General features: G+C 38.3%; 3 protein-coding genes and 1 long non-coding RNA gene across 9 annotated transcripts; all 4 read left to right on the forward strand.

Annotated features, from left to right (window-relative positions):
* Nucleotides 1–7,141: 7,141 nt before the first annotated feature.
* Nucleotides 7,142–8,556, forward strand: LOC121778148. Its single transcript, XR_006045627.1, has 2 exons — nt 7,142–7,588; nt 7,740–8,556. It is a non-coding gene; the product is annotated as an uncharacterized LOC121778148 (long non-coding RNA).
* Nucleotides 8,557–24,386: 15,830 nt separating this feature from the next.
* On the forward strand, nt 24,387–27,527 carry LOC121778805. 3 transcript variants are annotated; one of them, XM_042176211.1, is made up of 3 exons: nt 24,387–24,512; nt 26,327–26,543; nt 27,339–27,527. In XM_042176211.1, exons 1-3 carry the CDS (start codon nt 24,481–24,483, stop codon nt 27,354–27,356), a joined length of 267 nt encoding a protein of 88 aa, XP_042032145.1. In that variant the 5' UTR covers nt 24,387–24,480; the 3' UTR covers nt 27,357–27,527. The 3 variants fall into 3 exon arrangements, with proteins under 3 accessions (XP_042032145.1, XP_042032142.1, XP_042032144.1); XM_042176208.1 differs by lacking the exon at nt 24,387–24,512 and adding an exon at nt 25,578–25,907; XM_042176210.1 differs by lacking the exon at nt 24,387–24,512 and adding an exon at nt 25,914–26,111.
* A 1,767-nt stretch (nt 27,528–29,294) lies between these two features.
* Nucleotides 29,295–31,657, forward strand: LOC121778188. Its single transcript, XM_042175491.1, has 6 exons — nt 29,295–29,700; nt 30,001–30,094; nt 30,513–30,631; nt 30,711–30,818; nt 31,189–31,287; nt 31,364–31,657. Exons 1-6 carry the CDS (start codon nt 29,296–29,298, stop codon nt 31,418–31,420), a joined length of 882 nt encoding a protein of 293 aa, XP_042031425.1. The 5' UTR covers nt 29,295; the 3' UTR covers nt 31,421–31,657.
* A 6,710-nt stretch (nt 31,658–38,367) lies between these two features.
* On the forward strand, nt 38,368–46,269 carry LOC121778611 (3-oxoacyl-[acyl-carrier-protein] synthase II, chloroplastic-like). 4 transcript variants are annotated; one of them, XM_042175984.1, is made up of 13 exons: nt 38,368–38,864; nt 39,484–39,689; nt 39,764–39,967; nt 40,378–40,488; nt 40,573–40,668; nt 40,797–40,842; nt 40,909–40,994; nt 41,546–41,614; nt 41,733–41,817; nt 43,665–43,819; nt 43,904–43,984; nt 45,180–45,239; nt 45,721–46,269. In XM_042175984.1, the coding sequence occupies exons 1-13, from the start codon at nt 38,630–38,632 to the stop codon at nt 45,835–45,837; spliced, it is 1,551 nt and encodes a 516-aa protein (XP_042031918.1). In that variant the 5' UTR covers nt 38,368–38,629; the 3' UTR covers nt 45,838–46,269. The 4 variants fall into 4 exon arrangements, with proteins under 4 accessions (XP_042031918.1, XP_042031920.1, XP_042031922.1 ...); XM_042175986.1 differs by having other exon boundaries at nt 40,915–40,994; XM_042175988.1 differs by lacking the exon at nt 38,368–38,864 and adding an exon at nt 39,225–39,366.
* Nucleotides 46,270–72,089: the final 25,820 nt, after the last annotated feature.

The following is a 72,089-nucleotide window of genomic DNA, read 5'->3' on the forward strand; positions in this document are numbered from 1 at the left end:
TTTAAACTCGGGCCGGACTATGGAGGGTGCTGTCAAAAATATTTAAGCTGATTTTGAGCATTTTGATTAAAAATTCTTATTATTTCAAAAATAGTTAAAAATTATTTGGAGCATTTTGTGTTACCCAGCTTCGGGTAGAAGTTCGCTACGGCGAGGCATAGCCTAAGTCGGCGGGAACAGTGAGAGTGGGGGTTGGGGTTGCGAGGAAGGAAGACCAGATGGTGCAGGAGACCATGAACGTGACCAGAGAGCCGACGCTGCTTTGCTGCGCTTCGGCATTACGAAGTGGGATCGGTCCATTTTTTAGTGGAGATGAGAGGAAGAGCAGTGGTGGTTGGAGGTGGTTTTATGGAGCAGAGAAATGAGGTCATAGAAGTTCAGGTTAATGGGTCTGTGTGTTTCAAGTTTGCATTCTCACTGAGCCGACGATGCAGTTGCCACACTCCACCGAGCTGACGATGTAGTTGCCAAAGTAATTTTCCGGCACCGGTAGATCCGTCCGCGGGTATGACGAAAAGCTCCGGCGCGTTCTCGTCAGATTTATCGCCGAATTTCACCATACTGCTCCAGTCGTACGCCGTTACCGTGACCAACGACGACACTGTGATTGGAGAGAAATTCTTCATATCCTCCTATTCCGTTGATTTTACCCCACGCGGACACGGATTTAACAATAGATTTGCCATCATCGAGACAATGTTGATTGGAGAGTAGGAGAGCAATCGGATTAATGTTGATTAATTTCCAATCGGATTCCTCTTCAATGGGAGGAATCGGCGGCAGGAAAATTTTCTAATTTAAAAGTTTAATTTGGCCAAATTCTAAGTAAACAGCTGTTGACCGTTAGATTTTAGACGGCGCCATCCAAAATTGACTGATTCCGGCCCATTTTCAAATGTGTGGGATACAATCATTCAAAATGTAGTGTTCATGACCAAAATCGTAAAAACACACGTATACATAAACATATAATAAGGAGTATAATTCATTTTGTTATATTTACGGTAATCATTTTTTCTTTTTTATTTTATTTCTTCCGTCCCAATTAAGTTGATCAAAAAATTTGGACACATATATTAAGAAATTGTGATTAATAGTAAGAGACAAATGAATAAAGTAAGAAAAATAAAGAGTGATCGATGTTTTATTTTTTGTCAAAAAAAGAAATTAACTCAATTTGATTGTGATATCTCCAAATGAATAAAACTTAACTTAATTGGGATGAAATGAGTATTTTATTATTTACGACCCCCCTGCAATAATTATATTATTTCAACTGTCTTTTTACCTTCCTTTTTACGTTATTAATTACGTATTATTCAGTGTTTAACTTCTATTAACCCTTTTTTATGGGGTGAATGGATTATTGAAAAACTTATCTACTATTTGGAGTGATAAAATATGTAATTCGTACACAGCTCACTTAAAATTTACTCCCTCGGTCTACGAATAGGAGTTCCGTTTTTCCATTATAGTCCGTCCACGAATAGGAGTCCGGTTCACTTTTACTATAAATGACAATAAGGTCTCACATTCCACTAACTTATTCCACTCACATTTTATTTAAAATTAATATATACAAGTGTGACCCCTATTCCACTAACTTTTTTCCACCAACTTTTCTTAACATTTCTTAAAACTCGTTCTGTCAAGAAATGAGACTCCTAATATCGGACGGATGGAGTATTAACTACTACACTCATTTTTAATACATGTGGTACCTCGTGTAATTATTATTATACCTTATGTTTACCACCCATTTTACTCAAAAAGTCCTAGTTTTGCATTGCACTATGCGAATGTGTCAATAAACAAACTTTATACCCTCCATGTACTACTATTAAAAATGAAACACTTTTTAGAGTGAATTATAAAATTGTCTCTTATGTATGGCAAGTCAGACACAAGAGATGCTCATATTTTAAAAAAAAACATTACAAGCATCTAGGTATAATATCGTTTCATGCTCTTTTTCATTACTTTGAGTCTTTTATACTCTCTCCATCCCAACTAAGCTGAGACATAACTTTTAAACACGGAGATTAAGAAATTGTGTTGAAAAGTAGGAGAGATGAATAAAGTAGGAAAGATAAAGAGAGAGTGAAGTAGATAGCGAAATAAAGTAAGAGTGATTGGATGTTTTGTTTTTTGTTTAAAAAGAAAATGACTCAACTTTGTTGGGACATACCAAAGAAGAATACGACTCAAATTCGTTGGGACAGAGTGATTACCATTTTTCCTTCTCTGTTCACACTTATACCGCTGGAGAGCAATTTTATCTTTTTAAAATACTCTTTTAGTTCTCTTTGTCATATACTCTTCTTCCTCTTGATTACTTGAATCAAACTAGACTACATCCACCTCTAGGTGTGCCCATCTTACTCATACAGTCTCAACAAAATCCAATCCAATAAAACCCCCCAAAATCCAACAAATTCCCATCCTCATTGAGGTCAGATATTCGAAGCCCTTTTGTCTACATTTATTTATACATCCACTGCCACTTCTCTCGAGTTATCTCACCACTCAGTGAGCAGATCACCGCGGTCTTCAGGAACGTCGGCTAGCCAAGGCAGGATGCACCGCTGGGCTTCTCGTGGAGACAGTAGTCCAGACTGTTATTCATGCAAGCAATAGCTATGAAAAGAGTGCGAGCAAGCATTAATATAGAACTGTTTAATCAACCAGAAAAGAAGAAGATGGATAATCTAATCAACTCACGTCACACCCCAACCCCTCTAACGTATATTCTTATAGTAAATAAATCCAAAAATTTAAAACTTTTAACCCACGTGTCAAATAAAACATTAATATCAGATACATAAAAAAACCAATATTCATCTATATCATTGATATCTTGATCCTGAAAAATACTAGTGGTTTATATGAGCCACAACTCTGTGTATAAATTTCACATTTAATTCACATTACAATTATCAAACAAATATCATAAACAATTTCATATTCATATGCATATGCCTCTCTGTCCAGCTTATTATTCTGTGGCAAATCAAGCATGGTATCTGCTCGGGATTTCCAATATGCCAATATGATTGACCCGTAGGTCCCAATATAATTGACCCGAATGTCCCAATATGTCCATTGTGATTTCAGATCCAGAGCAAGACTGTCACAGATCTTCTTTAATTCAATAATTCAAATAAATCCAAAATCATGCTCATTGCATTAATTACGTATATCTATCATATTCCATCAAATAATTCCTTTACCATATATAAAACATATCCATTGCACCAGTCAGATATTCATATCACATTCCACAAAATAATTTTTAATAACACATAACTAAATTAGGTTCACATCATACAATCCAAATATTCGCTCCATCTTACATATAGTAAGGAACTGCGAAACAATATCATATGTAAAAATTAATAGTGGGTAATACCCACCTTATTACGAATAATCTAACTGATCTCTTAATTAGGCCTTTTGAACTTACAATCTCAATCACGTAATTCTGCTTTGCATCTCTCGGCATTCTTCACTAACTTCACAAAAAGTTTTCTATTTCAGTTTTGCTAGAATACCCCCTTCTAATAGCTTTAGCATCATGCATATTAAAAAAAATGAAAGCTTCCTCCTTCGCAAAATCCTCCCCCAAGTTAAATTTTCTATTAGTGATACTGTGACTATACACATTGTCTAACCAAAATACACGTAGCATAACCAAAACTTACTCACAATTTAACTTGTGATAGTTGCTACACGCCATATACGAAACCAACGTAAATATACATCATGTAAAATGTTGTAAACCTCAAAGATGTACACGTGTGTGCATGCATATATATATATATATATATATATATATATATATATATATATATATATATATATATATATATATATATATTTATGATCATATGATAACCCCCAAATCACGTAATAACTCTATAACCAAATCTGGACCACACATATTTTCTAATCTTGTGGCTGAGATTCAAACTTAGATTTACTTCATAAAAAAGGCGCAGAGGGTAAATATGTCATTTCCCTCATTTAATTTATGAATTTCGCTCCATTCTTTCACACTCTCTCAGTTCGATTCTCTCTTCTCAGTTGATAAAATGATAAAATGATAGTTTTGCCGGATAGAGTGATACTCTGAGTTGATAAAATGATAGTTTTGCCGAATAGAATGATACTCTGAGTTGATAAAATGATAGTTTTATTGATTTGTAGGTATGTACATTCCTGCATACAATGATAGTTTTGCAGGATAGAATGATACTCTGAGTTGATAAAATGATAGTTTTGCCGGATAGAATGATACTCTGAGTTGATAAAATGATAGTTTTGCCGGATAGAATGATACTCTCTCTCCACTGTCAGTCTCTCTCACATCTCCACTATTGTGTAATGCATTTATTAAACGATAGAAACGGAGACCATTGTGTGTGTAATGCATCAACGTACCGTTTATAAATGCGTTGTCGCAAGTGTGAGTGCGTCGCCATGGGAAAATGCGAAGCCGGATCGGTCGCGCTTGAGCGTCCTCTCAAGCTGTGGTCTCTCATTCTTGACAGCGTGCGCTGCGGCGGCGGAGGCTTCCAGCGGAAGAAATCCGGCGATAGGAAGGGATCAGAGAAGCTGTCGGAGCTGCTCAAGCAGCCGGAGTGGTGGGAGGGCGATGAGGATGTGAGGAGGAAGGAGGAGTCGCTGCAGTGCTTGAAAAATGATAAAATGATAATTTTGCCGTATAGAATGATACTCTGAGTTGATAAAATGATAGTTTTGCCGGATAGAATGATACTCTGAGAAAATTGAATGCAGTGTTTAATTCACGTTTTCTTCTTACCCGCCCAATTTTATAACGAAATGACAATTTTGCCCTTAATATATCCGAAATATGATAGTTTTATTTGATAAAATGATAGTTTTGTTAGATTAAATCTGGACCACATATTTTAAAAATGTGTGGTGGAGATTTAGTTATAGGGTTATCACACAAATTGGATTTATCACGCGCCCATATATATATATATAGGGATGTATTCATTTCCTTTTTGTATCTTTTGTTCTTTGTTCTTTTTAATCTCAGCCCCACGATTTTGTCATTCGACGGTTAGATTGGTGCCACGTGTCATTTAATAATGCATATTTTCAGTTGAATAATGCACACCGACTAATAATGCATCATTGTAGTGTAATAATGCAGATTTTCAATTGAATAATGTACACCGACTATTAATGCACCATTATAGTGTAATAATGCAGATCATCTGGACCGTTGATGAATGAGATCTAACGGCCCATATTAAGAAGAATAAAGGATATAAGGGATGAATAGGAGAATAACGCTCTCATATATATATATATATATATACACTAAAACTAAAATCTAGTATGTATTTTATTATTTTTGTTAGCTACGTATATTTCAATGCTTTGAAATCGTATTTGCATGGTTTGTGTATGCATAAATATAAATGTAGGAATAAGGTATTCTATTGTAACTATACATATTCAAATTTGGACATTTCAAGACTTATATGCCGTTTTCTTTTTTTTACAATGCTACCTATAAAATCAATGATAACATAATGGCAATAAATATATTAATATATACTCCCTCCGTCCTATGCTACTCGCACTTTTCATTTTAGGCCGTAAATTTGGGATTGATTTTTTTGTGTAATTAAAAAAGAATTTTAGGTGTAATGAGACATCACTTAATAAAAAAACTCTTAACTTAAACTAACATATTAATTAAATGCATTAATTCTAACTTAAATTATAAATAGTGTAAGGACTTTGTGACGAGCCGAAAAGCAAACGTGCGAGTAGCACGGGACGGAGGGAGTAAAATAATGTATGTTTTAGGGTAGGGATATTACAAATCAAATGAAGGCGGATGGTGTTATGATTTTGGGATGCAGACATATGATGAAAGAGGAAAAGCGAGAAGAGAGAGATGTGAGATTTGAAGTTGGTGTGAGCATAAGTGATGGCTCGAATCACTGACTGGAGATGCTCAGATCAAGAGCGGGGGATGAACTCAAGTGAGCTGGTTTGGCTGCGTGCGACACTTGTTTCAGCAGCCACCGGATCGAGTTTAAAATGATAGATCTAGTATATATGCCGTTAGATAAATATATCCGTTGGACTTTTGTGTTAAAATAGCGGTTAGGAGTTTGTTGAGGGTTTTTTCATACTTGATTTTGTACACTGTCTTTCGATTTGATTCTGCTTAGAATAATACTCCCTTTATACCATAATAGATGTCACACTTTTCTTTTTTTGTTTGTTCCAAAAAGACGTCCATTTCCATTTTTGGAAAAAGTTCTCTCTTACATTAATAAAAAAATATATTTTCTCTCTCCATTTAACACACAAAACAAAACCTCTTAAAATCTTGTGCCGTCCCGCAAGTGTGACATCTTTTGTGGGATAGAGGGAGTACCAATTTACGTTTCTGCTACACACATTGTTCGATCATCCCACAAAAGATGTCAATTTCCATTTTTGGAAAAAGTTCTCTCTTACATTAATAAAAATATATATTTTATCTTTACATTTAACACACAAACAAAACCTCCTAAAATCTTGTGTCGTCCCGCAAGTGTGACATCTTTTGTGGGATAGAGGGAGTACCAATTTACGTTTTTGCTACACACATTGTTCGATCAACTGATTCTCTCATCTACTACATCACTCCATTTCTTACAACTAGTGACAAAGTAGAAAGAAATGGATGATGAGGAAAGACGACATAGCATTGCTGGCCTTTGTGGGCTACTAAAGTCTACCATCCTAATACTCTCTCCGTCTCACTCTAATTCACTACAAAAAAAAATTCACTATTTAGTGGCGGAAATAGTCCGCCAGTAATACTGGCGGAATAGTGGCGGATAATCGTTGGAAAATATAGTGGCGGATCAGTGGCGGATTTTAATTTGTCTACACTTGTGGCGGATTTTAAATTTCCTATACTAATTCTGCCACTATAAATAATTTTTTAATAAAATATACAAAATATTTAAAAAATAAATATAGTGGCGGATTTTCCGTGTCACTGATACAGTGGCTGGGGGATTATTTTCCGCCACAGCTTTACAAATCTTAAGGGCATGTTTGATAGCCCAGAAAATCCAAGAAATAGGCCTATTTCCTTTTTTTCCATGCTTTGATACACTTCTAATTTTTTTGAAGAAGCCCGCAAAATACTCCGGCCCGACAAAGGCCCAAGAGTGTATACCAGCTTATCGGTGGAAACTTATCGTTGCTTCAACATATGTTTGTTTTCCATTGCATCAAGAAACAAAATTGCTTCCAAAATTAGCCTCAATCCCCTCTTCTCTTTTCTTTTTCTCTTCTTGAATTTCCGTCAGATTTACAGCTCTTCTCTTCCATCTTCTCTTCTCTTTTCTCTTCTTGAATTTTCGTCAGATTTACAGCTCTTCTCTTCCAACTTCTCTTCTCTTTGTCTCTTCTTGAATTTCCATCAACAGCACCAAACCAATCCAGACTTCTCTTCCATCTTCTCTTCCCTTTTACTCTTTCATTTTCGATCAGATTTACGGCACCAAACCTTCACCTCTTCTGTTTTTCACTTTGATTTTGGGTCAGATTTGCAGCACTACTCCATCTTTTCTTCCCTTTTTTCTCTCTGAATTTCGGTCAAAGATGCAGCACCACACCACACGATTTTTAGACATCAATTTCTTTTTTACACGAATTTATCTCACTAAAATTGGCCTCTTGTTTTTGTGCAGCCCTATTCTCTGGAAGATTTATTCCCAAAATTGAAGGTTTTTGCATCGTTGAAGAAGAGAAATTTCGGAATAAGGGATTAACTTCGCTTACCTTTCGTAATTAGGGATTCAATTCGCTGACCTTTCGTAATTTGGGATCCAGGCATGCGTATTCTTCAGAATAAGGGATTTGTGATATTTTATGTTATTTATGTTCTTTTTTAATATTATTTTCCTCTAACCATTTATCAATTGCCTAAATTACTAATAAGTCGTATTCTAGGCCTTGGTTACTTGTCAGTATAACATGCATAATTGGAATATATCTGCAAAACAGTTGCTAAAGTGTGCAGGAAAAGGGTTCCAGTCAGAAGAAAAGGTATCGGATAACTCATGTGAAAAGGGCATCAGAATGATGCTATACTGACCAGTATGCATGTCAAAAAGGCTCGAGATGGAGAAGAAGGATTGCTGGGAAGATCAACCACAAGTAAGGCTAAAAGGGTCATTTCGCGAAGAGAGTCTACCCTAAAAATCAAGGGCAGACCTCCATATAAAAGGGAGCCACTTGGAGAGAGAAACAATCATCGATCATAGGGAATCAACTTTAGGAGCTCTACACTTAGTTAGAATTCTCTCTCGGCAGTTAGTTCCTTCAGCTTTGTCCTTCATATTCTCGTTCCTCGCCACAGCCATGGTCACCTGAAGTCCAACAGTTAACCGGAGTTCAGCATTATCTCGTTCCAGCCAACGTGTTTCGTAGTGTTTGCAGTTTCATCGCCCGGAGTGGCAAACAATCTTTATTTGCTTTCTTAGTTAATCTTTACGTGTTTCCTTACGTTGGACCTGTAGCACTTTCAATTTCCGTTTGCTTTTGAAGTATTTCGTTTAGATCCAAACACCTTTTATGCAATGAAGTTGTTTTTATGCATTTCTTTCTGTTTGATTCTGTTTCTTTCTGCCTAGATAGCTTAGATCTAGTTATTACTATAATTTCCAAGTGTTGCGAGCATGTTTTCATTTCCGCATTGATAAATCTGAGTTCATGAATTTAGATAGCTGTTAGATTTCAGATCTGAAATGGTTAAGTTTGAAAGCCTAGTCTACGTGATTTCTGCCACCTGGCATGTTACCCAGTAAGCGTAATTTCAGTTTCGTTAGTTTAATCTTTTGATTTGGAGTTTAGATTGTAGATCTGTTCTTGTGAAGTTGTTAATCTGCATTTCTCGTCCATGAATCTGGGTTTGTTAATCTGAGTTTATTCATGTTGAAGAAGAAGACATCCACATCCAAGTTTGGGACCACTTTTGCTTTTTAGTTACTTTTTGCTTTTGTCCTTTCTTTTATCTACCTTTCTGCTGGTACCCTACAGATTTGTCAGCTTAATCACCTAACTACCACTTATTCTCTGATATTCTGTTTAGTCTTTTATAGTAACCCTGTACCTCCCACATATTTTCTGAAACATAATGTTCTTCCAATCTCACGTACACAGCTGCTTATCAATCATCTTTCACCCCTCCTAGTCAGTAAAGTACCACCTTAATTTCCAGTCTAATTAGAATCTCAACACCAAGCGTGGTAGCTAACCAACCTTTCCAGAATAACACCACAATTACCAAAGCGCATTCATCTCTGTGGGATTCGACCCTTACATCCACTATACTAGTCAGTAGAAGTGGGTTGAGGAATTATTGATACCAGGTTCAGGCTTAGCTGGGACTTCCATCCTGATCAGTAGGATACATCCTTTGCTTGACGCGACACCTGCTCAAACCTGGCACTTATCAAATGGCGCCGTTGCCGGGGATGAATGGCATTATTTACTGTTCTTGTGTGTGATACTTTGGCGTACGTATTGTGTATAACTTTTCTCTTTTCTTTTTCTTTCAGTTTATGAGAAGCAGTTCGGCTCCTGACCATTGGAGACCGAAGATACTTCAACGAGGGACTATACTCGTGACCACTCGTTCTGGCCTGTCGACAGCCCTGTCTGACCTAGGCACGAGTAGTGACGAAGAGCAAGACACCATAGAAGGAGGAGTACCAGAACAGGTGCTACAGTTGGAGGGTAACCCAAGGATAATGGCTGCCCATATAGATGAAGACCCGGAGATAGGGACGCTGAACGAGCATACCGAAGGAGAACCGCCGTAAGCTATAGTTGTCACCCCAGGACAGACGGCTTGTGATGTGAAGCCCCATGTTATTGCAATCCTGCCCACGTACTGTGGGAAAAGCTATGAAGGCCCTTACTAATTCCTTCATGAGTTCTGTAAAATTTGTAGGGCACAGAGAAGGCCAGCGGGGGCAACCGAGGATGACTACAGATTGAAAGCTTGTCGATCGTCCTAAAAGGGGAGGCGAACACATGGTTCATGCGCCTGCTACCCGACTCCATTGAGAGTTGGGCCGATTTCAAGTCAGCCTTCTTAGGCGAATTTTTTCCGTCATCTAAGACGAGTGCGCTGAAGAGAGAGATAACCAGTGTGAAGCAAGGTTACGACGAACCCTTGAGTGATTATTGGGCGAAGTATATGAGTCTTTTGGATGCATGTCCGAACCATCGTATGGCCGATATAGAGATACATCATACCTTTTATGAGGGGATGAACAAGGCAACAAAAGTCTTGGCAAACTCGTCGTCAGGTGGAAGCTTCACACAACTAAGGGTCAGTGAAGCAAAAAAGGTCCTAAGGAAGCTTTTGAGCGCAAAGAAGGAGTACGACAATTCAAGGGATGGCTACAGCAGAGAAAGAATTGCGAGTGCTTTGTCTACTGACCAGGAGCAGAAGATAGAGCAGAAGATGGATTTGAAAATGGAAGAGCTGAAAAAGACACTCCTGAACGCAATCGAGAAAAACGCACCACCACCTTCTCCAACTAGGATCTATAAGGATGCAGAGTAGGGGAGTCAAGGGCCAGCCTACGATCAGCCGAATGACTTCGTCAACATGGAGCAAGTCAATGCTGCAGGGTACTATAACTCTAGTGGGAATTGGATCCAAGGGAGACAGCGGGACGCACCATGGAGGGACCATCCAAATTTTCGATGGGGAGATGGGAACCAAAATCAGAACCAAGGTCAAGGTCAGAACCAATACAACCCCCACCCGAACCAGAATTCCAACCGTGGCCCAGCAAATCCCGACCACCAATCCAACTGGTCAGGAAGGAACCAACAACCCCATAACCAGAACCCACAGAACCAAAACTCAAACTCTGTCTATGTACCACCCCACCAGAGAAACTTCCAAAATTACCAGAGTCAGCATAATCAAGGTTCCCAACATCAGCAGAACCAAAACCAGTTCCAAAACCAAAATCATTTCGAAGGCCAGAACCAGAATCAATATCACCAAGACCAGTACAACCCTCCTGGCCAGTATAACCACTACCCACCTAACCAGAACCAGCAAAACTTCCAAAATTACCCACCCAACCAAAACCCCAGTATAACCAGCACCAAGGGCCAAATCAGTCTCAATATCCTAACAGGTCAAGGAGATCTATGGAGGACATGATGGGAGAATTGCTCGCTTCGCAGCAAAGTATCAAGGGTGAGTTGCAGTCCAATAATGAAGTAGTGCAGGGGATGCAGAATGCCCAGAAGGAGCATAAGGCGAACATAGACATGATGAATAGGAAATTGGCTCAGCTAGCGAGTTCAATGGGTGAAATTAAGGGGAATTCAGGAAAACTCCTATCTAAAGTCCATGTTCCTGAAAAGGCAAACGTGAGCAAGGTCACATTGACGTCCGGTACTGCCTATGAAGGACCCCAACCTAAGAAGTCCAACGGAGAGCCTAGTGGGACGAATATACTAAAGGATGTCGTCTCGAAAGGAGAGCTCAACAGACCTCTACCTCAGATGCAGGATCCATTCTTTTTGGATGAAGCGCCATTGGAAAAAGGTGAAACAAAAGGCGTACTGCCCAGGAGAGACTCTCTTAAGGAAACGGAACCCACGAAGGAGACTCCAACCCCGAATGTGCCCCAGAGAGACTCTGGAAAGGCTGTTGAAGAACCGGTTAAAGAGGAGAAAGGAAAAAAACCATTCCCTTACCGTTTCGTGACCAAGAGGAAGAAGGAAAAACCAGTGGATTACTTGTCAGTTTTTGGAAAGCTAGATGTCACCATACCATTCCTCCAAGCTGTGAAGTTGCCCCCACTTGGAAAATTTATCAAGGAGTTCATAACCGGGAAGGCCCAGAAGGGACCGTTTTGCTAGGGAGACCGTTTTTAAGAACAGCTAAGACAATCATGGACATGGCTGAAGGGACAATTTGCATTTATTTTCATGGGGAGAAATTCACATTTGATATCAATGAGGCAATGAAAAATCCTATCGATTCTGAGAATCTATGCTACGTTGATGTAATTGCCCCCCTATTCCAAGATTTTCTTGAGACCGAATTATTACAGGAAAAACTCCAAGCGTTGGATGTGTATGAGCAGGCTGACGTAAAAGCGGCTGCATGGTGCGATCTGATCAGTAGCCAAGAGTTAACTGACGAAGAGATAGAAGGAGCAATTAAGGATTTCTGTTAGAAATCAGAATTTATTGGAGCCGCAGGGGCTCAGCTACCAGTCAGTACAGAGGAATTTTCAGATGAAGAGTTAGGAAAGAAGGGGATGCTGCGAGGAGCATTCTACCGGCTGATATACTTCTCCCACAAGTTGAATTGAAAAAACTACCAGCAACCCTGAAATATGCTTTCTTAGGGGAGGAAAACTCATACCCAGTGATTATCAACAGCAGCCTGACGAAAGAACATGAGGCAACGCTACTGACCGTTCTAGGCAAGAACAAAAAAGCAATTGGATGGAGCCTTACAGATCTGGTAGGGATAAGCCTCGATGTCTGTATACATCATATCAGGCTAGAAGAAGGAGCGAAAGCACATCGAGATTCACAGAGGAAGGTGAACCCCAACATGCGGGAGGAAATATTGAAAGAAATCTTGAAGTTGCTGTCATTGGGAATTATCTATTCGGTACCCGATAGCGAGTGGGTCAGCCCTGTCCACATGGTCCCCAAGAAGTCAGGGATTCAAGTGGTTCAGAATGAGAAGAATGAGCTGATACCAACAAGGCTAGTTACTGGTTGGCGGATGTGCATAGAATACCGCAAACTGAACGCCGTAACCAGGAAAGACCACTTCCCCCTACCGTTCATCGACCAGATGTTGGAGCGACTGGCTGGGAAGAAGTACTTTTGTTTTTTAGATGGGTACAGCGGGTATTTTCAAATCTACGTGGACCCTGAAAACCAGGACAAAACCACCTTTACCTGCCCATTTGGAACTTACGCGTACAGACGCATGCCATTCGGTCTTTGCAATGCTCCAGGAACATTCCAACGATGCATATTTTCCGATCTGATCGAGGAGTGCATAGAGATATTCATGGATGACTTTACAATCTACGGGGACTCTTTCGACTCATGCCTGCATCACTTGGACATAGTTTTGGCGAGGTGTCAAGCAAAGAGCCTGGTTTTGAATTTTGAGAAGTGCCATTTCATGGTCACATAAGGGATCGTCCTAGGACACGTGGTGTCAGAGAGAGGTATCCAGGTGGATCAAGCCAAAGTGAGCGTCATTTCCAAACTGCCTTTCCCTACTGACCAGAAGGAAATAAGGGGTTTTCTCGGGCATGCAGGATTTTATCGACCATTTATTAAGGACTTCGCCAAAATAGCCCAACCCCTAACCAGACTTCTTCAAAATGAGGTGGAATTCAATTTTGATGAACAGTGCAAGGCTGTTTTCAACCTCCTCAAAGAAAAGCTGGTATCTGCACCAATTATCCGGGCTCCTGACTGGGATCATCCGTTCGAAGTGATGTGTGATGCCAGCGACTATGGAGTGGGAGCTGTTCTGGGCCAGAAAATCGAGGGAAAAAGGTATGTGATCTTTTATGCGTCTAAAACCTTAAATCAAGCTCAAAGGAATTATGACACCACTGAGAATGAGATGCTGGCCGTGGTGTATTCGTTCGAGAAGTTTCGACAGTACTTGTTGGGATCCAAGGTCATCGTGTATACTGACCATGCAGCCATTAAGTACTTGATTGCCAAGAAAGAATCCAAACCCCGCTTGATCCGATGGGTGCTCCTGTTACAAGAATTTGGTTGGGAGGTGGAAGATAAGAAAGGGGTCGAGAACAAGGTAGCAGACCATTTGAGCAAAATAGTGCAAGATGAAAACAGCGAGGAGGTGCACGATAGGTTTCCAGAGGAACACTTGTGTGAAGTAATTTTTGCTGTCAGAAAAATCGATTGGGAAGAAGTGATAGAGCTTACTGGCCAAGATGTCACAGCAAAAGGAAAGGAAAAGGTAGGGCAGGAGCCATGGTATGCGGACCTAGCCAACTACCTAGTTTCAGGAGAGCTTCCAGAAGTACTTAGCATCACCAAGGCTCAAAGAATGAAGATCAAGAGTGAAGCAAAATACTACTTTTGGGACGACCCATATCTTTGAAAAGTAGGAGCAGATCAAGTGATAAGAAGGTGCGTTCCTGACTGGGAGCAGAGGGACGTATTGACACATTGCCATTCATTGGTATGTGGAGGACACTTCGGTCCCAAGAAGACGGCAAGAAAGATTTTGGATAGCGGTTTTTATTGGCCAACCCTCAACAAAGATGCCTATGAATTCTGTAGAAGTTGTGAGCGTTGTCAACTGACCGGTGGGATATCTGCACGAGATGAAATGCCACAAGTACCGGTTATCGTTTGTGAGTTGTTCGACATATGGGGAATGGACTTCATGGGTCCTTTTCCCTCATCATATGGAAACTTGTATATCTTAGTTGCACTTGACTACGTCTCTAAGTGGTTAGAAGCCAAGGCCACGAGCACGTGTGAAGCAAAAGAGGTGGCCAAGTTCCTCAAGAGCAATATCTTCAGTCGGTTCGGAGTACCAAGGGCCATCATATCCGACCAGGGAACACACTTCTGTAACCGCACTATCGAAGCCTTGATGAAGAAGTACGGTGTACACCACAGATTATCTAGCCCCTACCACCCACAAGCAAACGGTCAAGCGGAAATCTCTAATCGAGATATAAAGAACATTTTGGAGAAAACCGTCAACCCTTCTAGGAAGGACTGGAGTGTGAGGTTAGAGGATGCTTTGTTGGCGTATCGGACAGCCTACAAAACTCCAATAGGCATGTCCCCATACCGGATCATTTTTGGGAAGATGTGCCACTTACCAGTGGGGATCGAGCACTGAGCATACTGAGCAGTATAGAAAGTTAATATGGATGCTAGTGCCTGTGAAGAGGAAAGGAAGCTGCAGCTACAGGAGTTAGAAGAACTTAGATTGGAATCGTTTGATTCCGCCATGTGGTATAAGGAGAGAACTAAATTATGGCACGACAGAAATCTACGGACCAAAGACCTCCATGTTGGCTAGAAAGTACTACTCTTCTAGTCGAGATTGAAGCTAATGCTTGGGAAGTTCAAGTCGAAGTGGACAGGACCTTATGTCATAACCGCACTCCGTTCTAATGGAGCAGTGGAGATTTCAGGGAGTCTTCCTCACTCTGAACCTTTTATAGTAAATGGACATAGGCTGAAGGTGTTTAGGGAAAGTAGTGATGTGGGTGTAGTGGATGAGATTCCACTGCAACCACATGTTAAGGTTTCATACTGACTGGTAGGATAGGAATTTGGAGTTCCACTGGCTAGCTTCTTTTAGCGTAATTTACATACGCTGGCCAAGTAGAATTCCAAATTTCCTAAGGGAAGATGTAAATATTGTAAATACGTGGTAGTTAATTTAATTTCTTTTCATGCAAGTTAAATTTTAAAACCCAAAAATATTTTTCGGACCTCAAATATTAATTTGGAGTACGTACTGACCACCAGAATACCAATTTGGTGAAACTTCCAATTTTATTTAAGTGTCATTTTTACTTTGTTACTAATCTGGGAAAATATAGGGGGAAATCGTTGAGGGACGAAATTTGAATTGGGGTTGTTGCAGCTTTGCAGGCGGACAGCGACTGGGAGGGCACGTGTGCAGAGAAAGACAGGCGACGTCCAAGCAGGAGGCAGCGCCTTCAACCGTCTCCACACGAATCGACGCCAACCTGGAAACCGCTCATAGCCGGTTACAAACCCTCAACTACCCATTCTACTCTCATATCCAAACCATTTCCCCCATTCATCTCACAAACCATCACCTGCAATTCCTCTCTTCCGAAAATTTCCACCGTCATCCACAGAAACCAACACCTATATTACCACCCGAAATCATCGATTTAAGCCATGGGAAAAAAGAAATGGGCAACGAAACAAACCGGTGAGAAAACCCCCCCTTCAACCAGTAGGAAAGAAACACCAGAATCGCATCCGCCACTGGGAGAGCGGCCACCGAACCCGCAACCACAGGAGCCGATTCCTCAGGCTCCGGTGATGGTTTCTTTGGACGTAATGATGGAGTTCCTCAGACAGCAGGACCCGAATAGAGATTGGGCGGCCGAGTAGGCCAGTTTTAGCTGAAAACGAGGCAAATAGAGCATGACCGGAGAAGCCCCGGCAGTACCTGCAACAGAATCGAATGTGCAACCCACAGTACAACCACCCACCTCCATTCCAACCTCCTCAACAACTTTTCTAGAACGGGAATCTCCCTCGGCGACCGAACCATCAGAACCCTCGGAACCCTCCCTGACTCAACAACAAAGCGACTCGATGGATGTTGACCCCATCTCCGCCTATTACGACTCTGACCCAGGGGAACGTGACGAGAGGAGAAGCAAGGAGCCGACGAGCCAGGAGGGGGAAGATGAACTAGAGAGAACGCCGACAGCGGAAACCGTTCCCCAAGAAATGGCGAGGGAAGAAATTGATCTGAATGAAACGGCTAGAAAGCAAGGCCTGGTGACCGATGAGGAGTTTGCGGCCCTTTAAGATGAGGTAAACCGGATGGAAGATGACACTGCCACGATGGCTGAGGGTCTGGACCTCGCATCAAGGGCAGTAGGAGAGGGTGAAGAAGCCGGTGCCGAGAACACCTCAGAAGGCCTATCTAACCAGCCAGTAGACCAGGTGGAAGAAGGGCAGACTAGAGCCGAAGAACCAAAGTCAGTGACTCCCCAGCTAGACGCAGGGGAGAGTGATGCGCACATTGATCAGGAGGAGACCATGGTACGAACAGAGGAGCCAGAACCAGTGGCACCTCCAGTGTTGAAACCGAAAGCACTCAAAAGGAAATTGGTGTTGAGGGACGATCCCAAGGCAGCACGACCGAAGCCCAAGAGAGTATCGCAGAGATGCCTAGGAAAATAGACATCCAGCAAGACGAAGGCGAACACAGCAGCAGATCCAGTTGAAGTTTTAAGTGAAGAGGACATGACTACTCCTACAAAACCTGGGGATGAGTCCTTACCGGCTACTAACCTAGGGCACATTGTGGTATATTTGATAAAAATAGAAAAGATTAAGGGCAATAATGTCTACACAAGGGATATCTCTTTCTTCTAGTGGTGTATCAAACAATCGTTGATTTTATAAAGTTAAAAATGGAGAAAAGCTTTACTTCATAATTTGGTTTATTTTCTGAATTTGTTTATTTTCTTGGATTTTCCAACTTGGGCTATCAAACATACCCTAATTAAATTAATTAGGGCAATTTACGCATTTCTTTCAATCACTCCAGCTAGGGCAGTTTAGAGCATCCACAATGGCGGCGAGCGGACCGGCTAGCCGATTCCCGGTGCTGGCCGGTCTGCTCGCCGAACAATTGCAGCAGGCGAGCGCCAAATCGGCGAGAAAAACGGTGAGTGCACGCCGATTCCCAGGCGTTGGCCGATGCGCTCGCCGATCGGTTGGCCTCCATTGCAGGCTCCCGATCGGCGAGTGATCGGCCAACCGATTTTTTATTTTTTATATTTAATTTTCAAAACACTATATATACGCGATTTGCACGTCATTTTCATTCGCACCACTTGTTTTAACGAGTTTTCTCTCTATCTTATTTTCTGTACAAGATCAACAACGCGAAATGAGTAACGCGGGTGGTAGTAGTGGTGGTAGTGGTAGGGATGCTGAGTAGTACGAACGACGAATGAACGAAGAGTTGGAGGCCTATACGTCCCATGAGATAAACCGGTTGATACAAAGGGCCTTGCAGCCGGCAGTACCTCGACCTCGACCCGTTGTCCACCGCCGAGCATTGATTGAGCGGGATCACGTAGCTGCACATCAGCGGCTATATGAAGACTACTTCGCACCGGAGCCGCGGTTTAAAGCCAACCTTTTCAGGCGGCGTTTTAGGATGAGCAGGGCCCTGTTTATGCGTGTTGTTGACGCTTAAGAGCGTCGATATATGTGTTTCCGCTTCAGGCACGATGCGGCTGCAGACCCGGCCACACACCTATTCAAAAGTGCACTACGGCAATCAGGCAGTTGGCCTACGGCGCGGAAGACATGTGGGACGAGTACCTCCACATCGGTGAGACGACTGCCCTTGAATGTATGAGGTATTTCTGTCAGGGCGTGGTTGAAATATTCGTGAAAAGTACCTTTGAAGCCCTACCCCCGAAGACTGCCAAGAGCTGATGCAGATGCACGGGGAGAAGCATGGGTTCCCGGGTATGTTAGGCAGCATAGATTGTATGCATTGGGAGTGGAAGAACTGCCCTGCTGCCTAGAAAGGGTTCTACAAGACCGGCTACAAGGGAAAGAATCCCACGATGATACTCGAGGCCGTAGCTGATTACCGGCTGTGGATTTGGCATGCATATTTTGGGGTAGCCGGGTTGAACAACGACCTCAACGTCCTCAACTCGTCGCCCCTTTTCAACGAGCAGTGCCACGACGTCGGTCCGGCCATCAGTTTTATCACCAACGGGAACCAGCATGATATGGGCTACTACTTGGCGGATGGGATGTAATATCAACGTGCGAATATGAACTCAACACAAATGCTGATAACACAATGCAAGAAACTACAATCCACACAGCGATTTAACGTGGTTCGATCGAAATGATCTACGTCCACGGGAGAACTCTAGCAAACCTTTATTGATGAAGAAGATCGAAGTTACAAAGATCGCACATACACAAGATTCAATACAAGAACACTTAACCTCGCAATCTGATGTTGATCTAGTAGAAACACAGCAGCTAACCAACTAATTGATGCGAACAACCAGAGCTCGAACGACTCCAATCGATACTCTCAAGATCGATGCTCCTCTAATCCTTCTCTGATTGAGGATCTTCACTCGCTCTTTCTCTCTCTGGCTTTTCTTGTGTGTTGAATAATGCAGCTATCATACTCTCATTCAGTTATCCGATATCAACTTATATATCTGACATATCTAACTGAATCCCTCGAGCCTTGATCTTATGCGAAGAATTCCACATGCACCCTCATGCAATAACCGAATTAACCAACTCTTTTATTCCATGTTGTGAGACGCATGCACATAATAAATCTCCACCTCGTCTCTAACATCAACACTCACTGTCCTAGTTCTCCAACACCCATTCACCTCATTTCTTCAAAACGTTCACCAACTCCAAACAATAGGCAAATTTTGAAGCTGGAATCACCTTAGTCAGAGCATCTGCAGGATTGTGCTTAGTTCTTATCTTCTTGATCTCTACCACACCTTTCTTCACTTCATCTCGTATAAAATGCAACCGCACATCTATGTGCTTGCTTCTATCATGAAAAGTTTGGTGCTTGGATAGACAAATTGCACTGCTACTGTCACAGTTCACCACAACCCTTTCCTGCTCTTCTCCTAAGTCCTTTAGCATTCCTCTAACCCAAAAACTCTCTTTCACAGCATCAGTAAGAGCTATGTATTCAGCTTCCGTGGTTGATAAAGCCACCACTGATTGCAGGTTCGATTTCCATGACACAGCAGATCCAAACATATTGAAGACATACCCTGTCTGTGATTTTCTGTTGTCCTTGTTGGAGGTATAATCCGAATCACCAAAACCTTCAATAATGTCCTTAGTTCGATCTCCAAAACCCTTGTACATGATCCCATAGTCAGAGCTTCCTCTCAAGTATCTCAACATCCATTTAAGGGCCTGCCAGTGAGCCTTCCCAGGATTGCTCATATATCTACTTGTAATGCTCACAGCATGGGCTAAGTCTGGCCTGGTGCAGATCATTACATACATAACACTTCCAATAATGTTTGCAAATGGAATATTCCGCATTTCCTTCTGTTCCTCCTCAGACTTTGGCCCTTGACTTGTAGATAACTGAAACTGCTGCCCTAAAGGAGTTGAAACTGTTCTGGATTCATTCATTTGGTATTTGCTGATCAATTTCTCTATATAATGCTGTTGACTCAGCCATAACACCCTTCTCTTTCTGTCTCTTATGATATCAATGCCCAAAATTCTTTTAGCTTCCCCCAAATCCTTCATTTCAAATCTGCATTTGAGGTCATTTGTCACTTTCTGAATTTCATTGATGTCTGATCCAGTGATTAACATGTCATCCACGTACAAGAGCAAGAAAGCTACTGATCTTCCATCCCTTTTCTTCATTTACACGCAGCTATCATACTTGGAGCTTTCAAAACCAATCTGCTTCATGTGTTGATCAAACTGCAGATTCCACTGTCTACTTGGCTGCTTGAGGCCATATAAGCTTCTCTTGAGCAAGCATACCTTATCTTCATCCCCTGGCTTTACAAACCCCTCTGGTTGTTCCATGAATATGTTCTCCTCAAGCTCACCATGTAAGAAGGCCGTCTTTACATCTAGTTGATGTAATTCCCAGTCATTTTTGGCCACCAAAGCCATGAGCATTCTCATTGAACTATGTTTCACAACTGGACTGAATACTTCATTATAGTCCACTCCTTCTCTCTGGTTGTATCCTTTAGCCACTAACCTGGCTTTATACCTTATTTTATCCCCATTAGATGCTTCAATCTTTTTCTTAAAGATCCACTTGCATCCAATCAGTTTCTGCAGCCTTTTTCTTGTCACAAGGATCCATGTCTTGTTCTTGAGCAAGGATTCAATTTCTTCATTCATCGCTTTTATCCACTTATCTCTTTCTCTGGATTTCACAGCCTCCTTGTAAGTTCCTGGTTCAGTAGACTCAATGTCCTCTGCTGCACAGAATGCATAGTACACCAGACTTGCATTGCTATATCTTGCTGGTTTCCTGATATTTATTCTTCTTTCTCTATCCCTGGCCAGCATGTAGCCTTGGAGATTATCATCAGTAGAGACTCCACCTTCATTCGTGACTTCATTCTCATCATCACTAACTCATGAACTTGATCTTCTTTCTCTGAAGAATCTGAACTATCATCAAGTTTCTGGGCTTCAGTTCTGTCCAGAAACTCCACCTCAACTTGAGCATCTGGTGTCTTTGTTTTTGCACCTTCACTCTGCTCCTTGTAAGGCATTTCCAGTTCTCTGAATATGACATCCCTGCTTATTATTACCTTCTGACTCCCAGGCTCCAGAGACCGCAGCCTATATCCTTTTACACCTTTTTGATATCCAAGAAGTACACACTTCAGTGCCCTTGGTTGTAGCTTTCCTTGCTTGATGTGAGAATATGCTCTAAAACCAAAGGGTCTCAGCATAGCATAGTTTCCATGATGACCATACCATCTATAATCTGGAGTCTGATTTTTAGCAGCAGCGGTTGGATACTTGTTGATCAATGCAACCGCAGTGGAGGCAGCCTCTCCCCAGAATTTATGAGGCATTCCTGATGAAATTAACATGCACCTCACTCTCTCAAGGATCGTTCTATTAGCCCTTTCAGCCACACCATTTTGTTGTGGGTTATTGGGAACAGTTCTATGCCTCTTGATCCCCCTTTCTCTGCATAAATCTCCAAACTGATGTGAGAGGAACTCTAGACCATTATCAGTCCTTAAACACTTCAATGATGACCCTTTTCTCAACCTCAACTTCTCTGCACCATTCCCTAAACTTGTTGAAAGCCTCGGATTTGTCTCTCATTGTGTACAACCAGATCTTCCTTGAGTAATCATCCACCACAGTCAGGAAATATCTGCATCCTCCCACTGATATGACTTGCGCTGGTCCCCACACATCACTATGTGCATAATCAAGAACTGATGTTGAAGTGTGTTTTCCAGTTGGGTATACTTGCTTCTTGCTTTTACCAAGTACATAGGCCTCACATTCTCTGGACTCCAATTTCTTGTCAGCTTCTATCACACCATTCTTGATAAGTTGATTGACACCATCTATGGACACATGACCCAATCTGAGATGCCAGATATTTGCATCTATCTTGCTTGTGGTGTTAAGCTGATCAATTACCACATCTGCCTGTAGAAAATAAAGGTTGTTGAATCTTCTTGTTGTCATTATCACCTCTGATCCCTTCAACACTCTCAATTCTCCATCTGTAGAGCAGAATGAGTATCCTTTTGATTCAAGTGCTCCCAATGAGATCAGATTCCTCTTAATGTCAGGGATATATCTGACTTCTGTGAGAATCCTTGTTGACCCATTCTTCATTCTGAGCTTCACATTTCCCATTCCCTTAATCTTACAAATCTGGTTATTTCCAAGCAACACAGAACCATTTGATTGCTCTATGCTCTGAAACCAATCCAGTTGGGACACATGTGAAAACTACATGCACTATCCATTATCCATTGCTCACCTATATCTGCATCTGCAATGTTCAATGCGTGTGCAGTTTCAACCTCTTGAGCAATATCAGCTATGTTCTGCCCTTCAGCCTCCTCATCCTTCTTTCTTTTCCAAGAATAACAGTTCTTCTTGAGGTGTCCCGGCTTCTTACAGTAGTGACATGATCTGGTCTCTTTCTCTTCTTTCTTTTCATTCTTGCCCTTTTTATTCCACTTCTTCTTGAAGCCCTTTTTGTCAGCAAACTTAGTAACCATGGCCTCACCAGCTTGATCCACAGTTCTTAAAGTGGAGGATTTTTGAAAATCTTTAGCCTTCAATGCAGTGAGAACTTCCTCATATGTGAGTGAGGAATCCCTCCCGTACAGAATTGCATCCTTTAGCAGATCAAAGCTCTTTGGAAGGGCATTCAGCAACATGATCGCTTTATCCTCATCCTTTAGATCTCCATCCACAGACTCGAGATCATCCACAGCCTTTACAAACTTATCTAACTGGTCCATGATCGGTTTTCCCTCAAAAAACTTAATAGAGTACAATCTCTGCTTCAAGAACAATCTATTAGCGAGGGACTTTGTCATATAGATCGACTCCAATTTGTTCCAGACATCGGAAGGAGTTTTTTCTTTGCAAACCTCCCTCAACACTCGATCTCCCAAACTCAGCATGATAGCGCTATGGGCTCTTTCCATCAGATCAAGTTTCTTGATCTCTTCTTTGTCGTCTGTGTCTGCTTCCTTGTCTGGAGCTTTGTACTTCATCGCTTCCCATAGGCCTTGCTGTATAAGCATGGCCTTCATCTTCACCTTCCATAATCCAAAATCATCTTTACCAGAAAATTTCTCTAAATCAAACCTCGCTGCAGCCATGGTTGTCAACTTCGCACCTCTAGTTCCCACAGACGGCGCCAATTTGTAATATCAACGTGCGAATATGAACTCAACACAAATGCTGATAACACAATGCAAGAAACTACAATCAACACAGCGATTTAACGTGGTTCGATCGAAATGATCTACGTCCACGGGAGAACTCTAGTAAACCTTTATTGATGAAGAAGATCGAAGTTACAAAGATCGCACATACACAAGATTCAATACAAGAACACTTAACCTCGCAATCTAATGTTGATCTAGTAGAAACACAGCAGCTAACCAACCAATTGATGCGAACAACCAGAGCTCGAACAACTCCAATCGATACTCTCAAGATCGATGCTCCTCTAATCCTTCTCTGATTGAGGATCTTCACTCGCTCTTTCTCTCTCTGGCTTTTCTTGTGTGTTTACTCTCATTCAGTTATCCGATATCAACTTATATATCTGACATATCTAACTGAATCCCTCGAGCCTTTATCTTTTGCGAAGAATTCCACATGCACCCTCATGCAATAACCGAATTAACCAACTCTTTTATTCCATGTTGTGAGACGCATGCACTTAACATGGGATATACCCTAGGTGGCCCGTCTTTGTGAAAACGATCAGATGCGCATCAGATGAGAGGAAGGCCTACTTTGCGGAACGGCAGGAGTCAGCGCGCAAGGACGTAGAGTGCGCATTTGGTGTGCTCCAGTCTCGATGAGCGGCAATTAGGGGTCCAACGCGTTTGTGGCACGTCGACTGCATTGCTGATATAATGTACGCCTGTATTATCATGCACAACATGATTGTCGAAGATGAAGGTGTACAACTGACTAGTTGGGCCAACGACGATAATGAAGCCGGTCCAAGCCAGGGCGTGGCCGCCCCCAAAGTACGAAGTGGGGTACTTCATGATGAAGCCGGCCGCCTCCAAGCACATGCCGACATGCGCCAAGTGGAAGCTCATATTCGACTCCAAAAGGATTTAATTGAAGAGTTGTGGGCACGGAGGACTGCACGGCGTTAGTTTTTTTTTAATTATGTAATTTTTTTTAATGGACCTTTTTTTAATTTAAATAAAATTATTGCATTTTCCCTTATCGGTGTCGTAAGTTGAATTCCGTATTTTGTGTGATTGTTATTTTTATAATTTTGTTTATTGTGGCTAGCCTATTGCTTGTCCAGTTGCTTGTCCTGATGATGTGACAGGAGGAGTTTTTAGTGTTGATGATGTGGCAGGAGGAGTTTGTGGCTAGGCTATGGATTCAACAACCACCGCCGTCGCCACCAGGTAATCAATGTACCATACCCCCGCCTCTTCTCGCAATTTCTGTAATACTTTGTTAGATTTACTTATTTTAGGACTCTAGTTTTCATGTTTAGTCTGATTTTAGAACTTTTGATTCTGGAATTCAACTTTAGTTTGATTCTCACTTGAATTTGGTAATTTAGGATTACAGAAACTGGTCGATTCTGAAATCTGGATTTTAGAATGTCAATCTGAACAATGTTTCGGTGAACAATGTTTCAATTTTAGTTTTTGTGAAAACAAATTAAATACAAGAGTATTATTTTTGGGTTACAGAGATGAGAGCTCTCATATTCTGATATGGAGTTGGGAGTCAGATTCGGTGTTTAGAAAGAGAAAAAACAAAGTAATTGAAATGATAAGAAAATTGATTGGTGATGTGGCTCCATGTTTGAATTTAGCCATTGGAAGTAGGCTTGCATTTCTGTTGAACTGGTTGTAAGAAAAGCGTTTGATAAAATGTGTGTGTGGCGTCAGATTCTAAGAGCATCTCCAATGGCGGCGAGCGGGCTGGCTAGCCGATTTCCGGCGCTCGCCGGTTCGCTCGCCGAACCATTGCAAGCGGCGAGCACCAAATCGGCGAAAAAATCGGCGTGCCCACGCCGATTCTCGGGCGCTGGCCGATCAGCTGGCCGCCATTGTAGGCTCCCGATCGGCCAGCCAATTTTAATTTTTTTTTATTTAATGTTTTTTTTGTGGGACAAACTTATTCTTGATTGTTTCTCTTTTATAGAAACATCCTTGAATGTTTTATGTTCCACTTTCGATGTGTGACAAACTCATTCTTGGTTGTTTCTTTTATAGAGACATCCTTGAATGTTTTATGTTCCACTTTCGATGTGGGACAAACTCATTCTTAGTTGTGTTTTTTTAATTAATGTACTTTTTAAATTTTAATATTATTATTGAGTTTTCCCGTATCTGTGTCGTAAATTTAATTTCGTATTTTATGTGATTGACAATTATTATTTATTTTATATAATTAGGAGTGATGTGGATATACTATTGCTAGGCTATTGCTGGGCTATTTGCTTGTCCTGATGATGTGGCAGGAGGATTTTTAGTGCTGATGATGTGATAGGAGGAGTTTGTGGCTAGGCTATGACTGGGCGAAAGCCAGTGTGGATGCCCTGGCATTGCATTGGATAAGTTCTTATCCATTTTAATTCCTACACATCAGCCACACTATCCCACAAAGGAAATCACAAGAAGAATAGAGGCTTTCAATCCATAATTTACATCTTGAGAATGATTATATATTAGTATTACCATATTTGAATATAAATTAGAATGCTGATGTGAAATTATGCAGAGGGACTTTTGTTGGTATAAAATTTGTGGTGGAATCATACTGAGTAACAACTGTACTTGGAAATGGTGAGAGGCCATTTTTCTTATCCAAAAAATCCTACTACTACATCTACATGTGTATCTATCTATAAATAGAAGCAGGGACACGCCTCCTCTCATTTTCAAGTCGCAACAAGTAAGTAGAATTAAACACAAGTATTAAAGGGAATTAATGGAGATAGTGAGAGAGCTAGCAAGGAAAAATGCAGCAGTGATATTCACCAAGAGCTGGTGCTGCAAAGAAGAAAAGCAGAATCTCTCTTTATTATATTATAATCTTGTTGAACTGTTACTTGATTGATCACTTATGTAGACTTCAGTTGCGCAAGTGTTTGTCAAGGCATACTCCAAATTTAGATCAATTTTTTTTCCTACATGATCATCATGATACATTTTACCTTTAGATGAAAGTGTACTAATTAGCGGTTTTGTCTGTTTTTGAGCAGCCGGAAGACAGGTCAAGACCCGAGCAGACCTGCGTTGCGGCTGCCTTCCTCAGCGAGAGGTGGTAGCAACTCCAGCAGCAACCGATACAGTCCTTACAGCAGCTCGAGTAGCATTTTCAACAGAATTGGTTCATACTATCCCGATCCACAAGAAACAGCAGATCCTGCTCCCTCTCACAGCACAACCTCATCTTCCACCTCTCTTTACGACAAGAAGGTACGAAGAATCCTCCTAAATTTACATGGTGTCTTGTGATTTTGACAATCCATATCTGTTTTAAGCTTGTGTTTATGAGCTGAGATCGCGTTTTCTTAAACAGATCTGCCCCATATGCCTTAGCTATTGGTGCAAAGTACTTGCGGTATCAGTAGAAAAAGTGAAACTAATGTGATGCCTTCTACTTCTTTGCTACCTCTACTTAATGTAGCATTTCTTCTGTAAAAACATCCAAGGCCGCAATGTTTCTCACTAGTGTTACTGAAAATTAAATCCGTTCAAAAATGACATTTGTTTGATTTTTCATGATTTGTTTGATAATTTGCTTCATGATACTTCCGGCAACATAGATACTTAAAGGATTCTGTTCTCAAACTCTCAGAAGCAAGGTAATTAGTTCATTATTTTTCTTGTTACAATCAAGATTCTATTTGAAATACTAGTTTGCCGCCTGTAACTGAAATGGGTTCGATGATTTATGTGGGAAGATAATCCACTTATTTGATTTCTGGATTTTAGGGGAAGTGGTTTTTTGATTTTTCACCGCCTTATATGTCAGGTTGTAGATTCTGATGGTGTGTATATGCTTTAAAGCTTTCTGTTACATGTACACAAAACTAAATTTGCTGGATTCTTAGGTTTGATTTCTGATGGATCTAATTTGCGGAAAATAAAAGTTACTTATGTTTTATGCTATTAGGTTCTTTTGATTACAATATTCAAGTTTAGGTTAATTACCCTTTAATATCATTGGCAAACACTAGTTTTAATGCTAATGTATGTGTGTGGCTTCAGGAGGTGGTTCAAAGATGAACAGATAATTTTGATCCAAGATTTGGAAAGGAAAGAGACGAAGTTCATGAGACTAGGAAGGAACAAGATTGTAGATGATAAATTTGCCAAAAACGATCCCACCACTATTTTGCAGACTGCTATTTTGTTATTAACTAAATTTTAGAATTTGCACTGATGTTTTGAGTAATATATGAGTATTTTGGTGTATCTATTGTTATTTTTACTATGAATGCATTGATTTGTTGAAAAATTATCTTATTAGGGTGGATAAATAATAAAATAATTATAATCAAAAGCTGTACAAAAGTTTAGTGGCGGATGGATTCTGCCACTAAATAGCATTATATGTAGAGGCGGAATAGTGGCGGAACTTCAGTGGTGGAATAGTGACGGAATTTCAGTGGTTCCGCCACCAAAAATGGCGCACCCAAATCCGCCACTATTTTTAATTTTTAGTGGCGGAATTGCTTTGGCGGACTATTTTTCGTGGCTAATCCGCTACTACATTTCTGTGGCGGAAAATTTTACGCCACTGATATTTTAGCGGCAATTATATTGCCGTGGCTCTATTCCGCCCGTAACTCCTTTAGCGGCGGATATTTCCGTCACTAAATAGCGATTTTTTTGTAGTGATTGGAGCATTTCTAACTCGGTACATGATTTTATATAGTGTTGTTTTGTGAGTATAATGGACAGAATAAAGTAAGACATAGGAAAAAAATATAGAGAGTGATGTTTCTATATTTAGAAATGTGTCATTTAGAGTGAGACATCCTAAAAAGAAAAATGTGTCAATTAGAGTATGATAGAAGGGGTATTTAAATCAGCACAAGAAGGTTACATAAACTCACAATCTCTTATAGATATGTGTATGTCATTATACACACATAACACATGATCAATAAACTTCTCCAATATTACTATAATTTAACTTCTCCAAATTGAACTTGCCACTGTTGAAGAGAGAGGGACAGTTTTAACCGTGGAAGAAAAAAAAGAAGAGAAGAGAGGAGAGAGACAAAATTGCCCTTCAGTGGTACAAAAGACTTGAAATGGTGAAAGGGCATAGAAGACTTTAAATAGTGAAAAAGGGTCGAATGATATTATATTCATACAGAGATGTTTATAATGTTTTTTAAGATGGATACCTCCTGCTCGACTTGCCATAAGTAGGGGTCATTTTATAATTCACTCTTTTTAAAAATTATTCTATTAAAAATAAAATATTTTTTAAACTAAAAATAAACCATCTCTACTTTATTTTCTCTTACTTTATTCTCTCATCAGTTAACTCATATAATGAAACTACATAAAACCATAAAAGTAAATATTTTATATTTAAGTAAGACTGGAGGGGTAAAATATGTCTATGGAATTGATTAATACCCATTTGTCCCATAAAAATATGTGCATTTTCCATTTTCATCTGTCCACAAAAATATGTGCCTTCCATTTTTAAAAATAAATCCTAGTTTATTACCCTTATATATCAACTTAATTACAACTTATATCATCATTAAAACACTACTAATAATGTGGTCACATAGTCCACTAATACCACTTTAGCTACCCTTCACTTCATCTCTCGTATCATATTAATTGTCCATATTTTTATGGGAGGGGGGAGTATATAGTTATTCTTCATAATACTGTGTAATTATACTCTTTTCATTCCTCCATTGAATCATTTTTTTAGAAAATTAAAATATATTTATTCAGTTTTTCTTTTTTTCTATTGTAGTGCTCTCTCCGTTTCTTCATAGTTGAGATCAAACTTTTTGGCACAGAGTTTAAGAAAGAAAAAAAAAATAAGAAAGAGAAAAAAGTAAAAAGAATAAAGTAAAAGGTAAATAAAAGAGATAATAAATAAATTTAGAGAGTAAAATAAGATTGAGAAAAAAAAAGTTAACTATACATGTAAATGATTCAACTGAAACGAAAAAATGAGTCAAACAGAATGTCATATTTAGGCTATCATCAAAAAAACGAAAGTTGGTACTCTACTTGGTTATTATTCTCAAGGAATTGCTTAGCTAATGATAGGTTTCAAAAGGATTCAATGGAAGACAAGGACAGGTTAGCGGAAACAGACCGACTCGAAAGGGGCCTGCTACTGGACTCCGATCAGTTCAACGGCGACGATGACGAGCTGCCGCCCCTCTACACGGCGTCGTTTTCCGAATCCGAAGAGAATTTCTTGAAATACCAGACGGCGCGGTGGCTTCTCTACTCGCTGCTGCTAATACTCGCGTGGGGCATCGGCTTGTTCATGCTCATTTATCTGCCTCTGCGCCGCTACATTTTGCTCAACGATATCCGCTCTCGGAAGCTCTACCTCACCGCCGATTCAATTGTGTATAAAGTAGGAGTAATTCTCTCTCATCTTAGCTTTTTTCTGATATCTTCCATTTTGATTGAGCTGCTTCCTTTTATTATTTTTGTTTCGATGTGTTTGGGGATTGGATGATCTTACTTTAGAGGTGGTTAGGGTTTTTAGCTTTGTTTAAATTAATCGATTTGCTCTGTGTTATTTTAGTTAGTTTCCTTGAAGGATTTCCAATTTATTCTGAAAGTGATGAGTGGAGGATTGAGGCTGCGGAAGAGAGGGCATATATGTGAGATACCTGTCTCTCTCTCCTAATCTTTTCTTTGGCTTTGTTAGGTAAGAAGACCGGTGTCGTTTCCATGTTTCGGGGTTCTGAAGAAGGAGAAGCATGTCTTACTGCTCTCAGTGGCTGATGTTGTGATAGAACAGGGTAAAGCTGCACAATCATTCGTTTCGGTTGAGTACTTGATTTGTGCCTTTCTTTCGGATTCTGTCATATTAGGCGAAAATCGTTAGTTGTCATCTCTCTTCCACTTGTGTTCGTAATTACCCTAGACAAATGAATGATCGCAAGTGTTGTATTGAAAAGCCTGAACAAAATATGTTACTTTCGGTGTTGTTGTGAACAGCTCCATCTGTTATCCTGTTTTACTTCAGAATTCTCATTTTGGAAGATATCAGTGATGGATTAGTCATTAGAGTTGCTCTATGTTTAATTGTTTATCTGATGTATCTGAGCTTCCATGGTGGCCTTTTGCATTCTCTTAATCAATATTATATTTGCGCAAATTAGAGTTGTCTTCACCATATCAAAACCAACTTATTAAGTCAATTGGGATATTCATCAGGATATCTGCAGTCCCTTTTCGGAGTATACTCTATTAGAATAGAGAATGTTGGGGTGAGAAGGCCTCCAAGTGATGATGTTCAAATACAAGGAATTACCGATCCTCATGCTTTCCGGGAGGTATTATTGTGTACTGATCCTCATTGGAATTTCGTTGCAGTCATCTTGATTAATACCTATTTCTTTGCACCATCTCTAGGCTGTTCTATCACAACTGTCCATCATGAGAGGCGAGGCGTTCTCCAGAAAAATTTCTGCTCCCGATGATACTCCAGCTCCATGTATGGGTCGTTCTCCAATTGCTTCGGTATGTTGGTGCTACTAATATTAATGCTGAACTTGTCACTCATAGAGATGTTTTTAATTCACTCTCTGTCTGTTTCTCTCTGCTACAAACAAACATGCACAATGTCATATGATGAGTTGCCAGTAAATCCACCATTGAGATATTCTTGGAAAATAGTTTTTAATCCTTACTGCTAACAAGTGAATTATTCTACTTGATTTCTGGGTGGTATAGTATTTTTAACTCAATTAGCAATATTTTGAAGGAGGTCTGGTCTTACTTCTGGTTTAACTATTTCTATGTCTTGTTCCACCAACCCATATACACAACTTACTAAATTGGTTATTTTTTCTAATACACACTGTTACTCCGCCCTTCTTGGGTTTGGCAGGTGTCTCCTTCAAAATTTAGGCATGATTCTTTATCTATACCTCGCCTCGGTGAGGTGGCGATTTTGCAGAAATTAGAGGAGGTTGGCAGTTCAGTGAAGGTTAGTAAACTTCCAATTTCTGTAGATTCAGTTCTGTGGGGTTTTTTTTTTAAATCTTACGTGGAATAAATTGCAGAGAGTCCAAACCTTGATCGAAGAGCAGAAGCTTCAAGAATGGGAAATTGCAGAATGAAACTTGAGTTGAACCCCCCTCTATACTGCCAGTATATGCAAAGAGTCTTTCAGTAGTTGAGTTGCTACTACAGTGTATATGTTCAGAAAGCTAACACCTGAGGATGATGAACCAGGCATCGGCTGTAGTTGAGTTGCTACTACAGTGTAAACTGCAATACTAATATGCTGTGTTCTTGTATATTTAAATCATAGTAAATTATATCTATATGTACTATTCATACACCATGTTCTATAACTCGTCCATGCCTAGTTTGATTCTGGTGTTATATATACATACAAGAAGCAGCGTCACAGATTTTCTTGAAGGCGATGGATTCAATTGATTGAAAAAGGTTAGATCTTTTACATGTAAAGCTAATGATCTTCTACTCGACTCCACATTGTGTCTACTTTAGCAATTTATCATACCATTCGTCAATTTGTTGCCTCGGCTTAATAAGACGATGTCATTTTTTAACGAAAGAAACATGCAAATAAATCACAACTAGTATAATAGGAGCAAATTAGACACATTTTTTTTAAAGTTGCTGCAAATTAACCAGAACTGTAGTGGTTTTCTCAATAACAAAGATAAAGATAAGAGATACCAACCACACTTCTTGTATCGTTCCCTAGATTTTTATAGTAATTGCTAAATTCGGCGACTTGCTTGTTGATCTCGAATCTTTAGTGTATCTTCAAGTATATTTGTTTTTGAGTCCAATCAAAGAGTCTAGACTTTGTTTCTCAGATATGTCATTGAACATTATCAATAAATAGCTAGTCTACATGTAGGCCCCACAAAATTTTCCTTTTATTATCTCTTCTCTTGTTAATTTTGTCAAAATTATTTAAGCTTTTTTTTCTCATCATCCTTAGATTCATGATATTAATTGTCCAAAATTTGATCTCATGCTCAACAGTCAACTATTGAAATTGATAGGATCTAACTCATAAACTGTTATATCTAAGGGAATAAATGACAAGAAAGGAAATGACGAAGTGAATGATGTGGTATGAGACTTTATTAAGTTCTATGGACCGTCTCTAAGAGAAAGAATGAAGACAATTAAAAATAACTTTTACTAAAAGAGTGAACTACATAAACCGTCCCTGACGTTTGCATTTGTTTCACTCCAGACCCCTGACGTTTAAAAATATCGCCACAGGTCTCTGGCGTTTAACATAATCACATATTAGGTATTTGTAGCAATTTTTCGGACTAAAAGGCCCTTATGCCTTGAAGGGCATTTCAGTCATCTTGCACCCTGTTGCAGGCTTACTCTGCAGGGAGGCTGCACTTTTGCATAAAATAGGGTTGTACCTTTGTCAACTCAAATTGATGTTACATGTACTGCCAATATAATCAGTCAACAATCAAATATGGTAGTATTGTCTAACTCTAGTACTGATTCTTCATTTTTTTCTTCTAATACCCAGTTCCTTAAAGAATTATTAATCATATTATATGTACTCCAAATAAATAAAGTTACGTGGTTGTATTTAGTCTATTGGTGAAATTACTATTAGTAATAAATTTGAAATAAAATTAGAAAATTGAAGAAGTTGGTTAATGTCTATATTTTTAATTGTTCATTTGGAGTGTTAGTTTTTAATTTATTAGAATCACTAAGATTTAAAATAATTATGTGATGAGATTTTATACTCACATAATTATGTGTGTGTCTTTGATAGTCTGCTACACTCACAATACACTATCTGTTACACTCACATATTTAAAAAAAATTGCAGAAAGTAAAAAAAAAAGAGCACTTTGTATTGGATCATGATCACAATGAAAAATACGAAAGTATGCTTTTAAAATTAAAATAAGAAAAAAGATTCAAATTCAACTATGAAATTATAAACTAATTGCCAATAAAGAACAAAAGGTGCATCACTGTTGCAGACGCATCTAAACTCCAAAAAAAAGATTTATACATATAGATAGATATCGATGGACACGGACTCTCTAATTTGGGTCTTCAAGCGCGACTCGCTCTCTCGCAATTCCTCGACGAGGCAGAGGAGTTCGGCGGCGTCGGGAGGGCGGGGCTGGACCTGAACCGACGCGCGCGGGAAGTAGCGCGAGAAAGGGGCGGCGGAGGCCTTCTGCGGCGGCTTGGCGGTGGTTGACCACGGCGGTTTGGCTGCGGCGGCAGGCCTTTGCTTAGCTGGAGCCGCTGCTGGTTTCTGCAGCCCCATTACAGATTTCACTTTCCCAACAACCATTGCTGCCTTAAATTCTGCTGTATTGAAATGAGGCATCTTATTTTATTTATGTTTTATTGAATGGGTTATCTTATTTTATTTATGTTTCAGACCGGGAGAGTATAGCATCTTATTTTGATCACACTATTTTACTAATTGGTTACAGATTTAAGAATGTGTGTACCTAATTTACTTACATGTTCTCAAAATGCATTACGCTTAATATAAGAAGAAAAAAGGCTTATGAAATTTTTGAAAGTTATTTTGATAAATCACGTCTGAAGTCCTCAATACGTGGCGTGATTGTGTGGTATGTTGACTGAACCGCCGCTGACGCACCCATCATAACTGACGGCTGACGCGCTGCCATCAAATCACGCCAGTGGTTGCAGTCATCCTGTAGTATCATTGTGGTATGACCATAATGCCCCTTTAGGGCTGAAGGGTCTTTTAGTCCGAAAAAACCTGATACGTGATTATGTTAAAGGCCAGAGACTTGTGGCGATATTTTTAAAAGTCAGGGGTCTGGAGTGAAACAACTGGAAACGTCAGGGATGTTTTATGTAGTTCACTCTTTCTAAAAAAAACAACCAATATTGGCTGAATAATCTAGTATCACTAAACTATGACGGATCCAATATGTAATGAGAAGGGGCAAATGCCCCACCTAAAACTCCCACATACATGTAAATATATATAACAAATTATTTTAATATATGTGTTAAGCACTAATTGCCCCCTTATATTTTGAAATATGAAAATATAATTGCCCCACCTAAGAAGATAAAAGGCAGAGTCCTAGTAATATATAAGAAAGGAAATTTGTATGTTTCTATTTTTGCCCCCTCGACTATAATATTCTGGATCCGTCCCGGTGCATACCTCAATTTAAGCAATTGGGAATTGACTTAAGTAAACATCAAAATGAAATTGATAGAGATGATCTTAATTGAACAAGGAAAATAAACATACAATAAAAACTTAAATTCAAAAAAATCTAAGCTAGATTGATTCATAAATGTCTATTTATAATGGAAAGGAAATTAAGGCATAAAAGACCCAAACAATTGGTGAAATAGTCTAATCAGAAATAAGCTTCAATCCACCTAGTGAGGTCGATGTTGTTGGCCACTCATGTTTTCTCTAGGCTAAGTTGCTATAGGCACCCGATCGACTGTGCCTCCCTATTTGGCCGTGATCTGCACTCGGTAGGAATTCGTGTGGTCCCTTGAGCCCCCTTGGTCTCCGTCCTGTCTCACCCGATCGGGTATCATGAGACTACCCAAGCCACCTGGTCGAGTGTCCCATTCAATGCTAGAGCTACACCCATCTTTGGCTTGTCGCATTTGCGCTCATCTTTGTCATTTCTTCTGGAATCTAATAGAACACCGACCGGCTAATCAGTTTGGACATAAATCGAACTAATCACTCAACCCCTAATTATAATATGTTAATGATATAAGAATCATGTTGAATTAGATTATATGATACCGCATCCGCCCAATTAAGTTGACTTTTATCATGAACATTAATAAAATTGTGAAATGAGTTAAATTAAGATAAAATAAAATAGGTGAGAGAATAATGTATTAGAGATAAGAAGAATACAGTATGAGAGAGAGAAAATTATGAGAGATTAAATATTTTGTTTTTTGCCAAAAAAAATCACTCAACTTAGTTAGGACATCACAAAAAGAAATGCAACTCAATTTAGTTGAGAAAGAGGGAGTACTAAATTAAAGCCCTTGGATATTCCATCCATGATTTTCTATTTTTCTCAATAAAAGATAAATTAGGCTAGTATTAATTTTAATTATATAAATTAATCCTTACAACTACCGCCCCATTAATGTAAAGGATTAACATTTCTTGTGTCTTTTTCACTATGAAGGACCAAGGTTCTATTTCACGATCTTAAAGTGGAAACATTTGATCAATTACGTTGCTATTTAGGTTCTATAACTCTTATTTACCAATTTAATAAAACTCTTACCCATTTGTTTTGGATTGGAGGAAGTGTGAGATTAGAATCTAAAACATATAGACTAAAGGCTCTTATTAGTGCTAAACATATAACGATTTTATGATTTTGGTTCAGAATATTATCTTTTGAATTATTCGGTCCCTCACAAATAAATACGGATCACATTTAGTCCGAATTGGACGACACTCAATGAATCTTAATTGAATTTTAACTGGATCATGAGTTAATAATTATGTTTTATTAATGTCTAATATCTAATTAACCTAAAACTAAAAAATTAAAAATTTTAAGTTAATAATATTATTACAAAAATAAATTAAAACATAAAATAATTTAACAAAAATCAAAACAATAATTATGTTTTAATAAACACTAAAGTCCCAAAATGGTCCTTAACATATTGCGTTTTTTTTTTTTTGGTCTAAAACATTATTTTTTGAATTATTCGGTCCCTCACATTTGAAATCAGATCACATTTGGTCCATTTTGGACGGTTCTGTCAAATATTTGACGGTTTTAATTACCGGGTCACAAATCCGTCACTAATTGGGAGAAACTGATCCGTCACTAATCCGTCACAAAATCCGTCACTAATCTGTCACAAATCCGTCACTTATTCTTTTAAATTGTTTTATCTCCTTATAAAATATTGTCTTTTGACAATATTCAAAACAATATTATTTCATCAAAATAAATATTTACTTTAGTGAAATCATATAAGTTAAAATGTAAAAGACGATATTTTAAATAAACAATTGGAAAACAATATTATTTCATCAAAATAAATATTTACTTTAGTGAAATCATATAAGTTAAAACGTAAAAGACGATATTTTAAATAAACAATTGGAATGGCTAATTAAGATGAATATAGTATGATGGGAATTACATATGAAATGTTGTCAAAAGACAATATTTTATGGAGATAAAACAATTTAAAAGAATTAGTGACAGATTTGTGACGGATTTTGTGACAGATTTGTGACGGATTAGTGACGGATCAGTTTCTCCCGATTAGTGACCGATTTGTGACCCCGTAATTAAAACCGTCAAAAATTTGACGGAACCATCCAAAATGGACCAAATGTGATCCGATTTCAAATGTGAGGGATCGAATAATTCAAAAGATAATGTTTTGGACCAAAATAAAAAAACGCAATATGTTAAGGACCATTTTGGGACTTTAGTCTTTAACAAATTAAAACATAAATTCAAAATCAAAAATCAAAACATAAAATCATCGGCCATAACATAAAATTAAAACATAAAATCAAAATAAAAAAATCAAAACAATAATTCCTACATTCAATCGACGCCTCTTTCTTCACAAAATTAAAACAAATCGATGCCTCTTTCTTCTATCATCGTCCATCTCCCCAATCTCTCTCACTTTGCACACTTGGAAAACACCCTAGATTTCGCCGACGATTCAACCCCAGGTTCTCGTCGGCGATTCCACTGTAGTTCGCGGCGGCGATTCGGTCTCCGACAGCGGCATTGAAGAAGTCACGGCGTCGTCTTCGTCATTGGCTCACACCACATGAAAAAACGGCAATCTTTTCTTTCACAAACAAAGTATAGCTTCCCCCTTGTTGGTTTTTCATGGGTGTTGACGATTCGGAGTGAAGCCTGATTCTTGCAATGACAAAATTCGCACCGGAAACGAAGGTCATGTCCACCACCACTCTCACCGGTCTCTCTGCTGTAGTTCGAACGGTCCATGGTTGGTGAGTTTGGGTTACTTGAGGTTCTTACAAGAACTAGGGTTTCTCTCCAAAACAAACCGATGAAGAAGATGAATGACAGAAAGAATGTAAAATTATACTAGGGTTTATAAATGACAAGCAATTCCTTTTGTTAAAAATAATTTCGAATAAAATTGGAATTTTTTTGAAAAAGAATAAAAATTCAAATTTTTTAAACTCTTAATCCGGTCAAAATACAATTAAGATTCGTTGACCGTTAAAATTTAACAGTGTCGTCCAATTCTGACTAAACGTGATCCGTTTTTATTTGTGAGGGACCAAATAATTCAAAAGATAACGGAGAAAATATTAAAGTTTTATTAATATAATAATACATAAATAAATTAAAACATGCATGATAAGAAAAATTATTTTAGCTTTAAAAATTTTCAAAATATATTTATTTTTTATTTTATTCATATTCATACGAGTTTTAAACAAATAGTATGTAATTATCATAATTAAATATTCTATATTTTGTAAGTATGACTAATTTCATCATTATTAATTGATCAAATGTATCAGTAGTGGCCCAATTAGCCCGCAAGACTAGTTTGAAATCCGAATATTAATGGTTAGAATTGAATATTTTTAACCCGATAAAATCACAAGCCAATTAGCCGGCGGTCCAATTAGAGTTGGCCGAAACCGCTGAACTGAGTCGCCTGAAATCAAATCGCATATAGAAATCTGTGATTCTTTCATTTAAAAAGAAAACATGAGCTAGAAAAGATGTAGTACTCCTACTAATTGTTTCTTATTCGTTATCTTTTTATAATGAAAATGCAAGCAATAGAAATCTAGAGCCGGATTTATTTAGATTTTAAGCAACCAATGTTTTTTTTTTGGCAAGATATTCAGTGCTCATTTTCATTTCTCACGACAAGTCGTCTCCTCCGCAACTGTTTCAAAAAATACAGTATTTATTTTTTTAACCAAATAAAAGCGAAAAAAATCAGAAAAAAATAAATAAAAACGAATAAAAGGAAATACGTAAAACTGGAGATTCGATTCGATTCAATTCGATTCAATTCGATTCAATCAATGAAAAGCAGCGCCTTCTCGTTGGTTTCACCATCGTCATTTCAAAGCTCACACTCCACTCCAACCTTACTCACTCTACGTGCTACATAAAGAGACAGACAGACAGACAGACAGAGAGAGAGAGGGAAAATTGAGCTTCAAATCTCTCTCTACACGTACCTATAGGTTCATAACAGCTAGTGTATGCTCACTGCGGATTTCTACAGCCCACGATTCCGCTAGTGTTGGCGGAGGGCGGATTTCGATGGCGTCGTCATCGGTGATGTGCTCTTGGCTGACGCCCCCATGCATGTCCGTCGCCTGTGACGGAGAATCTAGCTCACGCCGCCGCCGCGCCAAATGCGTTCCGAATCTCGTGAATTCCTCTCTCGCCATGGAGCCCCGGCATCACTTGGATAACTCTCGACAGTGTTTCGAATCGAGGAATGCTCCGATGCAGCGATGCCGCCGCAAATTGCTCCGTTTCCACGCCCATTCCGGTGCATTGCTTTTTCTCGTTATTACTCTGTGCTAGTGTATGTGTTCTGTGATTTTTTTATGACTTTGGATTTTTATCTGATTTGTTTTTTAAATATTGAGTTGATATACATATTTTCCCCCAATTTATTGTCGATGGCCTAATTATCTAGCAGAGGATTCATTTCAATCAGTTTTTTTACATTAGTTTTGGACGGATAAACTGGAAGGAATGGTATCATTATGGTGTGGGTCTCATTATGGTGTAGTTGTTGCTCTAACTTCACTAATACAAGTGATGCCAACCTACTCTCTGTGTCTGAAATGTGAAATTTTGGGTTTTCTGGTGGGTGGGTGCGGTTGGCTTTAGTTAGGTTTGCCAATTTGCATGTTGTCGTTTTCCCTTTTTCCTTTTCCTTTCTCATCTCAGAAATTTCAGGTTCCCTGAGAATTTGACAGCTATGAGTCAATGGGCAGTTCATCTCATTGTGGACATTTAGTTTTATTCATTTTTCATAGTAGGGAGTAGGGACTCTGCAAAACACTTACAATAATTATGTTTTTATGCATTTTATTAGTGGAGACACACACATATTAATATAATATGAGTATTAATTTTTGTTATTCGCATGTGAACTACAGGAGAAACGATGGAAGTGGCTGTTAGTCCGGCCACGGAAGTTTCATCAAAGATGAAACCTCCAACCAAGCAAAGACGAGTGGTCGTGACAGGTATGGGTGTGGAGACGTCACTTGGTAGTGATCCAGATGTCTTCTATAATAATCTGCTAAATGGAGTCAGTGGAATTAGTGAGATAGAGGCTTTTGATTGCTCGCAGTTTCCGACCGTATGTCTTGAGCATTATCCTCTTTTCATTGCTTCGGGCTAGTTAAATTTTGTTATTAAGGGTTTCAATTGCAGAGAATTGCAGGAGAAATCAAGTCATTCTCAACAGATGGCTGGGTTGTACCTAAACTTTCCAGGAGAATGGACAGGTTCATGCTTTACATGCTGACAGCAGGCAAGAAGGCATTGGCTGATGGAGGAATTACCGAGGATCTCATGGACGAATTGAATAAAGCAAAATGTGGTGTTCTAATCGGCTCGGCTATGGGTGGAATGAAAGTATGTTCAGTTTTTTATTTGCTTAATAAGTACTATCAATTAAAGAAAGTGGCAGGGTATTAACCTGTGCTGTTGTGTTGAGCTCTGAGCTATAAATCTTACTATTAGAAATACTCCGCTTACTTCTAGTATTGGGGTTTTGTCTTTAAAGCTTAAAATCTAATTTTCTGCTATTTGGTTCACATGTGTGTTATCATTTTCTTCTTGAGATTACAGATCATGACCATTTGTATACTTTATGTTTCATATTCATCCAATGAAAATGACAATTTCATAATTGGTCTGGTGGGGTATTTTTCTTGAGTTCTGCATCTTCAATAACGGCTACAGTTCACCATAGTTTTGATCAAGATATTTTCTATGAAATTACTGTTGTATCCCCTCTCTCAGTGGGTTTGGTATTTGTACAGGTTTTTTATGATGCAATTGAAGCATTGAGGATCTCATATAGGAAGATGAATCCATTTTGCGTTCCTTTTGCAACTACCAACATGGGTTCTGCCATGCTTGCCATGGATTTGGTTAAATAAGCTCCCCCATTTTTGTACTGTATTGACTTGGATAAAACATAACTTGTGACAGAATCTAAAGCCTAATTATTACAGGGATGGATGGGTCCAAACTACTCTATATCTACTGCGTGTGCAACAAGTAACTTCTGCATACTAAATGCTGCTAACCATATCATCAGATGTGAAGCTGTAAGTCAATTAGGCTAGTGGTTCCTGTTCCTGGCTGTTATGCATCAATTATTTTGTGAACCAACTGGACAATTCCCAAAGATAATGTCTTACTCCTTGCCGGATTTTGATCTGTTATTATTTCTCAGGACATGATGCTTTGTGGTGGCTCAGATGCAGCAATTATACCAATAGGTGACTACCCTTTGTCTTGTTCACAAGTTCAGATTTGATATTTGAACTTCTCAACCATAAAATCAGGTGCAGGCTTGGGAGGCTTTGTTGCATGCAGAGCATTATCGCAAAGAAACAGTGATCCAACTAAAGCCTCACGCCCGTGGGATAGTGTAATGTTCTATTCATTTTATCTATATCATATGTGCATAAATTTTATAGAAAAATCATCAAAAAATCAGGATATTATATTTCATCTTAACGTCAGAAAGTTTCATACCTCCCATGCTGACGTTGCAGCATTTGCTGGAAGCTAGACTGCAAAGTGAATATGTCATTTATTCTCTCTATCTAATAAAGTACTCTGTATATTAGAACTGTTGATTACTTTATCTTCATTTCCTTGAAAGATAAACTGTCGTGATACCATTGAAGAACCCCATATAGCTAAACCACTCAATAGTAGCATTTTGTAACAAATTGTGTGGATTGGCATGGTCTTGTGGTATTTCTAAAATTACTACTTTACAGAACATTTAAGTGCCCAAATTTAACATTTCAATGCTTCGTGAGAATATAATAATCATCCCCTGTTTTAAGATCCATGATTCAGTTCAGCGAACTGTTTAACGTGCAATCCTGCAGTATGCGGGTGGCAGAACAAGAACCCAGCTTTTCTTGGTTCTCTGTGCAACTTTTGAAATTATGTGTTTATCTTTGACAGAGTCGTGATGGATTTGTTATGGGAGAAGGTGCTGGAGTACTACTCTTGGAAGAACTTGAACATGCAAAGGTTTTTCAAAACCGTCAACCTTACCTAGGCTTAATACTTTTGCACTATATACAGGAAATTTTCGTGTTTACTAATAATTTTCATAAAATTACATGTCAAACCATGTGTGAATGAGCAGAGTAGAGGTGCAACTATCTATGCTGAGTTTCTTGGAGGAAGCTTCACTTCTGATGCTTATCACATGACAGAGCCTCACCCACAAGGTGAACCCCTGGATTTATTTTATGTTGTAGAAATTATTTTGTAAACAAAGAGACGTCGTGATTGCAAATATATGATTAATGTGATACAACTTCAATTCAGTGAGTAAGACTGTCATAGAAAAGGTTGAACTGTCAACTCTCTTGGTAATCACTTGCCATCTGTAAGAACGATTGACTATGAAACTCTACACACAGTTTTCACACTGAGGTCAACATTTGCTGTTCTAAATTTGAGTGCAAGAATTTTCTTGTCATTAGTCCATAGCATCTACTTCCAGCAACAAGCAAACTATCCTTCTAGTGGTACGAGCTTATTTAGCATCATATGTTGTAGCAATTTTCCAGTTAAACCTTGATAATGATTTGATGGATTTTCCTGGAAAGTTCGATTTTGAGGTAATAATTATTGCAAATCATCTTAAACTAGCTCTAGGGGTCCCGTTTTTCCATTTTGGTCCATCCATGAATAGGAGTCCCGGTTCATAATACTATAAATGGTAAAGAAGCCCCACATTCCACTAACTCATTCCACTCATATATCATTTAAAACTAATATACACAAGTGGGACTCATATTCCACTAACTTTCTTCCACCCACTTTTCTTAACATTTCGTAAAACCCGTGCGGAAAGAAATGGGACTCCTATTCGCGGACGGAGGAAGTAGTATATAAATTTGTTTTTGGAAGAGTGACTTGTAGGTTCGTTAAAAAGCATGGACTTTATTAGGAGCTAAGGCAATAAGATATTGAACTAAGGTATTACGATATTTAAAAGTTCTTTGAGAAACACAAAGATATAAACAGACTTATAACCAAAGCATTTGTGGACGATGTGTTCCCAAATGATTCATTTTTTCTTACAGTTTGCATGGAATAAGCACCAGCACCCCCCTTCAGTGCTCTCATAAAATTACCAAAAGTACATCAAAAATCTTGAAAGAAGATGGTTTAACTATGTGATATTCGGTTAATTGCATTGTCACTATGATAGTTCAACCATTTGTGCAATTGCTATTAAGAGACCAACACATTTACTTCACCAAATAACGAATAACTAACTGCTGTTATATTTATGGTTGGATGCCACTATGCTAGACTTGCTAGTTCTCTACTACTTGAGCATTTTCTACAAAGACCTTACCATTTTACTTCACAATATGAATGCAGTTATATTTATGGTTCACATTTTCAAATTTAATGATGAGCACTTATAAACCATTATATACATAAGATAAAATAGATCAGCCTACCCTTTTAAACAGCACGGAGATTTCCACTTACTGTTTTAATTCTATAGTTGTAATGTGTTTTGCATTTATCCATGGGATATGCACTTGGATATCTATTTTTCATAAAATTTGGCCATGATATTTACATCTTTAAAGTCTAACTGTATGGCTTGCCTCATCCTGGTTATTTACCAGAACTGACATTAAGTGTTGGCTGTTTCATATTTACTGCTCACGAATGGATCAATTGATTCTTTATCTATATCCGATGCAGCCACTATAACCTCAAAGAAGATAGTATTAAATTATGACGATTAAGATAATTATAGAAGCATTCCCTAATATCTCTGGGATGGATAATTGCTTCTGTTTATTTAATTTACAGAGATTTTGATCGGTCTAGCTGTTGTGATAGTTATTAATTTTCTGCTTGCAGAACTGGCATTACATACCTTGTCCAAATAGTCATCTTGTTTGTCCTCATTGGATGTTGAGCTGTTCCGATCTAGTTCAATTTCTGCAGTATTCAGTAGACAAATTAAAAGTAATGCAGGCTTCTGAATATCTTATGCCTGCTGCCATGTGTATTGACCCCTCCTGACCTTACCTACATGCAGGAACTGGTGTCATTTTATGTGTTGAGAAGGCTTTGGCTCAATCAGGAGTATCAAAAGAAGATGTAAATTATATAAATGCACATGCGACTTCTACTCCAGCTGGTGATCTTAAGGAGTATCAGGCTCTTATTCATTGTTTTGGCCAGAATCCAGAGGTCTTCTCATTAACTCAAACTCTTCGTCATCTATCAATGATTATTACAAGGTGTTTGTACACGGCTAATCCTTACATTTTTTAGTTGAAAGTGAATTCCACAAAATCCATGATTGGGCACCTACTTGGAGCAGCTGGTGCTGTTGAGGCTGTTGCAACCGTCCAGGTTCCTAAAATATTTAATTTTATTGCAGCATAACTCTGATATATTCATTTGCAGTAATCCCCATGAAGTTCTGTGGAGAGTGCGAGTGTCTTGTAGATATTTGCTTAAGTAGTAGTAGGAGTTATTGTCTAATGTAAGACATGGAAACATAATTCTCTAACCGAGGCTTTTAAAGTTCGAAAGAAAATTATGTTACTTGTATTGAATTTAAGACATTGTTTTGGCATTTTTGAAATTCTCTCTCAATGTGAAACTATAGGCATTGCTGAAAACTGGGCAACTTGAAAAGTCTTGATGACAGAATCGACCTCAAGTAGTTGGGTATTAGTCTTTATGCTTTTAGAAAGCAAATTGTGCTTTCTTTATGCCTCTGATCAGTTTTCGTATCATAAATGAAAGCCCCTATGCTTTGAATATTATCCTCTCCTTCCTGTTTGTTGGATTATATTTTTATGTAAATTCCAGTTATGATCATAGGAATTTTCCCCCAAGTTCTTAAATAATGGGTTTCTGAAGTAAAGTAATTTCAGCTTTCCTGTGACTGTTGGAAGGCTTTTCATGTACCTTCTGTCCTTGCCTTATTTGCTTGTGTTAATTGGTCCCTAAAGCATGATTGGTGTCTCTGTGAATTGGTCTTTCTTCATCATCTATCCTGCATTCCTGCTAAGTCTTCTCTGAAGTTCCATCCTTCAGTGCTGTCGTAAAGTCTCTTTGTTGCCCATGAAAAATTTTACTCTTTTGGATTCTTTCTTAGTTTTCAACTTTCTGCAACATCATACAACCAAAATCATGAGCATCACTGAAATATCGTGACACATAACATAGTATCATGACCAAAATGGAGAACACTATTGAGTCATGCTGGTAACTATTTAAATTTTTTATACTATTGTGTCTCCATAATGTGTTGGGCTTTTAGTGTTTCCTCCAGTTCTGGAAATTTTGTTTGCTCTTCTCTTAGGTTCTGAAGATCACCACCCTGATAGATAATGTCTTTAACTACCTCAGTAAATCTTAACATCTTCCATGTCCAGCATGCATCTTCACCTAACAGTTTTTACTCTTTTAAGGATAAATCCAGATTCTAAGCTGGTGGGTTTATGCATCTGGATGTTATTGGCCAACTGAATTTACATATTCATGAACATCGGGAGTTTAATCCATTGTTGAATTATAATCCCTTGTTTTCTCATAGGCAATTCGAACTGGCTGGGTTCATCCAAATATCAATCTTGAAAATCCAGATGATGGCGTGGTATGAATTTTCTCACTCCTTATTAATTGTGTATGGCATCATTGGTATGATATTTCATATTACTGTTCTTTACCATGATTTTTTTGGTGGGTAACTAAATGCATAAAAACATAGTATACATACTAGGAAAAACCACCCTTAGGAAACTAACAAAAGGGACTTAGTATGACCCTGCTATAATATTGTGGTTATGGCAGCTATATCAACTCATGATACATGATTTGAGCTGGTTATTTGAGTTTTAATGGGAAACTTATAGATGGCGAACATATTGTTTCTTAGTGTAGAAATAGACCGGGGAGGACACGGCTGCGTTGCAACCAGAAATGGTCTTCAATTACTGCTTAGCTTTTAATCAGATTAACCCAAGATTGTATATATGCTAGTTTAACTCACTTAAACGCTAGTCAATCCTAGTACTGTGTGTAAAGGGACAAGAATGCTCGTCCGTGGATGTTAACAAAGGTCACTCGTGATTCAGGATGCAAATGTGCTAGTGGGACCAACAAAAGAAAGACTCGACATTAAAGTGGCACTGTCTAATTCATTTGGGTTTGGTGGTCATAACTCATCGATTTTGTTTGCTCCGTACAAGTAGAATTTGCTGTTCCTGCGTGGCAGGAATGAGAATGATGCAGCGGTACATGTGTCTCAAGATTTAATTAGGAAAAAGGCGCTCGGCATTTCTTTTCAGTGATAAGGGAGGTACATTCCTTAGTAATTAGCATCTCTTTAGAAGCTGTTCTTACCTGTGATGTATATTCCTGTTGGAGGAGAGCAACCTTACTCTCTGTGCCAGGTGAAGGCTTACTTCAATTCGTTGGCAGAGGCAGAGGTTTTGTTTTATGGAATTATAATTTCATAATCAGAGTGAGGAAAATCATCTCTGCTGTTCAGCCTTCTCGTGTAAGATTGGGATTAAAACCTAAATTGGATTCGTTTATTTTCTTTTCTATTTTCTGAATTGTTTAGACCATATGACACTGGACAGAAATTTAATCTGATCTGAATTGCGACTGATTTACTTCAATTGTGTATAAACTATGATATATTCCGAATTCTTCTTCAGGCTTCTCTTCCAGTTTATATGGAAGGTGAAATACACAATAAGAATTCGAAATTATTTATTTTTCATAAAGTCATTATGGAAAAAACGTGAAACAACATATATTCTGATTTGATTGATAAATCTTTGGATTTTAGGATTTATAAAAGCAGGATTAATATTTCATTAAATTTTTTAATGGTATTCTTCACATTTCTTAAAATTCAATATTTTGTATATAGAAGGAGTGGGTCATGTTAAAATGCATATAATAATCAATCCACAACTAAAACCAATTCTACACCATTAGATCTTAAAATGATTGGATGAGATTAAAGCTCACAGATTTTAATAAATAGTAGAAAAAATATTAACAAAAGGGTAAAATAGTCAATCTATTATAACATAATAATTTTCACAATTTTTTTAAATCAACATAGTGTATTACAAATATCAACATAATGACGTGAAAATTTCAACACAAGTACCAAAAAATATTAATACAGTTTTATTGATATTGTACATGCATTATATTAAGATTTTTGATGCATTTTTTTGGTTTTTTTTTTGTTTTTATTTTTTTAAATAATAAACTCCTATATATAGGAGGAAATTACAAATGATACATTTATTGATATAAAATCTACTGATAACACATACGAAAATTGAAATAAAAATTATAAAATTTCGTTATCCGATCATCAACGGAACATACGCAGTTGATATCTCGTTAGAATCCTTACTAAATTACCTTTAATTTTATATATTTTTTACTAAAAAATAATTTAAATCGAGAGAATTACGTAAATTTAAAGTTTTAAGATGATTTTAAGGAGAGAGAAAATAGTTAGTTTTGACTACCATATATAAGAATTAACCTTAATACTCTTTAAATTTATTTAATACTCCCTTCATCCACCATTAAATGTCTCATTTTTATGTCCAATTTCACTTTTACTCTATTCGGTAAATAGACCCTACATTCCACTACCTCATTCTATTCATATTTTATTATAAAATCAATATATAAAAGTAGGACCTACATTTCCCTAATTTTTCTACTCACTTTTTTCCTACATAAAGTCAAACAATTTATTAAAATCCGTGCCGGTTAAATATGAGACATTTATGTGAGTCCTTCCAATCATCTTTGCAGAAGCTGCTCAATCATGCTCAGTTATTCTGGACATTGTTGAATCATAATTACCAGCTGCCTTCCCTGAAAACTTTGGTGCTGACTGTAAATTGCAGGAGACTCTAAATAAGGCTGTCGAGTTGCTTCCAGAATTATGGAAACTCGTTGAATCTCCTCCACGTGACATTATTTCAACCACTTGATCTCTAAATTTAATGGCTAAAATTTGGTCTTAGTTTGAGATTGTTAATTAGTTAGCAATTGATCATAACCCTAGATAGTGTATATTGGAATAAGTTATTTTTATGATAAATATTTATAAAAAATGATCGAATTAGTGATAGGATACTTTAGTACTCCCTCCGTCCCACATAAATATGCACTCATTTACTTTTAGTTTGCCCTACAAGAATATGCACTTTTTAATTTTGGAAACTCTCATTCTCTAATGAGGTGAGACCAATTCTCCACTAACAATAATTTATTTACTTTTTCTCTCCACCCATGTCTTACATTACCAATTTTGCGTTAAAACCTGTGCCGAACTCAAATTGCACATATTCTTTTGTGACTGAGGGATTACTTCCTTTGTCTTCAAACAATACTCTCATTTTTATTTATTTTGATCCATCTCATAAAATTAATGTAGTTTTATTTTTGGCAAGTTTTTTTTATAAATTTAGTGTAATAATGGAGTGCTCATTTGAAGAAAGATTGTCATACAAGTGGCGCCGTCTGTGGGAAAGGGATATTGAAGCTGATTTGCAGAGGATCAAACGGTTTCAGAGATGGCAGCAAGGCTTGATGCAGAAAAGTTCACAGGCAAGAATGATTATGGCCTGTGGAAGATGAAGATGAAGGCGGTTTTAATTCAACAAGGCTTGGCGGCAGTTCTTGCAAAACCAGAGGAGAAAGGAAAGGCTCCAGTGCTTGATGAAAAAGCTCAGGCAAAGATGGAGGAGATGCAGCTCAAGGCACATTCTGCAGTGATTCTGTGCCTTGGAGATAAGGTCTTGAGGGAAGTTCAAGAAGCCAAGACTGCGGTGGAGATCTTGGACAAGTTAGATGAAGTTTACTTGGCCAAATCCTTGGCTAACCGGCTGTATCTCAAGAAGAGGTTGTATGCCTATAGTTTTTCTGGAGATAGGTCCATCATTGAGCAGCTAGAGGAGTTCAACAAGATCATTGATGACCTGGGATCTGTTGATGTCAAGATCTCAGATGAGGATAAGGCCATTCTCACATTGAATGCCTTGCCTAGCTCGTATGACCAGCTAAGTGATGCAATTATCTATGGAAGAGATAAACCTATCACCTATGCAGAAGTCTATTCAGCCTTGATGGCCAAAGAACTCCAGAAGACAGCCAACAGAGGCTCTGCAAGCTCCAATGTTCAAGCTGCAGAGGCCTTGAATGTGAAGAAGTTCAAGAAGCAGAACTTCAAGAAGAAGTTTGAGGGCCCTAAACCCTCAAGTTCTGATGCTCAGAAGGAAACCAGAGCTTGCTATTGGTGCAAGAAACCTGGACATTTGAAGAAAGATTGTCATGCATGGAAGAGAAAGATGGCCTCTGAGGGACACAATCAATCTGATTGTGTGGAGAGTGCTGATCCCCCGGCTCAACTCATGAATATCAGTGATAGTGGGGTCAGTCATAGGTGGATAATGGACTCGGGGTGCAGCTTCCATATGTGCCCCAATAGAAGCTGGTTTCATGATCTTCAAGAAGCATCGGGTACGGTTGTTCTTGGTAATAATCACATTTGTCAGATCAAAGGAATAGGGAAGGTAAAGCTAAGCCTACAAGATGGCTCTATAAAGATCCTAACTGGGGTGAGGTATATTCCAGAAGTGAAGAGGAACCTCATCTCATTGGGAATGCTGGAGCAGAAAGGGTTCACCATATTGATGAGTCAAGGAAAATTGTTTGTGAAATCTGGAGATGCAGTGATGATGGAGGCTGACAGAGAGCATATTCTCTATTATCTGAAGGCTAAGGCTGTTGATGGAGAAAGCAATGCAGTGTCAGATGATTCCATAATGCTATAGCACAAGAGATTGGGCCACCCAGCTGAAGGAAGCTTGAAAGAACTCATCAAGAAGGGTCTGATCTCTGGAGTTTTCAACAAGATGGACCCCTGTGAGCAGTGTATACTTGGAAAGGCTAAGAAGGCACCCTATCCTACAGGTATTCACTCTTCTACAGCCCCTTTAGACTACATACATAGTGATCTTTGGGGGCCTTCACCGGTGTGTTCAATTGGTGGAGGAAAGTATTATCTAGCTATCATTGATGACTATACAAGGAAGTTGTGGGTATATATACTTAAAGAAAAATCTGAAACACTCACAAAGTTCAAGATATGGTGTAAGGAGGTTGAGCTAGAGAAGGGTAGAAGTGTTAAATGCTTAAGGACAGACAATGGCCTAGAGTTCTTGTCTGCTGAGTTTGATCTGTTTTGTAAAGAGAAGGGTATGAAGAGGCACCGGACTGTTCCTGGTAATCCTCAGCAAAATGGTGTTGTGGAGAGGATGAATAGGACAATCCTAGAGAGGGTGAGGTGCCTACTTCTTGGTTCTGGTTTGAGCAGCAGATTCTGGGGTGAGGCTGTGTATACAGCAGCCTATCTCATCAATAAATGCCCATCTACTGCCCTGAAATCTGAAACTCCTGATTACATGTGGTATGGAGCTCATAGTGACTACTCAAAATACAAGGTGTTTGGGTGTGCAGCCTATGCTCATGCTAGGCAAAGTAAGCTTGAAGCTAGGGCTCTGAAATGTATCTTGCTGGGGTATCAGAGGGGTGTTAAGGGGTATAGGCTCTGGTGTATTGAGCCCGGTAAGCAGAAGGTCTTGGTGAGTAGGGATGTGGTGTTCTTGGAGGATCAGATGCCATTCCTGAAAGATAAGCTGGACTCCAATGAAGATGAGGGTGATTTCTTCAAGGTGGAGCCTGTGGGGGTTGGCCTAGGAGCAGGTGGAGTTATTGACTCAGGGAGTGAGTCTGATTCAGATAAAGAAGAGGCTCCAACTCAGGGCAACCAGGCTGGTGAGTCTATATCAGACTCTATCAGAGACTATCAGCTTGCAAGGGACAGAGTTAGAAGAGAAACAAGGCCACCAACAAAGTTCTCTGATGTTGTGTATTATGCTCTGTGTGCAGCTGAAGGTATTGATGGTGCAGATCCACTCACATATAAAGAAGCTATGCAGAGTAAAGATAGAGAAAGATGGATTGAAGCCATGAATGAGGAAATAGAGTCTTTACTCAAGAACAAAACATGGATTTTGGTGGACAAATCCAAGCTGAATACAGATGGAAAGGAGAGGAAGCTGATCAGTTGCAAGTGGTTGTTTAAAAAGAAGGTAGAAACCACTGATAAAGACAGAATCAGGTTCAAGGCAAGGCTGGTGGCTAGAGGCTTTACACAGCAGGAGGGAATCGATTTCAATGAAGTGTTTGCACCTGTTGTGAAGCACACTTCGATTAGGATTCTATTGGCTGTGGTGAATCAGCTTGACTGGGAGCTACAACAGCTTGATGTGAAGACAGCCTTCCTCAATGGAGATCTAGAGGAAACTATCTTCATGGAACAGCCAGAGGGCTATGTGAAGATTGGAGAAGAAGGCAAGGTGTGCCTGTTACAGAAAAGTCTTTATGGACTTAAGCAAAGTCCTAGACAGTGGAATAAGAAGTTTGATGCACAGATGAAGAAGATTGGCTTCTCCAAGTCAGAATATGATGATTGTATTTACATCAAGAAGGCAGGCAGGACTCCCATTGCCTACCTATTACTCTATGTGGATGATATGCTACTTGCAGGGCCTTCTATGACAGAAATTCAGAAAGTTAAACAAGATCTGAAGTCAAGCTTTGAAATGAAGGATCTAGGAGAGTCAAGGAAGATCCTAGGCATACATATTCAGAGAGATAGAGGCTGCAAGAAGCTGTGGATGCTGCAAACTGACTATATTGAGAAAGTTTTGCAGAGATTCAAAATGGAAAATGCAAAAGCTGCATCAACTCCTCTGTCCCAGAGTTTTAAGCTTTCAAAGGAGCAGGCCCCTAAAACTAAGCAAGAGGCTGATGAGATGGAGGCTATCCCTTATGCTAGTGTGGTTGGAAGTGTTATGTACACTATGATTTGTACAAGACCAGATTTGGCTCATGCTATCTCAGTGACTAGCAGATACATGGCAGACCCGGGGAAGGAGCATTGGAATGCTCTTAAGTGGATATTGAGGTACATGAAGTCAACTAAGGACTGGGGGATTGTGTTCAATGGCTGGGAAGGTGAATCTGAGGAGGTTGTGCAGGGCTATTGTGATGCAGACTATGCTGCAAACCTGGACAACAGAAAGTCCCAAACAGGTTATCTTTTCACCATGTTTGGAACTGTAATCAGCTGGAAGTCAGGGTTGCAAAGTGTTGTTGCTCTCTCAACAACAGAATCAGAGTATATAGCTCTCACTGCAGCTGTACAGGAGAGTTTTTGGATTCAGGGAGTGATTTCTGACTTTGGTTTTGGCCAAAAGACAATGGTGATTCATTGTGACAGCAGCTCAGCTATGTGCTTGGCTAAACATCCAGGTTTTCATGAAAGGAGCAAGCACATAGACATAAAGTTGCATTTCATTAGAGATGAGATTGAAAAGGGGAGAGTGAAGGTGATTAAGATTAACACCTTGCACAATCCGGCTGACATGCTAACAAAGTCTCTAGGTAGAGACAAGTTTGATCATTGCAAGAAATTGATCAATGTTTGTGCAAGAACTGAGATGAGCCCTCAGGTGGAGAATTGTAATAATGGAGTGCTCATTTCAGTTGGAAGAAGCTCGGCTAGAAAGGAGTTCGGTAAGCTCGGCTTACCGAGCTGGAACTAGCCTGGAACTAGCCGAGAAGAAGAAGGCAGAAGTCGGTAAGCTCAGCGGTAGGGAAGCTCGGTAAGGAAGCTCGGCGTTGAGCTGGAATGAGCCGAGAAGGAAGAGTTCGGTTGTAAGCCGAGAAGGAGTTCGGTCTTGAACCGAGGAAGGAGTTCGGTCTTAAACCGAGAAGGAAGAAGCAACCTAGCCGAACTAGCCGTTGGAGCAGCAGTTAGTTAGCTGAGATGTAGCGGTTATTCTTCTTGCTTTCTTGATTCTTCTTGTAGTTAGTTAGTAGCAGTTGCTACTTGATTGTAGAGCTTTAAATAGCTCACCGTGTATGTAGTTTAGAGTAGAGTTTAATCAATAAAGAGTTTTCCAGTTTTCTCTCCAAGATTATCATCTTCAATACTCAAAGTGTGAGTGTGTGTGTTTTCTGCATTGTGTGATCTCATACAACAGTGAGTGTGTGTGTGATCTTATTGAGTGTGTGAAAGCCTTGTGTGTGCGAATCCTAACATTTAGCTTCGTTCTTCATTAAAAATACTTTAATCGCTTTTTCTTTCTCTCTCATTTTACTAATCTCACATTAAAATACATTGTCTACAAAGTCTCTATATTTTTGGGGATTTAGGAAGTATAAGATACTTTGAAAATTAAAACCCATCTATACCAACTCATATATACGATGCTGAAATGTCTCTGTATTTAGTCGATATATTTAAACATTCAATTAAAACTTTTGTGACATATTCAAACATGTGTAAAATGAATCGGTAATGTGGATAGGCTTGTGAACTGAGAAGAGGTATTTAAACATTGTTTCTAAAATACTTATTCAAAATTAGGTTTATGTATTTGAGAGAAAGAATAAGGGTTGAACTTTAAATTAACAGAAAATTTGAGACTATGTAAAGATAAAAATTAGCAGTAAATAAGGTATTCATTAGCTGACATTAGAAGGGATTCTCAGAGATGGCGAAAGTCTTTAATGCAACTTTGTACGATGAGAAAGAAAGCCTTCGTATCATAGAAGAAGCTCTGAAACCAAAACATTAGATGGGATACAAAGAAAGAAATGGAAGTTTTATACCCCCAGTTCCATAAATTTTATCACACTTTGACCAAACATAGATTTTAAGAAATATAATAGAAAGTGAGTTGAAAAAGTTAAAGAAATGTGAGTCATACTTTTAGGAGATGATTGATAGACTACAACAAAACCTATATACTAAGTTCGAAATGAAGAATTTGGAGTTCCAAAGTACTTTCATGGTATAGAAGTTCGTTAATCATTCAAACTTTTCCTAAAGAAAATACAGACCTTCTTCGCAGATCATACACCTGGACTTTGAGTTATGGTATGTAAAGCTGGAAGGGTCCCGGCATCTCTGTGTGAGTTGTGTGAGTTGATATTCACCCGAGTGACATTGTTCGTGGTTTTGAGTCATGACATTGTAGTGGCCTTTAGTTCGGTGGCATTTTGGTGGTTTCTAGGGTTTGGTAGTGTTAGAGGTTTAGTATATAGCAAAGCATCTTTCGAGTGCTTGTATATGTGAAAATTCTTTATCCACTTTTACCAATCAATGAGAAGGAATATTTTGTTACAATGTGTTTGTTTATGCATTTATAAGATGTTTTACTTGCATATCAATATATGAAAAGCAAATAAGTCTAGTTATTGTGCTTAATAGATTGGTCATGAACATGTTCAATAATTGTTCATCATAATAGGTGACACAATCGGATCTTTGTAGAACACAAATTACATTTCACAATCGACTTTGACTACTTATCGCAAAAAGTTGCAGTATCAGTTTGTAAATTTTCGTATCTTAGGAAAATGACATGTGATTGTTGTCATTCAATACCAGAGAATCCTCATATGTAAGATGGTGACTAGAGATGCTAGAATTTTTATTACACTGAAATATGTGCTAAACAAGTCTGGCTTGGTAATATCCTCAAGCGGTGTTCAAAAAAGAGTTTTGTTATTCAAAATATTGGCTAGTTGGAAGTTATTCTACGAATAACGAATAAAGTTTCTAAACTAAGCCACTCTTGTAAATAGATGTTAATTAATTAAAAAGACAAATAACAGACTTAAAACTAATTAATGCTCATTTATGGGGGAAATTGGTGGCCGAGTGTCAATAAACTCCATTCAATCTCTTGTAGAGATGTTCGATTCCGTGATGCTACAGTGTCAGAGTTCCTCTTTGAGGGGGCACGTGTGTGGAATGAAGCAGTGGTGAGAGCTGTGTTTAATGAAGAAGAAGCAGAGCAGCTGCTGAGCATCCCACTGGCCCGGAGCTCTAGAGAGGGTGCATTATTCTGGTGCCCGGAGGAGAAGGGATCTTTCTCTGTACGCTCAACATATAAGTTTTTGTGCGAAGGCTCCTTTGGAGTGGATACATACTCGATGGTGTGGAGTAAACTCTGGAAACTAAAAGTGCCACCTAAAGTGAAGATATTTTTATGGAAGGCATGTAGAAATTTCCTTCCAACGAGGGACCGATTGCAACAATGCCAGATGGAGGTTTCAGAGATCTGCCCGGTGTGCAACTTTGAGACATAAACTATTATCCATTGTCTTATTTCTTGTGGTCTTGCTCGTGATTGTTTGCAGAGGCTTGGAGTGCCGGTAATCTCGCTAGGTGAGAGGGAGTTTATTGAATGGTTGGAAAAAATAGTAGGTTGTGATTTAGAGGTGGAAGTTGAAGAAGTGGTTGTTGTGCTGTGGCATCTATGGTTTAACGAAACAAGATTAATTGGCGGAATGAGAATGGGTCAGCTGCTGGAATTATTGGTGCTGCTCGTAATTGTATGACGGCTTGGAGAAAAGCTCAGGTTCAAAATGGTGAACGGGGTAGGAGACCTCACTTGGAGGAAAAATGGGTGAAGCCGCAGAATGGTGTACTAAAATGCAATATAGATGCTATTGTGTTCCCAGGGCAAAGAAAAGTAGGTTATGGGGCGGTTGTTCGAGATTCTGAAGGGATGGTAGTAGCGGCGATGTGCGGACAAGTGGGAAGGGTAGCTGACCCTTCTATGGCCAAGCTTCTTAGCTTGAGAGAGGTGCTGAGTTGGGTCAAAAGAGAGGGATGGAATGAGATGAAGTTTGAGATGGATGCCCAAACGGTAGTTCTCGCGGTGACAGGGGTACAGAAGGATGAATCCATCTTTGGGGCAGTGGTAGAAGATTGTCGTCAGCTTTTGAAAGAGGTACCTGGATCCTCTATGAGGTTTGTAAGGCGATCAGTGAATCAGGTTGCTCACACGCTTGCTCGGGCATTGGGTTCTATAGCTGATAGCAAGTATTGGTTGAATTGCATTCCAATTTTTATTCGCAATGTAGTCGTAATGGATTTGATTGAATAATATATTACATTTGGGGTCAAAAAAATAAAAATTAATGCTCCCCATGTCCCACATGAGTATGCATTTTTGGTTGAACACAGGTTTTAATGAACAATTGGTAAAGTAAGAAAGAGATAATAAAGAAAGAGTAATTAAAGTATTGTTAGTGGAGAATGAGTCCCCCTAATTAGAGAGAAAGGTTTTCAAAATTAGAAAGTGCATACTCTTGTGGAACGGAGGGAGTAAATATTTATATCGTAAACATGAGAAATAATTAAATTAAAGAGGATATTGATTGTGAATCAAGATCGAACAAGAACTAAGCTAAGGCTTTTTGAGTTTGAAGAATTTACACTAGAATTACCGAAGGTAAAGAGAGAAATCTTATTGATGATCAATAGTATTGTTACAAATCTTTTCTAATCACAAAGCTACTCAAGAACTATATATCAAGCTAAGATGAGTGAATGATGATTCACCTCATCGGTTGTAACCGAAACAGAAACTGCCACAAACGGCTAGTTTCCTAACTAACATTCAAACTCTCTCTTATCCACTGCATGCATCCTCACCATACGCTTGCATGTGCTCCATGCTCGTTGCTATGCTCATCCATGTATCCTCAACAATCTCCACCTTGGCTGATATAGCAAAGACTAGAAATTTATCACACGCAAACCCACAAGTCTGCAGCAGTACTCAAACTTTTCCTTGCTCAATGGTTTAGTGAGCATGTCAGTCGGGTTGTGTGCAGTGTCAATCTTCACTACCTTAACCCTGCCACTCTCCACATCGTCTCTTATAAAATGTAGCCTGACATCTATATGTTTGCTGCGTTCATGAAATATTTGATGTCTTGCCAAACACAATGCTCCAACAATGGACTGTTACTGCACCTTGCTCGATTCCAAACTCTGAGATCAAACCCATAAGCCACTTGCTTTCCTTCACAGCCGATGTCAAAGCAATGTACTCTGCTTCTGTTGTTGAAAGTACTACCACATCTTGCAAATTTGACTTCCAACACACAGCTGAACCAAACAAAGTGAACACATATCCAGTTTGAGACCTTCTTGTATCTGGATTGGCCGCATAATCTGAGTCACAAAAACCAATCAGTGGTTCTTGCTCATCTCCACCTTCGTCAGTGAATAAAATAGCCAGTTTACCAGCCCCTTTCAGATACCTCATAGTCCATTTCAGTGCATTCCAGTGCTGCTTTCCAAAATCTGGCATATACCTACTTGTTGTACTTATAGCATGAGCTATATATGGCCTAGTGCATATCATGAGGTATATTATACTCCCAACTATGTTAGAATAATGAATTAGCTTCATCTCCTTTCTTTCTGTCTCATTTTCTGCCTTCTACTCCTTTGACAACTTAAAATACACTGCCAATGGTGTTGTTGTACTCCTCATGTTTTCAACCTTAAATTTCTTCAAAATCGTCTGAATGTAGTTAGTTCGAAATAACCATAATTTTTTCTGGCTTCTGTCTCTGACTATATTCATCCCAAGTATCCTCTTTGCAACTCCAAGATTATTCATTTCAAAAGCTACCATTAACTGAGCCTTCACTTTGCTGATATCAGTGGCATCTGATCTTGATATTAGCATATCATCCACATAAAGCAGTAGACATACATGAGCCTTCACTTTGATGATATCAGTGGCATCTGATCCTGATATTAGCATATCATCCACATAAAGCAGTAGATATACAAGAACCTTGTTCCCTTGCCTCTTTATGAACACACAAATGTCTTAAAGTGATCTGCATAATCCCAACTTAGCTAGACTTTCACCAAATTTCAAGTACAATTGTCTGCTACTTTGTTTGAGGCCATATATGCTCTTCTTGAGCATACAAACTTTCTGCTCTGAGCCAGGGACTTCAAAGCCTTGAGGTTGAGCCATATATATAGTTTCTTCCAAATCTCCATTTAAAAAGGCTGTCTTTACATCCAGCTCCTCCAACTTCAATCTTTCTTTGCAGCCACTGCCAACAAGACTCTAATGGAATTGTGCTTCACTGCTGGAGATAAAACCTCATTGAAATCTATTCCCTCTTCTTGGTTAAAACCTTTTGACACAAGCCTTTCCTTGAATCTGATATTCTAAGCCTGAGTGGATTCAATTTTCTTCTTGAAAACCCATTTACAACCAATAATCTTTCTGGACTCATCCTTTTCTACCTGAATCCATGTTTTGTTGCTAATCAGTGACTCCAATTCCTCTTTCATTGCTTGAATCCACTGTTCCCTCTCTGGACTCCTCATAGCTTCCTTATAAGACATAGGTTCAGAAAATTCCAACTGCTCAACTATGTGCAGAGCATAAGAAAGCATATGATAATAAGAGAATCTTGCTGGAGGCTGCACATTCTGTCTCCTTGGTCTGTGTCTTACCAAACGATAGCTTTGAGGTGTTGATGACCCTTGCTCAATGTTAATTTCTGGCTGCTGACTCTCCTCAACTCCAAACTGAGCTTCAACTGCTCTATCTGCAGAACTGCTCTCAGCTTCAGCTTCTTTATGAAGAAGAGGCATTTCATCTTCCATAAAGACTACATCTCTGCTCAGAACAATATTTCCATTATTAGGCTCTATGCACCAAAGCCTATAACCTTTAACACCTCTGGGCTAGCCAAGCATTATGCACTTTACAGCTCTAGCATTGAGTTTTCCCTGCTTCTTGTGTGCATATGCTTTACACCCAAAGGGCTTCAAATTCACATATTCTGACTTCCCTCCGTACCACCTCTCATCTGGAATGCCACTACCTATCCGTGAGGCCGGGTGAAGAGAGGATTTTTGCACGTGTGTCGTGTGCACGTGTGTCGTGTGCACGTGTTCCTCCTTTCAACAAGATTTATAATTTTCCCACTAATGCAACAAATATTACAAAGTATAAGCGGCAAGAGCGGGGTCGAACCACAGAGACTAGGGACCTACTCGAGATTGTTTCTACGACACAATCGGAAAATGGATCGGCTGCTACCACGCAACGAGAGGGTTGAGTTTTAACTACTAGACTTGGGAAATTAAACCTAATCTATTTTATCTACTAGGTCCAGAGAATGGAAATTGCTTGAAATATAAATGCAATCATGATTTGAAACTGAAAATTAACTTTAGACCATTCACCAAATTTCCTGGGTCAAGCAAATAAGTTTCCTAAAACAGCCAGACAGCAGAGCGTAAGAAAAGCAACAGAACAGATTTCCCTAAATAGCTACTGACAAGAAAGCTGCAACTAACAAACTAAAGCAGATCTGATTCTAACTACCAGCAAACTTCATCTTCTTCATGAATCCAACGGGAAATACAGAACAAACAGAGTATTAAACACCATGAAAACAGACAATCTCATATCTAAATTTAAGCATGAAATTAAAGCCTAAACTAATAGATCTACGCTACTGAGTCGAACAGATGTGAGATTGAACAGTAAACAGCCATAATCATGCAGAATAGAAACAGAGAACTTCAGATCCACCAACACAGATTCAGATCCATAACTTCCAATCCCCGATTCAACTCCGACTCAAACCAACAACCAACAAATCAACTAGATCTCTCCGATCTCAGCTTCAAACAAACATTCAATTGCAAAAAGCATCCAAGAAACATGAGTAAATAACATCATCAACATGAAAATAAACACCGAAGCTTCATAAAACCAAAAATAGGTCGAGATCCAAAGGCGGAGTCGTCAATTCCACCATCGAAACCATTGAACTAAGCTAAGAAAGTATTTAACTATCTAAACTAAGCAAAGAAAACAGTAACTCAACTAAACTAAGCTAAGAGAGTAGTGGCGTTAAGCGCCTATGAGAGTTTCCTACCTAAACTACGAAAATGGTAGTGTTAAGCGCTACCAAGAACTTCCTACCTAACTACCATAGCGTTAAGCGCCCCCTTCTTCATTCATGTTGGTCCATTTATATAGGGAGTCTTCAAGCTCAAATATGTAGGGTATGCTCTTCATGATTTGACGTTTGTACCCTTAAAATAGGATCTTTTAAATCTACTCCTTTCTTCACTTTTTCTGCTCCATTTTCCCCGCCCCGGGTAATTTGTGTGCGTTCCTGGGTCCGACAGATTTTTACGCACCTGCTCTCCTGATAATTCTCTTTGACCTAGCGGAGTTTTGACACTATTTACTCCTTTTCTGCTCATTTTGCATCAGCTCGGTCAATTTGCAGCATCTACTTGACCCATCAAATATCTGCACACTTAAGCTCAAATTTACGCATTATCTCCCTAAAAAGCATGTAATATCACCAAAAACCAATGCATGAAACGAGCCTTATCACCGGGCATTTGTTTATCATATAAGCTGCAGTAGTTACAGCCTCAGCCCAGAAATGCTTCTCTACCCCAGATGAAGACAACATGCACCTAACCCTCTCCATAAGTGTCCTATTCATTCTCTCTGTCAGTCAATTCTGTTGTGGATTGGCAGGGACTGTCTTGTGCCTCTTGATTCCCTTCTCATGACAGAAATTATCAAAATCCTTTGACAAATATTCATGGCCATTATCAGTTCTCAAAGTCTTTGGAGAAATCCCTTTCTCAGTTTCCATTTCTTTGCACCAAATCTTGAAAGTATTAAATGCATCAGACTTTCTTTCAGCACATAAACTCATACTTTTCTAGAATAGTCATCTATAATCGACGTGCAATACTTCCCTCCTCCCAAACTCTTCACTGGTGCAGGCCCCCAAAGATATGAGTGTATATAATCAAGAAGTGAGTTTGAGGTATGTTTACCTGTAGGAAATGAGAGCTTCTTGGCTTTCCCTAGCAAGCAATCCTCACATGGCTGGAGTTTTTCATCTGAATTTGCATCAATGGCCCCTCTCTTTATGAGTGCCTTCAATGTTCCCTTAGCTGCATGGCCTAACCTCAGATGCCAGCTTCTGAGATCAGAGCTAACTGCAACATTAGACTCTCCAATTATCACAGTTGCTTGAAGATAGTAGAGGCTTCCCATTCTATGAGCAAGCATCTTCACCTTTGAGCCTTTACAAACTTTCATTTCCCCATTCTCTGAAGTGAACAAATAACCCTTCCTCTCAAGAGTTCCAAGTGAGATTAAATTCCTTTTCACATCTGGAATAAATCTGACCTATGACAAAATCCTCACAGAACCATCAAACATCCTCATCTTGATGTTGTCGTTTCCTTTGATGTTACAAGAGATATTATTGCCAAGAAGAACAGATCCATCGCAGCTCCTCAGATCCTGAAACCAATCTGCATTCAGGCACATATGAAAGGAGCAACCAGAATCCATATTCTAAGAAACTCCTTCCCTTTTATCCATAACATTCATCACCTCAGAGGGTTCATTACCATCACTGCTAATAACGTTGCTATTTGGTTGACTATCTGCAGCCTGCTTTCGCTTCCACGCGAATCAATCCCTCTTCAAGTGTCCTGGCTTTTTACACCAGTGACATGAGCGTGTTTCCTTGGCTCCATTTGCATCAGGCTTCAGCTCATCAAACTTTTTCTTGAACTTTTTCTTGTTGAACTTCTTTATGTTGAGAGATTTAGCCTGTGAATCTGGGCGCCTAACAGCTCTCTTCTGCAACTCCTTAGCCATAAGAGTGGCATGAACTTCGGCCAGCGTGATGGACTTATCTCGGCCATAGAGTATAGCATCCCTCATTTGATCGTACGAACTCGGCAATGCATTGAGAACTAGAATTGCCTTATCTTAGTCATTGATGTTGACATCAATTGCCTCAAGATCATCAATGGATTTACTAAAATCCTCCATCTGCTCAACAATAGACTTGTCTTCTGCAAAGCAATAGGAAAAAAGCCTCATTTTCATGTAAAGACGATTGGCTAAAGATTTAGCCATATAAACTTCATCAAGTTTATTCAAGATCGCAGCCGCGGTCTTCTCACCCTGTACTTAACGCAGCACCTTTTCTCTAAGGTACAGAATCACAGCGCTGTGAGCTTTCAGCTGCATCTCCTCGAGCTTCGCCTGCACCTTCTCATCAAGCGCAGGCCCTTCCCCTTTTCCTCTGCTTCTGCCGTAGATAGAACCGCAGCCAAACTTTGTTGTACTAGCACTGCTCTCATCTTCATCTTCCACAAGCCGTAATCATTCTTCCTCGTGAACTTTTCTGCCTCTAGACGTGCCGCCATCGCAGCAATGAACGATCAATAACACGATTCCCACCGGACCGCGCCAATTGTTGATTGTGAATCAAGATCGAACAAGAACTAAGCTAAGGCTTTTTGAGTTTGAAGAATGTACACTAGAATTACCGAAGGTAAAGAGAGAGATCTTATTGATGATCAAGAGTATTGTTACAAATCTTTTCTAATCACAAAGCTACTCAAGAACTATATATCAAGCTAAGATGAGTGAATGATGATTCACCTCATCGGCTGTAATAGAAAGAGAAACAGCCACAAACGGCTAGTTTCCTAACTAACATTCAAACTCTCTCTTATCCACTGCATGCATCCTCACCATACGCTTGCATGTGCTCCATGCTCGTTGCTATGCTCAGCCATGTATCCTCAACAGAGGAAGCCTCGAATTACTTGTAATTTCGGATTGGACGAGGAGTTAATATTATTTTACCGCAGTAGCTGATTATAATACATCTTCGTTCCGTAGTAGTGGAGACATTTCTTTCCGGCACGGAGATTAAGAAAAAGGTCTGTAATGTATTAAATAAAAAGATAATAAAGTATGAGAGAGGAAAAAATAGAGAGAAGAAAGTAAGAGATGGAAGAGTAAGTGAGAAGAAATGTGTTGACTTTTACCAAAAAAGGAAATGACTCCACTATTATGGAACGTACAAAAATGGTAAAATGACTCTACTACTATGGAACGGAGGGAGTATTAAAGTAGGAGAGAGGAAAAAAGAGAGATAATAAAGTAAGAGAGAGAGAAAAGTAAAAGTGGGTACATGTGTTACTCTTTACTAAAAAAAAGAAAATAACTCTATCACTATGGAACATCCAAAATAGAAAAATGACACTACTACTATGGAACGAGGGGAATATTAAATTTGATCTTGAAATAAATTAAATTTCAAGTTAATTAGTTAAAGAATTAAAAGCGGCCCAAGTCGATCCTCCATAGATCCATAATCTGGCTATATACTACTCCATGTGCCCATAAAATAGCTTATTTTCATTTATGGAAAGTTTTTCCCAATTTATTAATCATATACATCCATTTATTTACAACTTATACCACTAATGCCCACATTAAATACTAATAATAATGTGAGTCCCACTATCCACTAATAATATTTAAACTATTCTTCTCCCCCTCTCTTACTTTATCAATTATGCATTAATTATCGTGCCATCCCAATTTACTCTATTTTTATGAGACGGATGTAGTAAACTCTATATAAAATAGACTAAACAAAAGAGACGGTTCCCTATCCCTCATAATGTTCTACCCCCTGTAAAGTGGTGGTTAAAATTTTTTCTTCTCCAGGTAAGAGAATTACTATGTCTGTTCTAGTCAAGTCATTCGAGTTTTAATAAGTTTTTCCCATCCAAAGATCAAAACTAGAATAATAGAAATAGATAAAAAGATCCATTGTTAAGAACATAAGATCTTCACGTAGAGAAGTTAGTAAGTTGACTTCAATTCTTTGAATCTTGACGATGTGATCTTTTATTCGTAGATTTCATGAATTAGTGTGTTATATTCCTTATGCATGAATGATTTGTGTGTTAGAGTTTGTATACTAGAAATCACCGTTCGAGTGATTGAATACTGTAAAACTCTTATTTTATTTTCCAATGAATAAAACAGATTATTTTTATTCATAATGTTGTTATGTTTTAAATTTAATGGATGTTTATTGCATGTTTAAATGTATAAGTAACTTAACAAAGTCTAAGTCTTTGTTTTATGTTGAATCATGCTCGAGGTGAGTCTCGTTTGATAATGTCCTCAAGAAGAGCGCAAAACAAGGTTTTATTATTCGGAACCTAGCTGATTGAAGTTTGATTACTCTATTAATAATAAATAAGTGTTTCATGTTAAGTCCACTCTTGGAATTAATAAGAAGTTAATTAATTAAGCCCATAACAAACATTAATTAATTAATGGATATTTATATCTTAAGCGCGGGAAATGAAAGTTAAAACGGAAACCCAGATTACTTGTAATTTCGGATTTGGATGGGGAGAGTTCAATTACTTCTGTAGTGGCTGCTCATATTATTCCAATTAAAGCTTCTATTAAATTGTGGGTTCAATTTAATTAGTAAAAAGCAAATTGGAGGAGCCCATGTCCAAAATCTTCCATAGATCCCTGTCTGGGCTCAAAAGGAACTTAATATAAATAGGAGAATAAATGAGACATAAAATACACTTTAATTTTACTCCGAAATTTTCATCCACTCCAACACAGACTAGGAGACGATTTTTTCTCTCCAGCTCTCCTCCGTGAGATCGATTTTTCTGTCCTATTTATTCAAGTCCTAGTATCCTTGTGAGATCAGGCCACACTGATATCAGAATACAGTTCGGGAACCAGCCAGAAGATCCGTGGTCTAGTACTCGACGCCTCACGTGGAGAAGTCGCTAGCCATCGTCGATTCTTTGGAGAATCAACAAGGTATTATTCCTACTCCGTAGAAAAGCATGTTTTAGGTTTCAATTATACTTAAAGCATGTTTAATTCAAGTTATGAGTATGATACATGTGATAATTACGCGAATAGAATTTGTCTAAATAATATGCTAAATAGATCTGATTTTTATGTGATTTATTTAATGCATGCTTCCGCTGTCAACCCCTACATTGTGTTCCTACTTCCTAGCATGCAATCTTATTGAATTGCACGACAAGGATAACCCAATAATTACCTAAATAGATCATAATTGTTCATTTATTTGTTCTGCAAAATATTCCGCTGCAAACCCCAACAGGTAGTGAGTGATGTTTATCATCGATTATAGTGGCAGAGGGAGAGTAGAACAAGGGGTATAACTGTACCCCAAAGAATGATTATAATATCATATATGATCCGTTTATAAGCAATTGAAGGTAATGGCTCAATAGCAGATTTCTCACCTGTCTATTCCTTGATGGCGGGGTGGCATGCACAACGGTTCCGAACCGCCGGTTCCGGTTCATGAACCGGCGGTTCACGGTTCATCATATGCATGAACCGGAACCGGCCCGCCAAGGGTCCCTGCGGTTCCGGTTCCGGTTCAAAAAACTGCCGGTTCACGAGGCTGTTCAAAACCGCCGCTTTTTGCCTGAACCGCCGGTTCTAGTTCATGAACCGGCGGTTCAACCGAAATTTTAAAAAATATTATTTATTTATAAAAATTGATTTTTATATTTAAAAATAATTTTTACAAATAAATGAATACAAGAAATTCATAATAGCCCATATATATTTGATGGGCTTGCGAATTTATGAAACCATTCTTGGTTGTTTCTCTTTATAAAGATATCCTTGAATGTTTTATGTTTCACTTTCGACGTGGGACAAAATCATTCTTGGTTGTTTCTCTTTTATAGAGACATCATTGAATGTTTTATGTTTCACTTTCGATGTGGGACAAAATACGTTGAAGTATTTTCTTTTATAACTACATGTTTAGAGCATTCATTCATCTTTTTTCCAATGTGGGATACAAAACTTTCTTTTGTCTTCTACTTTTCTTCATGTTTTGTATAATATATATAAACAAAATTATTATTCAAATATATTCTTGATTGATAAAAATAAAGAATTATTGAGAAATATGATTTGTATATAGAAAATATTTATTTGTATAATAATTATTGTTAGGTTTATACAATTTGTATAAGAATTATTCTTTTAATGTGTATAATATTATTTATTAGTTACCATATACACAAATTTATAAACATAAGCAAATCATTAATGATAAACAACTAATGAATAATAGTTTATGTAATAATATTTGTTGTTAAATTATAATAATAGAAGATAGAGTATTAATATAGACGAAGAATGATGGACGTTCAATTATAAACTTACAAATAATGACTTTTATCCCACATTGAAAGAAAGAGTAACACATCCAAGAATTTGTAACTATAAAAGAGAATAATGCAATATACTCTCTTCCAATTTAAATGCTAAAGTCCAATATTAAGTATTGATATTTTAAAAATCAAAAGGTTTAACTTGAAGTAGTGTTTATTAATTTTTATAAATAAAATGTATTCATTATAAGTTGGAATTTTTAGTCTTATTTAAATTTATTATCAATAAAATTGTAATTTTCACCTTATTATTTGAAATTTGTTTAAGCACATTTTATACATAATAAAGACTAAAAAGCAAAAAAATTACTCCGTACTTAAAGTTGGATTTGATTTTTAAAATGCCAATACTTGGATGAGAGTATATTGGATTTGATTTAATTTGGAAGATAGTATATTGCATTATTCTCTTTTATAGTTACAAATTCTTGGATGTGTTACTCTTTCTTTCAATGTGGGATAAAAGTCATTATTTGTAAGTTTATAATTGAACGTCCATCATTCTTCGTCTATATTAATACTCTATCTTCTATTATTATAATAATTTAACAACAAATATTATTACATAAACTATTATTCATTAGTTCTTTATAATTAATGATTTGCTTATGTTTATAAATTTATGTATATGTTAACTAATAAATAATATTATACACATTGAAAGAATAATTCTTATACAAATTGTATAAACCTAACAATAATTATTATACAAATAAATATTTTCTATATACAAATCATATTTCTCAATAATTCTTTATTTTATCAATCAAGAATATATTTGAATAATAATTTTGTTTATATATATCATACAAAACATGAATAAAAGTAGAAGTCAAAAGAAAGTTTTGTATCCCACATTGGAAAAAGATGAATGAATGCTCTAAACATGTAGTTATATAAGAAAATACTTCAACATTTTGTCCCACATCGAAAGTGAAACATAAAACATTCAAGGGTGTCTCTATAAAAGAGAAACAACCAAGAATGATTTTGTCCCGCATCGAAAGTGAAACATAAAATATTCAAGGATGTCTCTATAAAAGATAAACAACCAAGAATGATTTTGTCCCATATCGAAAGTGAAACATAAAACATTCAAGGATGTTTCTATAAAAGAGAAACAACCAAGGATGGTTTCATAAATTCACAAGCCCATCAAATATATATGGGCTATTATGAATTTCTTGTATTCATTTATTTGTAAAAATTGTTTTTAAATATAAAAATCAATTTTTATAAATAATTTTTAAAAAACAAATTCGGTTGAACCGGCGGTTCAAACCGGCGAACCGCCGGTTCACGGTTCAACATTACTTCGACCCTGAACCGGCCCGTTGGAACCGACTACCCCCCGGACGGTTCAAACCGCCGGTTCCGGTTCCGGTTCATGAACCGGCGGGCCCGAACCGGCGGTTAACCGCTCTGCCGGTTCGGTTTGTGCATGCTTAGCGGGTTCCACCTTCATCAATAGCTTTTCTATAATTTCCTATACTTTTTTATTACTTATTACTAATGCATTTAAATTCTAAAATGCCTATTTTTTTGTTATATAATTTTTTAAAATATTCTATTAATATCATAATTTTTTTTATCTATTCATTATTTTCTTATAAAGCCTAATTCTTTTGATATACATAATTATTTATATTTTCTATTTTTCATACGTTAAATTTGTTAAATTGTTTTATACTTCTTTTAATTTATTATTTTTATCATTTTCCAATTATTATTATTTTTGGATAGTGAATCTTCTTACCAAAAAATAATAACATATTAAAGTGAGGATAAAAGATTGATTCTAAAGTTCCAAATCGGTGTAATATTATCGTACCCTCAGACTAAAAATTCTGGATCCACTACTGACCGGGTATTACTTTTGTAATCAATTGTATAAAGTGAAATTTACTATCACACGGTTGTACATGGTAAAAACTAAAAAGGTAGTATTGTTAATTTGTAAATATTGTAGTGTGCAACCTATGTGTCATGTACTAATAATGCCAATCTCCAATAATGCCAATGCTTTCCATCTATATAAATTATTTGGACCACCCAAACTGCGAGATTTAATTTAATTCATTTACTTCAAATGTTTATTTTGAATGATATAATAAAGTTAAAAAAAATGAGAAATAAATTCTAGCCCAATGGTCCCAATGCTATTCATATATTTAAATTATTTGGACCGCCCAAACTGTTACATTTAATTTAATTCATTTACATAAAAATATTTATTTTGAATGATATAATAAATTGAAAGATGAAAAATAAATTCTAAATTAATAATTTCAATATAAATACTGATTATTTTAAATTATTTTTATTAGTTCATTCTTATCACACAAAGTAAACGGTCCCATAAATAAAATAAAGTACAGTATCTTGATATTCATGAATAAAAATATGTGAAGTATTTTTATTGGTGTTTGTGATCTTAAGCATGTTCTATTACGTTGTTGATGGGTAACTATTACTCCCTTAGTCTACGAATATGAGTTTCGTTTTTTTTATTTTGGTCTGTCCACGAATAGCAGTCTCAGTTCATAATTACTATAAATGATAAAGAGACTCCACATTCCACTAACTCAATCTACTCACATTTTATTTAAATAATACATATACAAGTGAGATCCATATTCTACTAATTTTCTTCCACACACTTTTCTTAACATTTTTAAAAACTCGTACCGAAAAAAAATGAGACTCCTATTTATGAATGGAGGAAGTATTTCTTGTGTTTAAAAGCACTTGGTAATAGTGAAACTATAAAAGTAGAGGAAAAGGTTTATACTTTTTAAGTTATATAGAAAGTGGAATTTCAACCATAACAAATCGAGATCATAGAATTTTTTTTTGTGACTAATAATGATTATCCATTTAATTCTGTTGGTTAGAAGACAAATATGTTATCAATTAACCTGCGAGTTATCGTTAAGTTGATATCATAGATTCATATATAGGTAAAAGCATGAGTTCAATGATTTTATCACATTTACATGAAAATAAGGATTGCAATATGTATATGATTTACTGAATATTGAGTGAGATAAACAATCCCAAAAAATTTAAAAACGTATAAATAGAAACTTTATAAAACAAATCCTAAAATATACGAAGTGGAAAATAGAAGTGGAGCTCGGGGGATCAACCCCGTGCCTCTCGAATGCAAAGCGAGCGCTCTACCATTTGAGCTACAACCCCAAGCATATAATGTCATTCTTAATTTTAGAAATTAATAAAGAATATGAATATTGTGATTGCTCATTCAATTTTAATCCTTACAAGGTTGAATTGTCAATAATTTTGTGCATTTCTTCTCCACAAGTTCGCTCATTTTTGTGAATTAGGATTCATGAATCTGAGAACGGCTGCATATTAACTTTTGGAAATATTGATATGTTATGTTTAAGCTGTTTGATTAACGAATCTTGTGCATAAAAATGCCAATTAAATTTTGTATACTACATCAATTGTGCCACAGTTCGATTTCACTTCCAACAAATGTTCAGCAACTGTTTTTCTAATTAATATGTAACCATTGGTGGTATACAAACTATCTGATTATAATGTATTAATATTATCGAATGCCAAGAAAATGATTATATGCTGCTATTCAGCTCACCTTCCAAAACTTTAAGCAAAATAGCTCTCCATAAATTAAACCAATTTTTTTGTGAATGAAGCATAATTAAGAGAAAGTTATGAGAAGTGTGGGATTGGTAGACTGTCATGCAATTATTGAATGTACAAGGGCCTCCCTGCAAATATGATGGAAATGGTATTGAGTGCACAACGGCCTCCCTACAAATATTAAAGTTTCACATATTTCCAAATCTTTCTCTCCGTGGGCGTAGATCTCTTGAGATCGAACCACATAATCGTTGTGTCGTGTTCGTTTTGATTGTGGTGCTTATTCCTAACAATTGGTGTCTGTTGGAAAGAAATCAATTGTGAGAAGATTACGGGATCAAATCACATAATCATAGAGATACCAAATTGATTGTAATTACCGAATATAAGGTAATTAGAATTAGGGTAAATCTTACCATACATGTATAGCTCCCATTCTATAAGATTGGTGTAATAGCTCGGTAGAACATAATTTTGAATGAGATTGAACATATTTCAACATGGTATCAGAGCCTAGGCTCAGAAAGAATTCATCATAGCCCGATATAACCTTTCTCGACCTAAGGCAGAAACCAAGCCATGGCCACAGACGAACCCAAACCCAAGATCACAGATGACCAAAAACTGAAGGTTAGCAAGAATGTTACCGTAGCCGTCAAGCTCAACGGATCGAATTATTCGATATGGGCGCGGCTGATGAAAATCCAGATCGGGAGTAGGAGAGTACTCAGCCACATCAACGACAATCCGCCACCTCCCCAACCAGGGGCAGCGGACTACACGGAGTGGGAGGAGACAGACCTAATTGTCTTCTCATGGATTCTAGACAATATCGAAACCGATATCGTTATCGATTTCGCCCACCATCAAACGGCAGAAGCCTTATGGAAAAGCTTGGCCGTAACCTTTGAAAGCACATCCGACCCATTCCTCCTATTTGACCTGGAAGAGAAGGCAGAGAACGTCAAGCAGGGGGAACAGAGTCTAGAGACATATTGGCGACACTTACACGGAACGTGGATAGATGTAGATCGGTGTCAAGAACAACCGGTCACTTGCTGTGACAAGGGAGTCGGCCAGTTCAGAAAATACGTCGAAACTCGACGCCTTTTCAAGTTCTTAACCGGACTCAACCCGAGGTACGATCAGATGAAGCGAGAGGTCCTCAAGGATCGACCCTGGCCCTCAGCCGAGGTCGCATACGGCTGGATTAAACGGGAGACCGCCCGGCTCCGGATCATGCCGGCAATCTCCGAACCAGCCGTTGCAACCAACGAAATCAACTCCTCATCGGGCAGTGTCGGGCTTGGCTTCGCGGCACGGAGTCAGCCGCGAAATGGACCTCCGCCAAACCGAACAGGGACAGGACCGCCGCCACCACAAAACCGTCGGCCATTCAAAGTAGACAAATCGAAATTATGGTGCTCACATTGTGGAAAGCACAAACACACCAAAGAATCGTGCTTTCTACTCATTGGATTCCCGGAATGGTGGGATGAGAATCAAAAGGCCAAGGCGAAATTAGCCATCGGGGTGAATGAGAATGGAGGGGGCTTGTTCCCAACGACCGGAGCGGGCAACCAGGAGGCTACCGACGCTCACGGCCGGCAGGAGAACAGAGGAGGCGGCGGGTCGATCGGAGAAGCGGCAGTCGCCGAGTTCAGGAGAGGCGGCGGACAAATCGGAGGTAAAGGGTTGGGGTTCTTTAACCCTAACCCTAACTTTAATTTTGCCAATAGATCCCCATATTCTGAATCCTCATCAATTGAGTCCCCCAGTTCCAATTTATTATGCAATAAACCCCATGCCAATAATAAACTGCGATTGAGTTCCCCAGAACCTAGAAAAACGAAATATGACCCCCAAACTCCTGAAAAATCCCTTGTCAGCCCTAATTATTTTGCACCTCTCGAAAACACTCATATTGCTTGCATGGCGAAAAATTTATCGGGTAACATAGGGACAGAGTGGATATTTGATTGTGGGGCTACAGACACTATGACCTATGATAGGGAGGATTTTTCCACTTTTAATGAAGCAACGAAAAGCCAAATTCAAACTGCTGATGGGGAGTTAACGTCTGTACATGGAAGTGGAACAATTGAGATATCTCCGAGTCTGAAACTTAAGAACTGCCTATATGTGCCCAAATTGTCTCACAAGTTGATGTCTATTAGTCATGTGACGAAGGAACTGAATTGTACTTTATTGATGCATCCGAATTTTTGTGTATTACAGGATATCAGGACGAGGAGGATAATTGGGCGTGGCACTGAGCGTCAAGGCCTCTACTATGTGGACGAGATAGCTCACCAAGGTGGCGCCGCGATGCTTGCTCACGGTTCTGTTGATAGAGAAGCATGGTTGTGGCACCGAAGATTGGGTCATCCGTCTGCGGGTTATTTCAAATTACTCTTTCCAAAATTTTCTAATTTTAAAGACATCTCATGTGAGTCATGTGTTTTGGCTAAGAACCATAGACAGTCCTTTAAATCCAGTAATACGCGTGTTAGAGATATTTTTTCCCTTGTTCATGCTGATGTGTGCGGCCCTGCGCCTATTACCGGTGATCATGGTTTTAAATATTTTCTATTATTTGTTGATGATTGCACTAGAATGACGTGAGTATATTTTTTGCGAAATAAATCTGAAGTTTTTGAAAAATTTGTCATCTTTTTTAAAATGGTTCAGACGCAATTTCACAAAACTATCTCCGTTCTTAGGTCGGATAATGGGAGGGAATTTGTCAATAGAGATATGGAAGACTTTTTTAAAACTCAT

This window comes from Salvia splendens, chromosome 19, assembly GCF_004379255.2.
Source record: "Salvia splendens isolate huo1 chromosome 19, SspV2, whole genome shotgun sequence".
In the NCBI taxonomy this organism is placed as follows: Eukaryota; Viridiplantae; Streptophyta; class Magnoliopsida; order Lamiales; family Lamiaceae; genus Salvia; species Salvia splendens.

What these genes read in the sequence shown, in the direction of transcription:
- LOC121778611 (XM_042175984.1), top strand. Translation starts at nt 38,630, where the DNA reads ATGGCGTCGTCATCGGTGATGTGCTCTTGGCTGACGCCCCCATGCATG. An exon ending in TGCAGCAATTATACCAATAG is followed by an intron (nt 40,843 to 40,908) that starts GTGACTACCCTT and finishes CCATAAAATCAG; the next exon opens with GTGCAGGCTTGGGAGGCTTT. An exon ending in AAGAACTTGAACATGCAAAG is followed by an intron (nt 41,615 to 41,732) that starts GTTTTTCAAAAC and finishes GTGAATGAGCAG; the next exon opens with AGTAGAGGTGCAACTATCTA.
- LOC121778188 (XM_042175491.1), top strand. Translation starts at nt 29,296, where the DNA reads ATGTCATATTTAGGCTATCATCAAAAAAACGAAAGTTGGTACTCTACT. An exon ending in CCGATTCAATTGTGTATAAA is followed by an intron (nt 29,701 to 30,000) that starts GTAGGAGTAATT and finishes TGGCTTTGTTAG; the next exon opens with GTAAGAAGACCGGTGTCGTT. An exon ending in ATCCTCATGCTTTCCGGGAG is followed by an intron (nt 30,632 to 30,710) that starts GTATTATTGTGT and finishes CACCATCTCTAG; the next exon opens with GCTGTTCTATCACAACTGTC.
- LOC121778805 (XM_042176208.1), top strand. Translation starts at nt 25,837, where the DNA reads ATGCAGAGGGACTTTTGTTGGTATAAAATTTGTGGTGGAATCATACTG. An exon ending in AACAACTGTACTTGGAAATG is followed by an intron (nt 25,908 to 26,326) that starts GTGAGAGGCCAT and finishes GTTTTTGAGCAG; the next exon opens with CCGGAAGACAGGTCAAGACC.